The sequence below is a fragment of the Anopheles stephensi genome, unplaced genomic scaffold (genome assembly GCF_013141755.1).
Source record: "Anopheles stephensi strain Indian unplaced genomic scaffold, UCI_ANSTEP_V1.0 ucontig424, whole genome shotgun sequence".
Classification (NCBI taxonomy): Eukaryota; Metazoa; Arthropoda; class Insecta; order Diptera; family Culicidae; genus Anopheles; species Anopheles stephensi.
In genome coordinates, this window is record NW_023405374.1 from 209272 (window position 1) to 281360 (window position 72089).

General features: G+C 47.1%; 1 protein-coding gene across 1 annotated transcript; it reads left to right on the forward strand.

Moving 5' to 3' along the window:
• Nucleotides 1-45214: 45214 nt before the first annotated feature.
• On the forward strand, nt 45215-47499 carry LOC118516987. Its single transcript, XM_036062814.1, has 2 exons — nt 45215-46210; nt 47307-47499. The coding sequence occupies exons 1-2, from the start codon at nt 45422-45424 to the stop codon at nt 47313-47315; spliced, it is 798 nt and encodes a 265-aa protein (XP_035918707.1). The 5' UTR covers nt 45215-45421; the 3' UTR covers nt 47316-47499.
• The last annotated feature ends 24590 nt before the right edge of the window (nt 47500-72089 follow it).

Genomic DNA, 72089 nt, shown 5'->3' on the forward strand with positions numbered 1-72089 from the left:
CAAAAGATTGTGCATTCTGATGGATCATGTTTTTGAAAAGGAATTTAAAAAAAAATGTAGCTGGACTGGGAGAGGATCACATTGTTCAAAAATTTGTGTAAGCAAATATTCTGCAATTTTTAAAGTTATTCAAAATAGTCGGGGGAAACGAAGTTTCCAAACTTACGGACGATCAAGTAGAATTTTTTTTTATTAAAAAACTTTATAATATTAAGCCAGCTGGACAATTAACGGTTAAGAAACGACGAGTAGCGGACTCTGAAGAAGAATAAAATAAGTTCAGTTAGTTAAGTGATTAAGGTTAAGTAGGTTAAGATGAATGAAGTAGTCTATACCATAAGAACTAGTTGTACATTTTCTGTACTTTATTTTTTTCGAATATACTTTAAAATATGTAGATAAATATAAAATATAGAATATGTAACTACATCAACAATATGTATATTATACAGCAGATAAAATTTTTTTTTTGTTTATTACATTAAAGTGTGCAAAAGTGGACTGAAATAAAATGAAATATAATTGACAGAAATTGCTACAAGCTTAACTTTAACATAACTTAATTCTACCTGAACTATTTCCTATGAAATGTCTTCTAGTTTTCCTTGGAAATTATAAACTGTTTCAGAAGTAATCGGATAACTGAACGCAGCTTGTTTCCTCAATAATTGCTGTCTTTCTATAACGTATGCTCCTGATACTTGCTTAACGCTACTGTACCTTATAATTTCATTTTCTTTTGTTAGGAACCAGCCATTTATTTTCCCTTTTCATAACTTAAATTTTTATGTAATATTAAAGATAACCTCAACTTTCTTATGTTTAACTACTGGATATGAAATATTTGTCTTATTATGCTTAATTTCTAGTTGCCTAAACTCTGTTAACCTACTTACTACTTGAGTTAACGTCCTATGACCTGTCCGTACTAATGATTTTATAAATTGTAATGTGTTCTGAAAAGGGTACGAAAAGATTGTAGGGAGGGGTTCAATTTCGCGTACATCATCAGCTATATGTAAAATATTGTGTATGATGCTAGTGATATACGATTTATGATAATGCAAACTAAATTCTGCGACTAACTTTTCTAAAAGTGTCTCTGCATAATCCCAAAGCCTTTTAAAATGAGAACTAGATAATAAAGTTATAGCTACGTAAAACAGTTTAAAATGATGATAGGCATCATCGTGAATTCTTCCTTTCAGTAATGGTATGCTAATATGATTTAAGTAAGTGCGAAATTCAGACCCCTTCCAAAATTTTACATATGTAAGCGATCTCATAGCCCTATTAATTTCTACTGGCAAACGAGTTTTTAATAAAATGGTCGAAACCTCTTCTTGTTCTTCTAACGTCCACTTGGGAAACGAAGACAAAGTTCCTTCTGCATGACCTACCACGAATAACTTCATGAATCCGGAATGTAGTTGGTGGAGATCGTCCGATACTGGTATGTGCTTAATTATGGCTAAACCTGTAATATCCGCTATAGGTGTAGGTCGCCTTTGATGCCCAATAGCGTATTGCCCGCTTCTAAACTCTGCATCGGTCCTTTTAGCTGCTACGCCTTCAAAAATCATTCTGCGAGTACGTTTGTCATGTCGACCCACAATTTTACACTTAATACAGCCATTTGCAGCGTTGAAATAGACCACTCCTGAAAAAGAGACAAGTCATTAATACTGCCTTAATTTTTTTTATTGTATTGAATTTGCTTACCTTTAATAAACGCTCGAGCAGGATTATCAGCAATCATGGCTCTGAGGCTAATGGTAATCTTTTTGCTGTCCACCTGCCACCGAAGCAATTTATTTGCCAACGCCAACGGAAGTCTTCAAGAAAGTCCGGGCATCTTTAGGAACATAACATTCCGTAGTTTCCTGAACTATCTCCAATAAATCGTTCAAAGCAGCATGTGTTATTCGATGAGATAGTGCCCACAATTGTTGTTTTGGAAAACGTGTTGTTCCGGTTGGCTTCATCATCATCCTTGACCACATGCTGCTCAGCATCATCTTCCTCTTCATCTTCTTCATCCGTTAACGATATCCATTCCTCTTAGTACTCTGCACTCTCAACCATGCCAGTATCAAGCTCATGCACATATATCTCTTCATGCATATCCTCATCGGTGATGTGCAGATCAGTATCTAAAATAAAGAAAAAACATACACGGTAATTAATTCCACTGCACCACAGAGGTTGGCTAATTTTTTTTACAAAGCACCAGGCGCTACGGTTCTGCCCGGTTCTATCGTATGAAAGAGTGCAACTGCTCGGCCGGTACCGAAACTTTCACTGTATCAAAATCAGCGGAAAGCCACTGGATCGCCACAGTTGCAGGACCGATCCGTACATTAAACAGCACAAGCAGCAACAGTTAAGAAACCCGACCATTCATTCCAACACTGTAGCACGATATTCGTTATATGTTTTTGATATCCCTGCTTCTATTTTCACACTCTTCACTTGAATACACAGCCAGAACACAAAAAACTTACATGTTGCAGTTTGGCTTGGGTTGGGTTGCAGCGTGCTCGGTCCTGGTTGATTTTCAGCTTCCAATTCTCTTTCGCACTGCTCCCTGAAGGACTTTCCCAGCCTTCTCAATAGTCCACTTTTCTTCGCTCGCTTCACGTTCTCCATTTTCAATTAATTTTCGCTCAAAATACTTTAATTGAAATTATAAAAACAGAACACAGAGAATGGCTTGTTCTGCACAAGATAACCCCGGGTATATTTATGCAAACCATTCGGAACGTCATTCGTCTATTTTCATTGTCTCTCGTTCTTTCTTATTTGCGCTCTCTGTCTTTCTATATGCCAGTCACCCAGTGCAATTCACCACTGCTCTTCACCTCGTTGTTTCTGTTCTCTTTCTACCCCCTTTGCCCACAAGATAGCTGTCAAATTTTACTTGGGCCGCCCTAAGTTATCAAATGTGTCTGATATTTCTGGGATTGGATAACGATCACTGATAGTTATCTCGTTAATCTTCCTATAGTCAACAACGAAACGAAACTGCTTATTGCCATTTGAAGCTGCCTTTTTTGGCACCACCCATACCGGAGAAGTGTATGGTGAAAGGGACTGTCTTATTGACTCTTACTGACTTGACTTATCTTATACCATCGTCTAGCATTCTTTTTACTTGTGTCTGAACCGCATCTTCATAAACTTGCGGGTATGTATACGATGTTGTATGGACTGGTATGTTATCTGTAGCTCTTATTTGATGTTTTGTTTTGTGTGTGAATGTAAGAGGATGGGACTCGAATTATAGTATTTCTTTATAGCTTGTTAATATTCCATGCAATGATCGTTTTTCTTCTTCATTCAAATCAGTGTCGTTTACAACAATTTTTTTGTTATTTTCCATTTTTGTCAATGGCTGTAAACTTTGAAAATCCATACCGATTTCGCCCTCATTGAAATTCATTTCCATGATATTAGCGAATTTGTCGCGTGTGCGAAGCTAACCTTGCGGCGCGTTTCTTTAGACAGGCGCAGGTCACGCCGCCTAAAGGCCAATAATACTCAGACTCGTTCTGATGGTTAAATGACAAACTTTATTGAAATTTACTCGCGTTTTATATCTAATAATTGCTGTATCTAGTTGTACATTTTCTGTACTTTATTTTTTTCGAATATACTTTAAAATATGTAGATAAATATAAAATATAGAATATGTAACTACATCAACAATATGTATATTATACAGCAGATAAAGTTTTTTTTTTGTTTATTACATTAAAGTGTGCAAAAGTGGACTGAAATAAAATGAAATATAATTGACAGAAATTGCTACAAGCTTAACTTTAACATAACTTAATTCTACCTGAACTATTTCCTATGAAATGTCTTCTAGTTTTCCTTGGAAATTATAAACTGTTTCAGAAGTAATCGGATAACTGAACGCAGCTTGTTTCCTCAATAATTGCTGTCTTTCTATAACGTATGCTCCTGATACTTGCTTAACGCTACTGTACCTTATAATTTCATTTTCTTTTGTTAGGAACCAGCCATTTATTTTCCCTTTTCATAACTTAAATTTTTATGTAATATTAAAGATAACCTCAACTTTCTTATGTTTAACTACTGGATATGAAATATTTGTCTTATTATGCTTAATTTCTAGTTGCCTAAACTCTGTTAACCTACTTACTACTTGAGCTAACGTCCTATGACCTGTCCGTACTAATGATTTTATAAATTGTAATGTGTTCTGAAAAGGGTACGAAAAGATTGTAGGGAGGGGTTCAATTTCGCGTACATCATCAGCTATATGTAAAATATTGTGTATGATGCTAGTGATATACGATTTATGATAATGCAAACTAAATTCTGCGACTAACTTTTCTAAAAGTGTCTCTGCATAATCCCAAAGTCTTTTAAAATGAGAACTAGATAATAAAGTTATAGCTACGTAAAACAGTTTAAAATGATGATAGGCATCATCGTGAATTCTTCCTTTCAGTAATGGTATGCTAATATGATTTAAGTAAGTGCGAAATTCAGACCCCTTCCAAAATTTTACATATGTAAGCGATCTCATAGCCCTATTAATTTCTACTGGCAAACGAGTTTTTAATAAAATGGTCGAAACCTCTTCTTGTTCTTCTAACGTCCACTTGGGAAACGAAGACAAAGTTCCTTCTGCATGACCTACCACGAATAACTTCATGAATCCGGAATGTAGTTGGTGGAGATCGTCCGATACTGGTATGTGCTTAATTATGGCTAAACCTGTAATATCCGCTATAGGTGTAGGTCGCCTTTGATGCCCAATAGCGTATTGCCCGCTTCTAAACTCTGCATCGGTCCTTTTAGCTGCTACGCCTTCAAAAATCATTCTGCGAGTACGTTTGTCATGTCGACCCACAATTTTACACTTAATACAGCCATTTGCAGCGTTGAAATAGACCACTCCTGAAAAAGAGACAAGTCATTAATACTGCCTTAATTTTTTTTATTGTATTGAATTTGCTTACCTTTAATAAACGCTCGAGCAGGATTATCAGCAATCATGGCTCTGAGGCTAATGGTAATCTTTTTGCTGTCCACCTGCCACCGAAGCAATTTATTTGCCAACGCCAACGGAAGTCTTCAAGAAAGTCCGGGCATCTTTAGGAACATAACATTCCGTAGTTTCCTGAACTATCTCCAATAAATCGTTCAAAGCAGCATGTGTTATTCGATGAGATAGTGCCCACAATTGTTGTTTTGGAAAACGTGTTGTTCCGGTTGGCTTCATCATCATCCTTGACCACATGCTGCTCAGCATCATCTTCCTCTTCATCTTCTTCATCCGTTAACGATATCCATTCCTCTTAGTACTCTGCACTCTCAACCATGCCAGTATCAAGCTCATGCACATATATCTCTTCATGCATATCCTCATCGGTGATGTGCAGATCAGTATCTAAAATAAAGAAAAAACATACACGGTAATTAATTCCACTGCACCACAGAGGTTGGCTAATTTTTTTTACAAAGCACCAGGCGCTACGGTTCTGCCCGGTTCTATCGTATGAAAGAGTGCAACTGCTCGGCCGGTACCGAAACTTTCACTGTATCAAAATCAGCGGAAAGCCACTGGATCGCCACAGTTGCAGGACCGATCCGTACATTAAACAGCACAAGCAGCAACAGTTAAGAAACCCGACCATTCATTCCAACACTGTAGCACGATATTCGTTATATGTTTTTGATATCCCTGCTTCTATTTTCACACTCTTCACTTGAATACACAGCCAGAACACAAAAAACTTACATGTTGCAGTTTGGCTTGGGTTGGGTTGCAGCGTGCTCGGTCCTGGTTGATTTTCAGCTTCCAATTCTCTTTCGCACTGCTCCCTGAAGGACTTTCCCAGCCTTCTCAATAGTCCACTTTTCTTCGCTCGCTTCACGTTCTCCATTTTCAATTAATTTTCGCTCAAAATACTTTAATTGAAATTATAAAAACAGAACACAGAGAATGGCTTGTTCTGCACAAGATAACCCCGGGTATATTTATGCAAACCATTCGGAACGTCATTCGTCTATTTTCATTGTCTCTCGTTCTTTCTTATTTGCGCTCTCTGTCTTTCTATATGCCAGTCACCCAGTGCAATTCACCATTGCTCTTCACCTCGTTGTTTCTGTTCTCTTTCTACCCCCTTTGCCCACAAGATAGCTGTCAAATTTTACTTGGGCCGCCCTAAGTTATCAAATGTGTCTGATATTTCTGGGATTGGATAACGATCACTGATAGTTATCTCGTTAATCTTCCTATAGTCAACAACGAAACGAAACTGCTTATTGCCATTTGAAGCTGCCTTTTTTGGCACCACCCATACCGGAGAAGTGTATGGTGAAAGGGACTGTCTTATTGACTCTTACTGACTTGACTTATCTTATACCATCGTCTAGCATTCTTTTTACTTGTGTCTGAACTGCATCTTCATAAACTTGCGGGTATGTATACGATGTTGTATGGACTGGTATGTTATCTGTAGCTCTTATTTGATGTTTTGTTTTGTGTGTGAATGTAAGAGGATGGGACTCGAATTATAGTATTTCTTTATAGCTTGTTAATATTCCATGCAATGATCGTTTTTCTTCTTCATTCAAATCAGTGTCGTTTACAACAATTTTTTTGTTATTTTCCATTTTTGTCAATGGCTGTAAACTTTGAAAATCCATACCGATTTCGCCCTCATTGAAATTCATTTCCATGATATTAGCGAATTTGTCGCGTGTGCGAAGCTAACCTTGCGGCGCGTTTCTTTAGACAGGCGCAGGTCACGCCGCCTAAAGGCCAATAATACTCAGACTCGTTCTGATGGTTAAATGACAAACTTTATTGAAATTTACTCGCGTTTTATATCTAATAATTGCTGACCGATCGCGGTCAGCAGTTCTTCGGTTGTCCGTTGGCGACCGATCACGGTCAGGATTTCTCTTTCTATTTGTACCCTTGTACCGTCCGTTGGCGACACCTATCGGTCCACGTCATGGACAGTGCCAGGTGCGGAGTTTGACTGGGCGGTACATCTCCAAAATGATAACGGAGGTGTCCAAAGGTCAGCTCAGTGTGGACAGAAACCACACGCTGAGCATAAGGACAAAAGCTGGCTTGATCTCGGCGTTCAGTACACTCCGGGACAGCGAAAGCTTGGCCTTACGATCATTTTGGTTATAACGAGTTTTTAGCAAGAGGTGTCAGAAAAGATTCCACAGGGATAACTGGTTTTTTTTTACAAACGAATTTGATTGAAACCTTTTTCTTTTAAGCTCCAATAATTCCGTACACCATCCCCTGGCCGTTGACCCGCGAGGATACTGTGGCCAGAGTGTTTCTGCGAAGCAGTATCTCTTATTTTTCATTTCTCCTTAAATTGTAACATCTTACAAATTGCTCCTTTTTCTTGAAATGACTGTCCCTCCACCTATGCCATTCAAAGGCCTCCCATTTTGGCACTCGAGCCCAACACTCTCTCATTGACCCCTACAACGCGCAGCTGTATCCGCCTCTGTTGCTGCGGCTGCTTCCGCGGCAGAGAGGCCCGATCCCGATCTAGTGCTGCTTGCCCGTTCTAGTGCTGCTGGTGGGAAGACGTCCTCATCCTCGCTGGAAGACTCCATGCCATCGCCGTGCAGCCATGCCAGGGAGGCCACAGTCCTTCGCCTCTCCCTGAACCTCGCGACTCGTTCGCGGATGGCCGCACGACGCGCAGCTGTTGTTGGCGATGGAGATGGTGATGGGAGCCGCCAACCTCGCTGCAACTCCCTCGTTCTCGCCCGTGTCGCATTCCTCGCAACATTCCGGCGCTGATTGCGAGCGACGGCCACCGAGTTGAAGGGGAAGCGTGCGACTGACGACTGGCCCTGCTAAACCAACTGTTCCCCCTTCCGCATTCCAGTCGTCTAGGAGCTCGTCAGTCACGAGTGCGACGAATTGGCATATAGTTATAGAAACGACACAGTAGGAGTACTTTTTACAAAAAGCTTACTTTATTCCCTGATCTCTGAATCGTAACTGACTAACATCGGCTGGAATATTTGCAAATGACCCGCTTTGGCGTTAAGCTGACCTGGCTGGTTCGCTGGTAGCGGCTGTCGTGGAGCGGAAGCGTGTGTACACGTGTCGGGTCCGGTTGCCAGCCCGCTTTTGACATGCGCGTCGGAAAGTGCGCGCGTGGCGACTTGACGGTGTCTTATTATGCGTAACTATATTTCGCTCCATTTTTCCGGGCTCTTGAGCAGAGCTGCCTCGAGATCCTCGGGGGTGATCTAACCCGATCTTCCCCCCTCGAACAGCCTTCCACGTTCAGCGACATACCGTAGACAGCCAAAAACGGCGTGTTCCGCCGTCTCAGCGACGCCATCTAGGGCAGTCCGGCATCTAGGGCAGTCCGGGGACAACGTGAAACCCATCCGGCGCAGGTTGTCACGGAAAAATCCTTGGCCAGACAGTACCTGTGCCAACTGGAACGTCACGTCTCCATGTTTCTGTGACTGCCATGCCCTCACGTCGGGTAGCACTCGATGCGTTCACTGAGTGAAACGACTGGCGTCTTCGCTGGCCGCATCTGCGTCCCACTGCTGCTGCCACTGCCCGTACGTTCGGATACGCTCCAGATTCCGAACACCATTCCTAGAGTTTTCGTTTGCTGGATCGTTCAGCCGGTGATGAACTGTCCTCCTCGATCTGCATGCATATTGGGATGAGACCACCCAGCAGCAGGGCCGTCTCACCCCTCACCGTCCTGAAAGCCCGACAAACACGAATGGCCGTCGAACTCTGCACCCGCTGCACCAATCTGCGACATTGTTGCAGCTGCAGTCCCTCCGACCATACTGGGGCCCCGTAGCGCAGGATGGAGTCCGCTACGGCTTCCAGCAGTCGGGCACGCAACGACTTCGGGCCACTGTGGTTCGGCATGAGGAGCGTGACGGCTTCTGCAACCCTCATGGCCTTCGCTGCAACCTGCTGAACATGCGGAAGTTATGATAGGTGGTCGTGCAACCAAACTCCAAGATAGCGGATAGAGCGCTGTGATTGCACGACCACACCTCTGATGTTGATGCTGACGACCGGATGACGCTTCAGGGTGGATATCAGCGTCATTTACGTTTTCTTCGGTGCCAGCAAGGGATGGTTCCGGTCCAGCCAGTCCGTGATTGCCGCGCGGCTCGTTCAGCAGTCGAGGAAGCGGTTTGGGGTGTCGTTGCGGGGACCAAGACGACAAGGTCATCAGCATAGCCAATAACCTCGGCTAACTGGACACCCAGGACCCCGTCGTACAACACGTTCCATAGTGTGGGTCCCAATATGGAACCCTGCGGAACGCTCGCACTGATGCTCCGCTCAACAAGGCCCTCGCTGGTATCAATAACCAGTCGTCGATCCTCAAAGTAGCTTTTCAGCATCTCCTGCAGCGATGAGGGTACTCCCTTGTCCCTCAGCGCGTTGGCGATGGCTTGCCAGGGCGCAGAATTGAAGGCGTTGCGGATGTCGAGTGCCACCACCATCAGGCAGCGCTTGTCTCGGGCGTTGGTACGGCGAAAGGACATGGCCGTCCTGTCCGCTTCGACAACGCGCTGGATCGCACTGATGGTGGATCTGCCTCGCTGGAACCCGTACTGCCCGTTCTACAGCCGTTCCGCATCTGGTTCCTCCAGGAACTCGTTGAGACGGTTAAGTATTAGGCGCTCCAACACCTTGCCAAGTACGTCGAGCATGCACAGCGGCCAGTTCTCCAGGGCGCTGGAAACGCACCCCGGTCAAGGCAGTCCTGGTACAAACGGACGAAAACCTCTGGGTACTTCCTAATGGCCGTCTTAACCGCCGTATTGAAGATACCGTGCAGCCACGATGCTGCGCTCCTGCAGATCGGTGATTCGTAGCATCCGCTCGTGCACAGTCGCACACTCCTCCCGAAGACGTAGAATCTCCGGAGTTCACCAGAAAAGGTCTCGATGGGGGTCACGATGCGACATGGTGACGCGCTCCATCGTGTCGTCGCATGCATCTAGCATGGCGTCGACCATCCCCTCCTGGCTGACGGCTCGCTCCGGGAAACCGGCCGTCTGGAGTGCGGCTAGGAATGCCTCGACCGAAAACTGGGTTGTCTTCCATCTACGGCCAGCGGACCGGAAAGTGGTGGACGACGTAGAGGACCCCTGTCCCCGCTGATGATGCTTCTGCTGCTGCTGATGGTGCTGCTGCTGCTGCTGCTGCTGCTGGTGTTGCTGCTGTTGTCGTCGCTACTGCTGGTCAAGAGTTGGAGGCCCCACGATGCAGAAGATGTACCGGTGGTCCGACGCCGTGTAGTGGCACGAAGCGGTGTTCGCTGCCACCTCCCAAGTGTCCGGACAAGCGATGGATGCGCTAGCGAAAGACACATCCACGACACTGGGAGTGGCGACTCCGTTGCCCACAGCAGCGGTGTAGCAGCTGATAAACACCACCCCTCCAATCTGCGCAGCAGCCAACCCGGGCATGGTACAGCGCCAAATCCGCTGGATCGGAAGGTGGCCGGTTGCCAACACAGCTGCTCACCCCGACGAATCCACCGCCCAGCTGCCCTCCGGAGGCCGATACACCTCTGACAGCAGCAGCACGTCGATCCGGTTCGTGCGGGCTGTTGCAGGGCCAGATCCTGAGCGATGCGTCCACCACCCAGGTTGACCTGCATTCTCCGCATTACGCCCGCGAATGCTGCTTCTGGTGGCACGATGAGTGGCCCACACGATGGGGCCCCTGGCAGACAATGCACTTAGCTGTCGAAGTGCACTGGGTAATGCGGTGGCCCTATTCGCCACACTGCAAACACTGACCCGACCGGTCCGACGAGGCACGACAGTCTCGCGCCAGATGCCCCATCAACAGGCAACGGAAGCAACGCTGACGGTTGAGCGGCTTCTTCGGCACTTCGCGGATGCCGCTGACGCATTGGCACAGTGTCAGTTTCTGACCGATGAGAAGCCGTACCTTTGTGAGCGGGAACCGCACTCGAGCGCGCTTCGTGCCATCACGGAGCTCCCAGTGTTCGACACGCGCGATTTCTGGCTCTGCTCCCAGCTTCTCCTTGATGGCGAGCTCCACGTCACTCTTCTTGGCCAGAGAGTCGATGTTGGTAACGAGAAGCTCTCCCATCTCCGTCACCACACGGACCACGCCATCCTCGCCGAGTGCCAGCTGGATCCGGCGAGCCAGCTCAGCGCTGTCCACATTTTTGCGTAATGGGACGATCAGATGACCTTGCGCGGTCGGACGCCCCATTCCAATATCAGCCCTGACGTCTTGCAGCTCCTGAGATGTGCGCAGCTTCACGTACATCTCCGTCCAGGTTTTGTCCGGACCGGGGACCACCGCGATGCGATCGGGTCGTGCAGGACGCCCCTTGGACTGGGCACGATGCTGCTGATGTACGTGATGTCAGGAGCTATCTGAGATGGCCCGTATAGCTCCTGATGCAGTTGCTGCTGCTGCTGAGTCGGGCGTTGCGCTCGGCTATTCTAACCGCTCACGACCGTTGCCCAGGTCATCTGCTGCTGCATCGGCTGGAGTTGTGGCCGCTGCTGCTGACGTTGCGGTTGCTGCTGCTGACGCTGCGGTTGCTGCTGCTGTTGGTGCTGCTGCTGGCCCTTTGCCGACACTGTGACCGTCCGTTGCTGCTGCTGCTTCTGCTGCTGTTACTGCTGCTGCTGCTGCTGCTGCTGCTGCTGCTGCTGCTGCTGCTGCTGCTGATGCTGCTGCTGCTGCTGCTGCTGCTGCTGTTGCTGCGAAGTCTTCTTCGCTCGGTTGTGTTGTTGCCGGCTGCGTTTCGTTCTGGCACTGCTCTGGCCACCAGACTGTGCCGAGGAGTGTAGTGCCGTCAACGAACGCATTCCTTCCTGAAGCGCTTCCAGCGTGCACTTCAGACCAACCTTGCGCTCCCGGCTGAGTTGCAGCTCCTCAGTTAGCGTCTCTACTTGCTTGGCGAGGGTCTCCAGCATCTTGTGCTGAAACTTTAGCGCAGACGCTTCTCCGCCTTCAGGGATCACCACAGATGTGGATGTCTCCCCTTCTGCTTCCTGCGACACCACCACCGTCTGCTCCAGGGTGGAGGCATCGGAGAATTCGCCATCATCCTCCTCTACCGAGATTTCAACTGCCTCCGCTGATCCGGCCGGCCATGATGTCGCCGGAGAAGGGGAAGCGGAGCGGACAACGACCGCACCTCGGAACGCTCCCCTTCTTTGCCAAAGGGAACGACCGTCCGTCGTTTAAATCCCTTTGACTAGTTAACTCGTCTGCCCGAAACAGCTAGTTTCGGTTTTCCCCGGGAAAATCGCGAAAAACCGTAAAGAACGGGTTTTCCGATCTGTGGGGGGGGGGGGGGGGGAGGGGGTGATGGGTGGTAAGCAGGAAAGGTGTTGTTTACCGTGGTCCTCTCCTCACGCCGCGTTGATGGAGGGGTCGGATGCGGGGATGCGGCTGGAAAATTTAGAAAACCCAAAAAAACGCTTTCCCGTGCGTAACTCCCCCAAATGGCGTCCAATCGCTTCCGGTACAAAGACGTTTTTGTGCGTGTTGTTGCTGCGGAACATCCCGACACTCTTATTTCCCTCCTTCCCCGGCAAATTCGCGAAAAACCGTAAAAAACGTCTGGGGGTTGGTGGGTAGAGGTAGGGGGGTGGAAACTTGTTCGTTGGCTTCGTCTCTTCAAGCCGCGTCGTTTGATACCATCAAGTACCGTTTGATACTTGATGGGGTCCGGTGTATGGTTCGGCAACGGTGGGTGCCCGAAAAAACCGCTACTTTCCAGGGGGGTTGGGGGAAAACCCCTGCGGGGGGGGGGGTATTCTCCATTGAAATTGCACTCCCCTCCCCAAACGAACCCCTATCGGGAGTCGCACCGTTTTCCCGGTAGGCCCGGAAAACTCCTTGGTAACTCGCTTTTCCGGCTGTGGGGCCTCATTTTTTAATGCCGTATGTTTATTCATAATAATTCACAAATTTGTATAGGTGTAACATATATGTAACAGAACAGAATACATTAACACGCATGAACAAATAATGAACAATAAATAAACAACTCCATTGCCGGCAGCCTTCCCGACGAAGGCGTAGCCACCGGCTGCAATAGCGTCCCTATCTAAAATTAGTAGATACGCGCCACGCCTATCTCATCGACGACACGACACTTAAAAATGACGGACACGAATATTACTGCACGGTTGGACGGAACGAACATCCGCACAAAACGTAAACGAAAAAGGGATGAAACTCACACACATCGCGTACGCGTGCGCTCTCTCTCCTTCTACTGGCCGGGTACGAACATCCGCACAAAGCGGAGAACGCAAAATGCCGAACGTACCCTAACCGAGCGCACGCGCTCACTCTCTCGCTCTGCTGTGCGAGTGCGAACGACCGCACAAAGCGGAGACGGCAAAATGCCGCTCTCGTCCGGTCGTTTCTCACACGCTCTCTGACTGGCCGATCGTTTCGGCCTAGACCGCTCCCACTCAGCGCGTTGACGTGTTTGTGGTTGCGATGGCGGCTTCGACGTCGGTCGACATGGAATCGCGATGGCGATCTACTCTCTCGTTGCGACGCTGGCGTTCGCATTCACGCTTGTTGGCCCGACGTCGGGCTAGCTCCTCCTCTGTCGGTGGTACACGCTTTCCCAAACAAGTAAAAATGCGGTTTTCGGGTATGTTTTCGGCCTTTCTTTCGTGCACGAAACGGCGCCCGAAAGTGTGTACGAGATACAGAGACTTTTCGGACGAATGTTCGATTTTCGGCGTTTAAAACCGGTTTTTCGGTGCGGCAGACGTGGTCGGACCACGAAAGAAAAAAACTGAAAAAAAAACAGCTCTTCCCCCTCTTCTGTCCTCGACAAAATTGTATATTTTGCTGCTCTCACGCTTGCTCTCGCTCTCGCTTTTGCCATGTACACCATTGTTCACATTTTTAATTCGCTCGCTCTCATGCAGGTGTACGCGTCATTCTGTTTAACGCGCCTTTTCTTGTTCGTACTTATTCTGGTGAAGTTGTCATCCTCAGTGTTTTTTTTCCGGTGCGTGTTTTTCTATGGAAAGTTAGGAAGAAAGTTTTGGATTAGATGTTGATTATATACAATTAAAGTGTTACCTGTTCTGAATCCTCCGCGTTACCCTTTGAGCTATTGCAGCCTTGGTATCGTGCTCCGTTACGAGAAAGGTTTTATGAAGTGTATTGTCAATTTGTTTGTTGCAGCAAAATGTTTAACCAGACCGGTGCGCAAGAAGAAGAGCGAGCAGAGCAAAACTCTAGTGCACTGAACAACCGAAAAAGTACATCTCCGCAGTCTCCGAAATGTTCTTGAAGGTAACGTTGAATGTTATAATGCACATAATTTTATTTAATTACAATTTTTACCTGTGTGTTTCTAATTTTAGATTAGTGATGCACTGGGAAGGTTATTAATCCCGCGCCAAAATGAAACATTTTCAGCGTTTTGGAATTGCCACCCCTTGCTCCGCTTCATTATTCCCCTCCGCAAACGCCTACCAACTCTGGTGGTATGTTTACGCAAGCGCTACGGTGGAGCTCGAATGTACTAAAATTTAATTTAAAATAATATAAACTATATGTCATAATGTTTCAGAAACCAACCCATCTACTCAACAACCCTGTTCGAGTAACAGTTTTTCGGTTCCGGCAGCACAATTCGGTATGTTTCATCAAAGTAAATATTTTACATTGTATTTAACCTTATATCTTTTATCATTTCCAGTAAACGATGACATAAATAACGATGGTAGCCTCTTTACTAATAGTAAGAAATTTTACTGACAAAATATATAATATTATCCATCATAATGCTATTTTACATTAATTATTTGTAGCACCGAAGAAACAAAAAATATGCACTGAATCGAATACGGCTAATAATGAGTTGAAAATTCTAATTGAGCAATTCAGTCCAAACTTACAACAAAAAAAAAAGAAGATGACAATTTCGCTATCGTCAATGAACGTATTAACGTTTTAAGCAGTCGAGTAGATTTTATAGATTCAAAAATGGATGTAGTCATTAAAAATTCTTCACGGGTTACATCCCTTATGGATGAAGTTGTAGCGGCAACTCGTCCTCGGGAAGGCTTGTTTCCCAGGACTGATTTTGAAATCGATTCCGAAGAAGATTTTTTTAAATTTAATGAAGAACTTAACGATCCTGAATTTAATAGCAAAGTAGTTAGATGGATGCAAGTGCAAATCACGCGTGCAGACGTGGATAATCGTCTGCACGACGCGATTGATTTGCTGTTTTCAAAACCTTTTTTTGCAACATTAAATTGGAGTGGTATCAGCAAAACTGTAGGTGTTAAAAAATTAGGATTAGTTAATTTTCAAAACTTTTTAGATTTATTTATTAAATTAGGTAGCAATAACAATTTAAAACCCAGTCCAAATTAACTTTTTTCCCTTTTTTTTTAAAAATAAGTTGAGGCATGCTACGGACCGTGTGAATATACAAAGCACTAAACGCACATCGTGCCACACAGTGTATTCCTCAAATTTATTTTCTTTTAAATTAGTTTTATCATCAATTATTTTCTTTTCCACTCTTAACACTTATCATTTTTATTATAGTAGTTAGAAACATATTATTTAATTGTATATATTTCACTTAGAGTTTTTGGTTAGGGTTAGGGTTATCAAAAAGGTTTTGCTAACAGCAAGCACTGCATCTATGTAAAAATATTATCAATATCGGATCATTATTTTTAGAAGTCTTCTTTTGAAGTGATACTTAAAATATTTTGAGCATGATCACTATATCCATTTGCTCTTGTAGAATTGGTTCACGCGTTGTAGTCGGTGAAGTGAAGTTAAAGTTCCTATAAGTTGTAAAATTGTAGTGTAATTTAAAATAATGTATAGAAAATGAGAAATAACAAATATCACACGGTTCAAGACATTGTTTTATTCTAAGGTGTGTTGAACCGGTACAAATATAATTTCGTCTTTACAAGAGGTTGCTAATGCCACTAACTTGCATCTTACATTATCCAAGTTCGTGTTTTCGCAGGTTTCAGACAATGTATTGACGTATCCTTCAAATACAAAAATTTCCTTCGAATCAAAAGGATAGTCGAACACCAAAAATTTAACATTAATCTTTTGTCCGCTAATTAGAACGTTGGCGTTATCTGTTGAGGATTCTTTCTCTACTGATTGAAATTTAACAATAGAATCATTCTTCGTCAAAAACCACCCATTTCTGAAATTGTTCTGAAGTACGAAATTTGATCGCTCAGTTAGTGTTATCAAATTTCCACGTTCCTTAATTGTAGGATTATTTGTTTCACACACAATACGTGGCATATCAAATTGCTACATCTCTGATAGACGGTTGATGGCCTGTTCTAAGTTTTTTCATCCGCTTCGGAGCAAGCGCTTCAAAACTTGAAGATGATTTTCAAAGGGATAAGTGGAAATCGTTGCAAGCGGACCAAATCGAATTACTTCTTCATACACATGGTGAAGATTATGCACGTTACTGCTGATATATCGTGCACCATAAATTCTATCAAAGTCCTTTACAAATGTATCAAGTAAATTCCTGGCTAAATCCCACTTCGCTCTGTACACACTTGACGAAAGAATTGTAACAGCACAAAACAAAATAATGAAATTTTGATACATCTCATCGCTCAAATGTTGCTTTAATACAACAATGCCAGCGTAATTCAAAAAGTAATTAAATTCAACGCCTTTCCAAAAGTGCAGATATTTGATTTGACGCAACTTTTGATGCATTGCTGAGGGAAGTTGTATCTTTGCTAAAGCCGTTGAGGTTTTGTCTGATTGTGATTGAGACCATCCTTTTGTCCCAAGCTTGCCGTCTCGCCAGCCTAAAAGAAGGCGCTTCATTATGCCAAGATGGAATAAATGTAGAAGATCTGACACAATAACGTCCTCGATCATATCAAATTTCATCAAATCCAGCAGTGGTATTTCTTCTATTTTAAATAAAATCGGCCGAAACTGCATACTGCTACAGTTATGCAGAGGCAATCCAACGATCGATAGTGTAAGCGACAATTCTTTCGTAGTATTCTTTATGGTACTGTAACACAAATAAAATGAAAATAGAATATCTGTTGTCTCATCGACTATCAAGTTATCCTATTGACTCACCTGAAGTAATTCAAAATGCAGTGTTTGATTCCTCGATACCAGAATTGACCGCCGCCGATCTCTGATATCTTGGAGGAAGCATTCTTTTTCGTTCCAAGCAATGTTTTAGCGGTGGCAGGTACTTAAATATTTGCCTTTTTAAAAAGTTGTAAAATCAAATTAATTGATTGGTGCGTAGCGTTAGTAGAAAGCGCCCAAAACTTTATGCCATCTACGATCGACATATTTTCCAAGATGTTATTTGCTGTTGTATTGCGTTCCTCGCGGTCACTATCATCACTACAGTCATCTCCCGGGTTGAGATAGTCTGTCTCCAAATAATCGTTGTGCTGTTCTTCAGCAAGGAAAACTTCTTCTTTTTCTGCTGAGGTATAAAAGTGACATCAATTTTATAAACGTTTTTTGTCTAATACACAATACTCATCATTTCGATTCGAACTTGCCACCTTTTGAACACTGATTGTTTCCAATTTTGCATATTTTTTTGCGCGTCGATGCAAATTTCCGGATTTCATTTCATGTTTGATATTCGACATGATAACCTTTTAGGTACACTCTTTTTGAATAAATAGTATCACTTTTTATAAAATATTTCGCAAACCAGAACAACCTTTTTATCGCATCAACACAGAACATTCATTGGCAAACCGGACGCATGAAAAACTAAAATAAAGTAATCTTCCAGACATAAAAGAGAGAGAGCAGGTAATTAAAACCCTTGTAAAAAGCGCGCGCTCGCGTCCCCCACACTAGAAATACATATAATCATAACTAATCACGCATACATACATGAACCTAGAACAAAATCGCGAGAGGGGGAAAGAGCGCGCACTCGTACCACCGTCGCTATGCATACGGTTGTAAGCGTACACGCATACATCCATACGCCAACAGAGAAATCTTAAGAGTGTGTTAGTTATCCGCCGAAAATTTCTGGTTGGGTATATTACATGCTTATCGGCGGGAGGGAAGTTTAGCTCCACTACAGCTGTGCGCTGCAATGCGATGTGGTCCTCCACACCGGATGCAGCTAACCGTACTGCTACAGCTGGCCGCCCGATGGCAAGGAGCTCCGCATAGGATGCAACAGTTGCTGCGATCGGGCCAGATGCAGTCCGCTACCACGTACCCCCTCTCCAGGCACCGGAAGCAACGGCGCTTTGCCACCTCCAGCCTGGGGGCCTCCTCCAGCCGGCACGATGCGTAATCTATCAACAGACGGTCTCTGGTAAGCAGGGCTTCCGCCTCCACTCGCGGTAACCGTACTCTGGCCCGTTTTGTCGCGTCGGTCCTCTCCCATATCCGTAGCGAGGCCACCGCTCCAGGTGCGTCATCAAAACCACGTCCACTGACCCATCACTCGCCTCTTCCGACATGGCTACGCTGACCGGTTCGTCGCCTTGCCCAGCGTTGTGTTCGCTAGACGTTTGCGCCTGGCCGGTCTGCAGCCCTCATGCGTCTCTATGGCACTTTATATGCACAGTGCGGAGCTTTCGGTTCGTGTCTGCTGAGAAATTCCGCTAGTGCCCCATAGATGGCGCTGGTGGCATTAGGGGGGGGGGGGGGATTCTCCCTGGACAACAACCGGGATGACCGATGTTGTGCCCACTGTCCAGTTGTCAGATGAAGAGCATGTACACACTTCACGCGCACTCACCGACATTGACAAGCCCCAACGTGCTAAGTTTACGTGCCCTTAGCACGTGGTAACCGCTTGCCGGTCTAACGCTCTTTTGCACACTTTTATGCACTGAATGTTTTGTTTATGTTTATGCACTCCTCGAGACACGTCGATGGGGGGGTCGCACGCCCGGATCGGTGGACCGGCCACCCGGCCACCCGGGTCGCCATGAATCGGCCAGAGGACCCGCTGGGAACTCCAGGAAACCAGGGCGAACATGACCCGTCCGAATACCGGGTGCTCCGCAAGCGGGTTGTTCCGTCCGGATCTCAACTTCCAGAACCGCTTGATTTTTGAACTCAACGGCCGTTAACGGATTTTCGCATCAGGGGGTCCGGACAATCGAGGTCCGGACACAAAAAACTGACACTCTAGCTCAATTTTCCACACACCAAATTTTTCATACGGAGTTTCGCTCAGACACGTCTGCTCGGTTCGGCTGTCCGATCGCCACTACAAGGATAACTGGCTTTTTTTCAGAACGGGTTTTTTTTTATTCATTTCAATTAAAATCCTCCCTTTCCCCTACATTTATGCCCGCGAGGGCGTACCCTGAATGGGGTTGTATGGCTTACTTGCCTGTTTCAATGCCGTGCGTTAGGCACCTTCCGTTTTATTATTTATAACAGTATCTGCTCATTTCCCTTTGTTTGGAACACGTTTTTTTGTTTCGCATATGGAAGCGCAACTTCCGCCTCGACCACTGCGGCTTCTTCCGAAGCACTCAGGCCACGGTCCGCGGCTTCTTCTGCACGATCGTTAGCACGGTTGCGCCTTCCGGATGGTCCGGACCGTAGCCACACCGGCTACGGAAGCTGTTTAAAATGTAGTATTGAAGGAAGGTATGTGGGCCATAAAGTTACATTTGTCGGTTTAAATGCTCCAAAAGGAACAGACCAAGCATTCAGAAATGACGCTTATCCCGGACACCGCAAAGTGTACACCCCTCTTTTGGACATTCTATTTTTCGACATTATTGAAGAGATATGTGTAGCAGATCGGATGCATCTTATTGACTTAAGAGCAACAAAGCGGTTGCTTCTGGGATGGCGAGACGGTACATTGGGCCTAAAACGATGGACGGAAAAACAATGCGAACAGATTTCGGAGGCTATTCAAAAAGTACTAAAACCTCTTGAAGTACATAGGAAACAACGCCATCTCAAATACCTCAATCATTGGAAAGCATCTGAGTGCGCATTTTTTTTTTTGCATTACGCGTCATTTGTCATCATTAAAGATCATCTGCCTGTTGAGGTGTACAAACACTTCATGCTACTGTTTTGTGCCATTACACTGTTTTCTTCAACAGTTCATAAGAGTAAATGGCACGTTGCAGGTCAGTTACTAAACAAATTTGTTGAAAACTTCCCTAGCGTGTATGGCAGACAGTACATGACAAGCAATTTTCATAATTTGCAACATTTTTATGATGAAATGCTCAGGTTTGGGTCACTATCGCTAATTTTGACAAATCCTTTTGAAAACCATCTTCAATTTATGAAACGTCTCCTCCGTAGTGGATGGAAGAGTTTGGAACAAGCCATTAACAGACTCGCAGAGTTGGATGAATTGAAGATGCCTAAAAGTAAAGATGCGTGTTATCCATTAATAAGTGAAAAAAAGAAAACAATCAGTGTAACTTTAAGACAAGATTTTGTTTTGCAAAATGACCAAAGAAATTGTTGGTTTTTAACAAAAGACAATAGTATCGTTAAATTTCACTCAGCAAATCATGTTTTAGAAACAGGTATCAACAAAATATGTATCAGAGGTATCACATTTATTTACCCATATATGCAACGAAACTAAATAAGATCTTAATTAGTGTATAGCAAATTATTTAAGAAAGAAACAATAACTCGATATTAATAATAATTTTTCATAGAGATATCATGTGTGTCGGCGGTCGTCTACATGATAAGTACTTCATTTCAGATTAATGAATTAATTTCTTTTTTTATGAAGAGAAGTGTGTTTGGTAGGAGAAAGGTTAGCTCGAGACGGAGCGCGCTTGAGACGAATTTGGGAGCAACGTATTTGGGAGTTGCTAAAACTCTCGCAAGAAGAAGAAGAAGAAGAAGAAGAAGAAGAAGAAGAAGAAGAAGAAGAAGAAGAAGAAGAAGAAGAAGAAGAAGAAGAAGTATGCCTTCACACTTCCTGAACTCTATCTTCGTTGATCCCGGCTTACTTTTTCCAGTCCAACTGATTGTGGCAAAAAAGGTCGAGTAAAAAGTAAAACAAGCGCTTTATGTAATCGACTGTCTTCATCTACGACTGTTATTTACCTCTGCAAATACCTAACTACATTTTCTTTAAACGGTGGGTTAGTGTTGATCGATTGCTCAAAAGTATCTAATTCTTCTTTTGTATTGAGCTTGGCTAGCTCAAATTCGTTCCTAGAAAGTAGACCTTACCTAGGACAACTTACAGCGACTAACTCCTCTACGGCTTCTCGATGCCGGGCTGAATTTCTAATGAGTATATCAAATTTATTGTCAATAAGATCCTTTAAATACTTATTTTCTTTCTCTAACCGATCCACTTAGGCTCTAAGCTCCGCAATATCTGCTTCTGAAGACAATTTTGCTCTTTTGTTAGCTATAATAAAAATAAGAATATTTCAAAATTCGCACATCGTATCACACAGACAAAATACTTAAAAAGTAACACATACTTTGTGCATTGCGCAAAATTCATCTCGTTTGATTGCTCAATCTGCGCATTTCTCGGTGTTGGCATGACAAGAAGTTAAAATAATGCAAGTTAAAAATAATGCTATATTATTAAAAAGAACCGAATCGTTTTGACCGCTTTGAAACTTACTACATGGTTGCATGTCGACTGCAAGGTTATTATTTTTGTTTGTGGAATTGAGCTGTGGTTCCTCTTTTATTTTGATTATTTGGAGGTTTGGAACTGCAAAAGAAAAGGTAATTTATAATATTTGAACATAAAAAAAACTTTACCTATCTTACTATTTGGAAACTGGATGGTTAGAATCTGGATTTTACCAACTTCTTCGTAGGTGTCCTTATTTGTCGTTTCCATTTTGAATCCTTTGCAAAGTTTGATGTTATAAAATAAAATGTTATGATTTTCAACTGTTGTTTCGACACAATGATTGAAGCAATCTGAATTGGTTTTCACTATAACACTTTATTTGCTTGTGTGACGCGTAACTGATAGCTTAGGTTAGCAACTGAACTTGCCGATGGTTACAACAACTCTTGTGTACGATGATTTGAAGATAACTCTTGTGTACGAAGGTTTTAAGACAACTCTCGTTAATTAGGGTTGCAACCCCTTTTTATACCCTTTTTGGAATAGCGAAATTTTTAAGCAGTGCAAAGGAGACCGCAATGCGAAGGAGAGTCAGCATGAGTAGTTATGCACCCTGACCGATGCGTACACAGCCCAATACTTGCGAATTTGTTACGATCGGCCAGGGTAATCTTTTGTTCTTCCTTGCATCCGGTCTTCCTACATGCGTGAGGTCAGGATAAGGATATTTGCAGATCGGATGTTATGAAGGAGTAAGTGGAACCGAGGAAAGCGAGAAGAACTCTATGGAAATTTCCATGCGGTTGGGTGGATTGAGGGTATAAAAGAGGAATGAGATGAGAAGAGGAACCTTTGCTGTTGAATATATACATAAGCCATAACAACCGTATTTTTGATATATACATGCATATCAAATTACAAATTAAGAGATAACTTTACTAAAACTAAGCCTGCTTTTGTGAGAAAGTAAATATTTAACAAGTTAAACGCTGTACATGTTTTACACTACTTTCCGTTCTGGAGGCATGTCGCGCAAATTGCATCAAGTTGTGCTGTGCGTGCACGTTTAAACATGTCCCAATGATACAGGACAATGCAAAATAAAAAAATAAATAGAGCTTAACTGAATATAATTGCTAATTTTTTTCTTAAGACATGATTCCCGATTACTTTTAAAACATCGAATAACGAACCGCTTATTTGTTAATGCAAAATAATTTGCATTATCGGTTCCTACAAACAAATTGTCAAAACGGTATGCGTAGTTCGCAAGCTTTTTCCATGAAATTGTATCGTCTTTTCACAGACACGGTACACATACGGTATAATTCTCAACATGCATAGCTTAGAACAAAACCTATCTCATAAGTATCACATACGACACAGTCTCGGTGGTTCAAATCGTAAACACTTCAAACAAACAAGGTAAATTCGATCATAACCTAGTTCAATCCCCGTTCTTACTTACCTCTTTACAGCTCTTGTAAAAAATAGCGTCTGCACTCGCCTGGAACAAAACCGCAAACTAATTCGCACAATATCGATACACTTCACACTTCCCCCCTAGCCTAGCCACAAACACACGTCTCCTCTGGTGCAATCATCTATCCTATACATAGAAGAAAGCGACAAGAACAAACACGTGTGAAGAACCAAGACCGAACATGAAATAAACACCACAAAAGAAAAACGCGTTGGCGACAAAACAAAACCAAAACAAACAAGGAAACACCATGTATACTTTGCTTGCTTGCTTTGCTTTTGCTTGTTTATGCCTGTTCGTCTCCCATGCAAATACAGTCAAAAAAGTAACCGTTTTTTGACCATTTTTTGCAAAGGAAAAGAGAGTAAGAGCCTGTGAAGAGCAAAGGGTCAAATCCGTCTGCTATTTTTAATGTTTTTTGACCGTGTTTGGATGGTCAAATCTTAGTCAAAAAACGTAACCCCCTTGACGTGCGGCAGCCACGACAGCTTGTCTTGGAGGGTTACGCCGAGATAGCGGATCGAGCGGGTCGAGGTGACATCTACATCGCCTACTCGGACGGTGATCCGCGTTGGTGCCTTGGTGCTGGACATGACCACCATTTCCGTTTTCGCCGGCGCCAGCTCAAGATGGTGTTGAGCCATCCACTCCATCACTCCTGTGATGGCCTCTTCCGCAGCAGCTTTAACCGTCTCCGGGGTTGTGCTTGGGACCAGCAGCACCAGATCATCGGCATACCCCAGGATCTCGGCATCGGGCGGCAGGGCGTTGTCCAGCACACCATCGTACATCGTGTTCCACAAGGTGGGGCCTAGGATAGACCCCTGTGGTACCCCTGCCGTGACAGAACGCACTACCGGGCCAACAGAGGTTTCATATACCAGCTCCAGATCCTGGAAGTAGCTGTGTATTATGCGTTGGAGGCCGGCGGGAACACCTTTCGTCTGCAGCGCAGTGGCGATGGCCTGCCAGCTGGCCGTGTTGAACGCGTTCCTGACGTCTAGTGCAGCTACTAGCAGGAACCGTTTGTCGCGTCGGTTCGTGCGCCCGAACGACATCGCACGCTGGCCGGCCTCGACAACCCTCTGAATGGCACCGATGGTCGAGCGCCCCCTGCGGAAGCCATACTGCCGGTCCGACAGTCGCGGTGATTCTGGATCTTCGAGGAACTCGTGCAGCCTGTTCAGGATCAAGCGCTCAAGCACCTTGCCCAGTGCATCCAACATTCACAGGGGTCGATACGAGCTGCTCAATCCTGGGGGTTTTCCTGGCTTCGGGATGAGTACAAGGCGCTGCCTCTTCCACGCTGTAGGAAACGTGTCGTTAACTAGGCAGTCCTGATACAGCGCCGTCATTGCTGGGCCGACCGAGCGAGTTAAAACTCAAAAATGTTTTTATGTTGGGGATGATCCGCTTTATTCGCCTCTTGTTTGCTGGAGGGTCCGATTAAGACTGGCTTAATAATTATTTTTATGTTTATAAGTTTACAGTTATGGATATAGGAGGGGTATGGAAGGGGAGGAGGTCACGGTCACACCAAGGAGTTGGTTCGGCCACGTGACGTTAGGAATGTTCCGGCGTCGGGTTGCTGGTCTCACGGTCGGAGCAGCGTTGGCCGGCCGGAATGCTGAGGCGTCAAAATGTTGATCGTCCCATGGTCGATGCGGTGTTGGATTACATCGTCGTCGAGTACCGCTGATGATGTTGTATGTTGCCGATGTTGAATACGGTAACTCACGCACGTTTCACTGATTTCAAGATAATGTTCCTTCGATAACTCTGTTTTCACCAGGAGCTCACGGAAAGGCGTCCGCTCGCTTCCGTTGACAGTTCGGATCTGCAAGCTCCACTTCTTTTTTTTTAAGTACAATGTGTTTAGTTTTATTAATGGTAAACAAAGAATACATTTACATTAATAAACGCAAACACCGCACCAATACCGACAGCATTCCCTGCACGGGTGTGGCTGCCGGTGTTCTTGCACGTTGGTCCTACTATAATGTTAGGAGCCCGTGCTCCTCCTATTCAAACATGACTGTACAAACAAAAAACATTTATTTCTCATCACGACATATAAACACATAAGGCGTCTTTGCTACCAAGCCAATACTAAAAGAGACGCTTCACCAAGACAGTAAGTACATACTAAAGCGCACGCTTGCTCGAGCACGCTCTCGCTCTCGTCCACCAACGCAAGCGACCAAAGGCGTATGCTCCACCAAACTAGCGTGTGGCTGTTTCGGCCTCCGTTATGGCGGCTTCTTCGTCGGCCGACAGCACTTCGCGATGGCGGTCGGCAACCGCATTGCGGGCATGACGACTTTGTCGCTCTCGTTCGCGCCGGTTTGCACGTCGGCGTTCAAGCTCCTCCTCGCAGTTGGCCCGAACGCACTGGCGGGATTGTACCGGCCCGCAATTGCCGCCGATACTCCTGCTGACGTTGGTTCCGCCTTAACCGTCGGCGAAGAATTTCTTCAGCTGATGGCGGAGCCAAGTTGCGAGCGGGTCTAGCCGGGCGTTGATTGTTGGCTGCTGCTGGTTGGTTGTTGTCTCCTCCATCGTCGTCATCCATCAGCTGGCGCCTCTCCCGCTGCTCCCGACGACGTCTCCGCTGGTAAGCGTTGCGGCTGGCTCGACGGTCAGCTCGCCGTCTCGCTTCCGCGTGTCGCAGTGCTTCCGTGTTAGCACCGGAAATGGCAGCATTCTCGGCCGATTGGTCTTCCAGCCATCGCTGCTGTAGGAAGGTGCAAACTCGTTTTGCAGCCTGTTCCGCCTGCTGCCAGTTAGCTGGGCTTGCCAGCATCCAGCCTGCCAGCTCCTCCGGTGTTACTACTGCGCCGTCGTCTTTCGTCAGGAGCTGCACCCTTATGTCGGCGAACCTCGGGCAGTGGAACATCACGTGTTCTGCCGACTCGATCACGGTTGAGTCGGCGCAGAACGGGCAGGTCGGGGCTGAGATGAACCCCATGACGTGCAGAAACTTCCGGAAGAAACCGTGTCCGGAGAGTATCTGACTCAGGTGGAATCCGATCTCTCCATGCTTCCGACCTACCCAACCGATGATGTCTGGCAATACGCGATGTGCCCAGCGCTTGAACCTACTCGCGGTCGGATGACCGCACTCCTGATTCCAATCGCTCTGCCACTTCGCCATGGTTGCTGACCTTTCCAGCCTCTGTACGACGTCGCGGTCGATCAACGCCCTTGCTGTAGCGCCTGTTGATGCCGCCTGTGACGCCGGGCAGCTTCCTCCACTTGCAAGTGCAGTGGTATCAGCCCAGCCAACACTACCGCTGTGCCGTAGCTAACTGTGCGAAAGGTACGCGCAACCCCTCTCGCAAGGGACCGTTGTAGCTGCTCCAATCTCCTTCTGCACCACTGCAGCTCCACCGCTTCCGCCCAGATAGGTGCCGCGTACTTCACCACCGAGTCCGCAACTGCTGCTAGCAAGCGACGCTTCGCTATCCTCGGTCCAGCGTGGTTAGGCATCACGCTGGTCGTGAAGTATGACCCCGAGGTAGCGTATTGCTTGCTTTGAGCGGACTTCCACTCCGTCGATCCTTACGGGCACCTGTGTGTGGCCCCGACGCAAACTCGAGATGAGCACCACCTCGGTTTTTTCCGGGGCCAGCTGCAAACGGTGTTGCTGCATCCACGCAGAGATGATTGCTACGGCCTGCTCGGCCACTCCCGCTGCCTCCTCTGGTGTGCATCCCCTTGCCAGTATTGCCAGATCATCAGCGAAGCCGATGACCGATGCTCCGTCGGGCAGCTGCAGGTGTAACACTCCATCGTACAGGATGTTCCACAGCGTGGGGCCCAAAATGGACCCCTGCGGAACTCCTGCCGTTACCTGTCGTGTAACCGGACCGGTGTTCGTGTCGTACGTCAACACGCGGTCAGAGAAGTACTCCTGCAAGATGCTGCGCAGTCTTGAGGTCACTCCTTTTTCCTGCAGCGCCTGTGAGATCGCCAGCCAGTCCGCGGAGTTGAATGCATTCCGGACGTCCAGCGCTACGACCAACAGACAGCGCTTGTCTCGCTGGTTTGTCCGTCCGAAGCTCATCGCGGATCTGGCGGCATCAATCACCAACTCCACCGCCTGAAGTGTGGATCGACCGCATCAGAACCCGAACTGTTGCTCAGACAGTAGCGGTCCTGATGGCACCTCGATGTGGTCGTTCAGACGATCCAGCAGAACTCGCTCAAACAGCTTCCCTGGAGTGTTGATCAGCATCACCGGCCTGACCGATGACGGTTCTCCAGGGGGTTTCCCCGGCTTGGGAATGAGAACCAGCTTGGCCGTCTTCCACTGGCGAGGAAAGTGGCCGTCGTCCAGCAGCCGCTGGAACAATCGAACGTGCGTTGCCGGGTATGCCCGCACAGCAGCAGTCAGCGCGGCATTTGGCACGCCGTCCAAACCTGGCGCCTTCCTCGGATTCAGACCCGCGACGATATTGAGCAGCTCCTGATCGGTAATGGGTCGAATCGGTACACCGTGTGGTTCGATGTCAGGCCAGTTGACAGGAGAGTGTTCCGGGAAGAGCGCATCCACAATGTGCTGCAGGTTGGCCGGATCGCGTTCTGGTGCAAAGCGACTCCCTCCGAGCCTTTGCAGCAACTCCCCCTGCCACCGACCTGTCTCGTCCTCCTCAAGACGCTGGATGTATTCCGCGTACCGATTCCGCTTGCTTGTACGTATCGCCGCTGTCAGGCCATGGTGTGCCTCCTGCAAATCCGCCGACAGTGCAGATCGAGCCTCAGCGTCAGTAGCCGAGAGTGATTGTCGTCGTTCCCAGAGTTGGCGGCACTCTTCGCGCAGCAGACCGATTTCTGGCGTTCGCCAATACGTTGGTTTACCGGTGTGGCCAACATACGGGGTGACCTCCGCCATTATTTCGCCACAAGCACAAGGGGGTCAGTCCTGCTCATGATAGCCTCCGCTTCCGCCCGCGGCAGACGAAGGCGTGCCCGCTTGGTAGCGTCAGGCAGCTCCCACATACGGATCGAGGCCACTGTCGGCTCTTTCTTCAGTGCCGACTTCAGGGCCTCTTTGATTGTGGCTTCCTTGGTCAGATGGTCCACATTGCGGACGATGACCTCAGTCATCACCGTGACCACCTTGACCGTCCCCTTATCGCCAAGAACTGCCTGGATACGATCACGCAGCGCGAGCGAGTCGACCTCGCGCGTGAGGTCCATCCGCAGGTTGCCCTTTGGAGTCCTCTTTCCAATCCGGATGTACTTCTGCGCATCCTCTAGCGCAGGGGCGGTCCGGATCGGTCGATACATATCGGCAAAGCTCACGCCTGGTGCCGGTATCACCAGTATGGCGTCTGGTCGTCTCCTACTTGTCCGTTGGGTTGGTTGGGGGAAACGTTGGGGTGCCTTTGGCGGCTGGGGCCGCTGTTGTTGCTGAGGCTGCCTCGGAGGCCTCTGCCCAACCGTTTGCCACCCAGGTGACAGGACGTCCCGATAAGACAGCTGCTGCGGCGGAGGGCGGACTGCTTCACGCCCCGGTCTCTGCTGCTGCTGCCTTTCCTTTTCCGCTTCAGCGCGCAATTGGTCCTGCAACTCCAGCAACCGATGGTGGGCAGGACCGCTTGTCTCACGGGCCAGTGCCCTCGCGCGCTTTTGAGACTGCTTAACGGTCTTCTTACTGGGTCCGGGCTGGGATACCGCTTGGTTTCCCAAGCCCGTACCAACCGCGGAGGAGTACATCTCCGACACCGTCCGTGTCCCCATCCTATAGATTTCAAGTTCTCGCCTAAGAACTTTATTCTCCTGGTCGCTGGCTTCCAGCCTCTCCGTCACTTGGGTCAGCCTCTCCGTCATCGTTTCCATCTTCTGCAACAGTCGCTCGATGAGCTGGTGCGATCCCTCCGGCGCCCCATTCGAATCCACTGGTCGAACGGCAGCAGCCGTCGCTTCCGGTGAGGTCACCCTGCGTGGTGACGGAATCGGTGGTGTAGTGGCTGCGGTCCTCCGTGAGCCATTCTCCTCCCGCATCTCTTCCTCTAAAGAGGTTGGCTCGGGGGAGGAGAGAACCACCACCATCGGGACGGCGGAAGCCGGCAAACCCGAACAAACTCGCTGGTTGCCACTGGTTCCTGTGGCGTCGTGCCATGGAAAGCCGCCATTGTTCTTGGTGAAACCTCAATCGGCTCCAACACCGCACGTGGCTGAAGAGGCGGCTCACCTATACGCCGTTTCTTCACCACCGCCTTCTTTAGTGATTCCGGAACAACCGGAACATCAGATTCCGACTCCCCGTTGTCGGTGTCTGATCCAATCTTGAGTTGATGGGCGAAAACTATCCGCTATTTACGTCATCTCCCGCCAGATGACGAAAATCGGGAAGATTTCCTGCTCGCTAGCATTTAGCAGGTTCGTCGCCTGTCCTACCACCCAAGTTTCCACGGTTCGGGATGGTTTCCCGTTGCAGGTGGGGGGCGGAGGGGCTACGGACACACATCACTCAAATTTTTCACGCACTCGCACTGAATTTCCCCTAAGTATCCCCCTTTTTGAGAGTTTGCCAATATTCAGGCGAGGGTGGGGGGAAGTGGGATTGGCGGTAGGCCCTTAAAACTCCTTGGAAAATTTCTCCTCCTCTCGTTATACGGGAAAAACCACTCCCCGGAATTTTCCGTACTTTTTTAATAATTTTCCACTCACTATTTCCCTTATTAAGGCGCTCGTCGGCACTCGGACGAAGGGGGAGGGGGGGGGGGGGTATGGGGAGCGGGGACACCTCGTTTCACCACCGAAAGTTGCGCCTGATTTTTCTACACACTTTCCACCGTTTTTTAGAATTTTCCGTACATTTTTCGAATTTTCCCGTCCAATTCCTTATTTTCCCTTTTTAAGGGATTTTTTCCCTTTCGGTCGGGGTGCAGGGGGAAATGGGTGGGTGGAAAAATTTGAAGATGTCCCGAAAATTATTATAGAATTTTCTGAATAATCTCCACTGGTTTACACGATTTTATGACACACTTTTCTTCATTGAAAAAATTTTCACAAATGTCAAACATATTTTGTCCCATGGGAATTTATTTTTGTCCCATGGGTCATGGGACATGTCCCATGTCAAATTTTTGTCACCACTTTTAATGCACTTTTTTTGGTTATTTTTTACCGTTTTCTTTCCGGTTTTTTGCACTTTTTCACTAGCAAGCACTTTTACGCTACTTTTAACACCACATGCGTCCAGATCCGTTGCGTATTGGGCGAAAAAAGTGAGAGCCGGAACAAGACGCCACGTGGAAACGTCACAATCTGGATTTTCCACACACTTTTTTTCGGTCAAAATGGGCCGATTTTCGGTCTGTTTTCACCTACACCCACTAATCACGACACGATCTAACGGTTGACACCATTTCCGACTAGATCCGGACACTTTTTCTGCACGCTTCAAGAAACAGTTTCTTCTTCTTCTTCTTCTATAGCCGGAATGTTTTTTACACTATTTTCGGCGTACAGACCACCGGCATCCACCGTTTTTTCGTCGAAAACACTATATCAGCACCCACTCCTGCGTTTTCAGCGAAAACTGCATCAAAAACGGTTGCTTAGAGCCACCAAAACAGTGAACCCCCCCCCCCCCCCAAACAAAATGTGTGGGGATTTGTTTACACTAAACTTTCACTGTTTTTTCCCGTTTTTTGGTCCAAATTCACTTCTGAATGATAACAAACGCCTTCTTATCACTATTACAGCACTCTCTAAAGTATTTTAACACTTTTTTACACCTTTTTTCGACAATTTTTGCGCAGCTCACGGAGACACCACCGTTCGCTGTCAACTGTCGCAAGCTCCCGCAAGCTCCACTTCTTTTTTTTTTATTTTCAAGCCACGTGTTTATTCATTAAAATCCATATTTTGTTGCGGTAGTACATATCATTTTACAATAAAACGGATACAGAACGTGCATGAACAAACATTGGGTAACAAATAACAAATAAACAAACTCCATTGCCGGCAGCCTTCCCGGCGAAGGCGTAGCCACCGGCGGCAATGGCGTCCCTCGCTACATCAAGTGAGGGCCCGCGCCCCGCCTATCTATTCGACGTCACGACATTTAACAAAAATGACGGAAACGAACGCTACTCCTATTACAAACGAAGCGGGCGTGACCGCAGCTCGCCATTTCTCCTCTTCCCTGATGCTTACGCTAACATTAGAAATGCAAGGACGCACATGCAAACATTTATATATATACACAGACACTCTCCCTCTCACGATTGGACGGCACAAACATCCGCACCAAGCGTAGACGACAAAATGACGATCCTAACACATATAGAGTACTCGCACGCTACTGGTCGGGTACGAACGTACGCACAAAGCGGAGAACGCAAAGTGCCGATCGTACCCGAACCGAGCGTGCACGCTCTCTTTCCTCTTTGTTGTGCGAGTACAACGACCGCACAAAGCAGAGACGGCAAAATGCCGGTGCTCGCCCGGTCGTTTCTCGCGCGCTCTCTCATTGGTGTGTCGTTTCGGCCTAGACCGTCGACGTAGGACCTCAATGGCGGTCCGCTTTCTTGGTTGGCCCATCGTAGGGCTTACTCCTCCTTTGGTGGCGACTGCGCATTTGACCCGAACGCAATGGCGGCAATATACCGACGCGTAATTGGGCGCGGTATTCTATTGCCGTTGGTTCCGCCTTTGCCAACTACGAAGTAAACTTCGGCCGATGGCGGATCTCGTTCGGGCCGAAACGGGCGTTGCATCTCCGGCATTCCCCGCTATCGGTTCGCTACTCTACAGCCGTGCGCTGCAATGCGGTGCGGTCCTCCACACCGGATGTAGCTAACCGCACTGCTGCAGGTGGCCGCTCGATGGCCAGGTTCTCCGCATCGGATGCAGCAGTTGCTGCGGTCGGGCCCGACGCAGTTTGCCGCCATATGCCCCCTCTCCAGGCACCGGAAGCAACGGCGCTTTGCCGCTTCCAGCATGGGGGCCTCCTCCAGCTGGCAAGACGCGTAGTCAATGAGCAAACGCTTCTTGCTCAGAATACACGAGCCCGTTTCGTCGCGTCGGCCCTCTCCCACATCCGCAACGAGGCCACCGTTGGCTCCTTGGTCAGTGCCGCCCTCAACGCTTCCCGAATGGTGTCCGCTTCGGTGAGGTTGTCGACGTTCTTCATTAACACCTCCGCCATCTCAGTCAGGACCTTAGCAGACCCTAGCTCTCCTAGCGTGAATTGGATGCGGCGACACAACGCCTCGGCATCCACATCACGTGCCAGCTCCATCTTCAGGTTTCCTTTCGGGGTCCTTTTTCCGATGCGAATATGTTTCTGGTCGTCCTGCAGGGCCGGGCTCGTCCGGATGGGCCTGTAAATCTCCGCAAAGGAGACGCCAGGTGCTGAAACGACCAGAATGGCGTCTGGTCGTCGGCGTCTGGCCCGTCGGTTCGCCTGTGCCGGGCGTTGGCTTGGTGCTGCAGGTTGCGGCTGTTGCCGCTGCTGAGTTGCGGCTGAAGGCTGAGCCTTTTGCCGCTTCCCTGCCACCTGCCATCCGGATACCAGGGCATCCCGGTACGACTGTTCCTGCTGCCGACTGGTTTCCGGTGCCGGAAGGTCCCGCGGCTGCAGGGGTTGGGGTCGCTGCCCATGCCCGTCTCTTGCCTGTGCCTGCCGTTGCTCTCCCGCAATTTCCCGCCGCAGCTGCTCCTGCATCTCCAACAGGCGATGCTGGGCAGGACCCAGCGACTGGCGTGCTTCGGCTTTCTCGCCTTGTCTGGTGCGCCTAATCGTCCTTTTGCTGGGCCCGGATTTGGACTTGGTAGTCGCTTGGCTTCCCAAGCGCACGCCAGTCACTGAGTCCTCCAGCTGTTCAATGGTTCTAACGCCCGTGCGATAGATTTCCAGCTCATGGCGGAGTCTCGCGTTCTCCGCCTCGCTTTTCTCCCACATCGCGGTAACCTGCTCCAGCTTCTGCATAATCTTCTCGAAGCGACGCATGAAATCATTTGCAGGCGGTGATGGTTGCGCTTCTCGATCCAAGGGATAGATTTCGTCGGTTTCCTCTACCGACGGCGATGCGACTGGCGCCAGCATCTCGGGAGATACCGATCTCCGTGGTGACGGTGTGGGGGCGGGGGCGGGGGCGGTACTCTTCCGCGCTTCCTCATCCGACTCTCCTGGTGTCCCTGACGTTCCCCTCGGGGCTGGCGTGGGTGCTCCCGTTGAGCTGCATAGTGACGACAGCGTTCCTGGCGACAGGAGCGTCATCACTACTCGCGGCGACATCTTCATCTTTTTTGGTTTGATGGTTAAGGTGGCCTCTGCATCCACCGACCCATCGCTCTCCTCCTCTTGCATGGCTACCGCTGTCCGGTTCGTCGCTCTGCCCAGCAGTAGCTAGACTTCTGCGCCTAGTCGGTATGCGGTCCGCATTCGCCTTTATGGCAAAAGCTCAGTGCGGAGCTTTTATGGTGTGTGTCTTTGATAGGACTTGAGCTAGTGCCCCATAGGTGGCGCTGGTGGCACTAAAGAGGAGAGCTCTCCCAGGACATCAATCGGAATGTCCGATGAGCTCTCCACTGTGCACTTGTCAGCCTATGTGCACACGACACACCTCGCACGCACTAACCGACACTGACACACACTGCCCTACTAAGTGCGTGTGCCCTTAGCACGTGTATATGCCACGTCGTTTTTCACCCTTTTTTGATGCTGTTTTTACCTCTGAATGTTTCTTTTCTCTTTTCGGAGGTGATTTGCACAGCACTTTTACACTCCTGCAAGGTTTTCTCAACCAAACTGCGGCTGCGGGCTCCCTTTCAACTGCACCGAAAGGGAGCGCTTCGCACGCACGCACTCACCTAACCACACACGCACTTTTTTGGTCACATGCGCCGAAGCGCGACGTAATGTTTATGTGGCGTTTTATAATATATTTGCACGGATTTTCACCGGATCTTCACTCAGGTGGCGTACAAACTGGATAACTAAACACTTTGCACGCACGTTTCACTGTTTTCAATATAATTTTCCTCCGATAACTCTGTTTTCGCAAGAAGCTCACGGAAAGGCGTCCGCTTGCTTCCGTTGACAGTTCGCATCTGCAAGCTCCACTTCTTTTTTTTTATATGCTTTCGTTTATTCATTACATGTAAAATGTTTCGCTGCGTTACATTAATATAAACAATAAGTGATACGTAAACACGCATGAACAAACTACCAACGAATAAACCTCTCCATTGCCGGCGGCCTTCCCGATGGAGGCGTAGCCACCGGCTGCAATGGCGTCCCTAACTACATTTAGTAAGGGCACGCGCCCCGCCTGGCTATGCGTTAACACAACATTAAAAAATGAAGGACTAACAGTTTAACACCTATCGCTAACGAAGCGGGCGTGCCCGTGGTTCGCCGAGTCTCCATTTTTTCCTAATTTCTAACGTACAGTATGTACGCAGACACTGTGACGCTTACGGTGGGACAGAACAAACATCCGCACAAAACGTAAACGAAAAAGACGGACCTAACTCTCACAGTGCACGCGCACGCTCTCTCTTCCACTGCCGGTCGGGTACGAACATCCGCACAAAGCGGAGGACGCAAAATGCCGAACGTACCCGAACCGAGCGCACGCGCGCTCTCTCTCGCCCGACTGTGCGAAAGCGAATGACCGCACAAAGCGGAGACGGCAAAATGCCGGTCTCGCCCGGTCGTGTTTTCGCACGCTCGCTGACTGGCCGATCGTTTCGGCCTTAACCGCTCCCACTCAACGCGTAGACGTGTTTGTGGTCGCGATGGCGGCTTCAACGTCGGCCGACATTAAGCCGCGATGGCGATCCTGTCGCTCATGGCGACGATGGCGTTCTCGCGCACGCCTGTTGGCCCGTCGTCGGGCTAACTCCTCCTCCGTCGGCGGTGCTCTACTTCGGCGAGTTCGGCCCGAACGCAATGGCGGCAATGTACCAGCGCGTAATTGGGCGCGGTATTCCCGCTGCCGTTGGTTCCGCCTTAGCCGACGACGAAGTAACATTTCGGCCGATGGCGGAACTTGTTCGGGCCGAATTGGGTGTTGCCTCTCCTGCTGCTGATTGGACGGATGCTGTTGTTCGTCCATGCCCATTTCCCCGATGGCGGATGTCTGCCGTTGCCGGCGTCCTCGCCGTTGGCCAGCGTTTCTGGCTTCAAGGCGGTCCTGTTGCCGAACGCGTTCCGCCAGCTCATTGGCGGAAACGATCCCGCCAGCGATGGCCGCGTTTTCGGCAACCTGCTGCTCCAGCCACCTTTGCTGCAGGAAGCTGCAGATCCGCCAGGCTGCCGTGGCCGTTCGCTGCCAAGCCTCAGGTCTCGACAGCAGAAAATGCTCCAGCTCATCGGGGGAAATGACGGCGCCGTCCGCGTCCGTCAAGAACTGCACTCTTGTGTGGGCGAACCTCGGACAGTGGAACACCACGTGCTCTGCCGACTCTACGGTGTTGTCGGCGCAGAAGGGGCAGGTCGGGGCAGAGGTGAAACCCATAGCGTGTAGGTACTCCCGGAAGAAGCCATGTCCGGAGAGTACCTGGCTAAGGAAGAAATCAACCTCGCCGTGCTTCCTACCTACCCAGCCGGCAATATCCGGCAGCACGCGGTGAGCCCATCGTAGGAACCTGCTCGCGGTCGGATGAGCGGCATCCAGGTCCCACGATGTCTGCCACTGCCTGATGGTTGCCGAGTGCTCCAGCCGCTTGATGACCTCCTTGTCCATCAGCACCCGCCTCTGCAACGCCCGTTCATGCCTGGTATAGCACCGCGCGATCTCGTCCACCTGCAGGTGTAGCGGGACCAATCCAGCCAGCACTACCGCCGTGTCGTAGCCGACAGTGCGGAATGTCCTGGCGACACCTTTCGCCAAAGGTCGCTGCAGCTGCTCCAGTTTCCGCCTGCACCACTGGAGCTTCACCGCCTCCGCCCAGATGGGTGCCACGTATCGCACAACCGAGTCCACCACTGCTGCCAGCAGCCGACGTTTAGCCATCCTCGGTCCGGCGTGGTTGGAAATCACGCCGGTGGCCAGCTTCACCACACGGAGTGCCTTTGCGGTGGCCTTCTCGACGTGTGGCTTCCACGAGAGGTGGTCGTGAAGCATGACCCCAAGGTAGCGTATCGCCGGCTTCGAACGGACCTCGACACCGTTGATCACCACGGGCACCGCTGGGTGGCCCCGGCGCAGACTGGAGATGAGGACGATCTCCGTCTTTTCCGGGGCCAGCTGCAACCAATGTTGCTCCATCCAGGCGGCAATCGCTGCCACAGCTTCCTCCGCTACACCTGCCGCCTCCTCCGGTGTACACCCCTTGGCGAGTACTGCCAGGTCGTCCGCGAAGCCGATGACGGATGCACCTTCCGGCAGCTGCACTCCGAACACGCCGTCGTACAGGATATTCCACAGGGTGGGGCCCAGAATGGACCCCTGCGGAACACCTGCCGTTACTCGGCGTGTTACCGGACCGGAGCTGGTATCGTATGTCAGCTCACGGTCGGAGAAGTACTCCTGCAGGATGCTGCGAAGTCCTGAGGGCACTCCTTTGTTCTGCAGCGCCAGTGCTATGGCCTGTCAGTCTGCGGAATTGAACGCGTTACGGACGTCCAGAGCAACGACAAGGAGGCGGCGCTTGTCGCGTCTATTCGTTCGTCCGAAACTCATCGCAGATCTGGCGGCCTCCATCACCAGCCCAACCGCCTGAAGTGTCGACCGACCACTCCGAAAGCCGAACTGGTATTCGGAGAGGAGCGGCTCCGTCGGCATCTCAATGTGGTCGTTCAGGCGGTTAAGCAGTACTCGCTCGTACACCTTGCCGGGCGTGTCCAGCAACATCACCGGTCTCACCGATGACGGCTCGCCCGGGGGTTTTCCCGGTTTGGGAAGCAGCACCAGCTTCGCCTTCCTCCATTGCCGCGGGAAGCGGCCAGCATTCATCTGCTCCTGGAGGAGCCTCGCGAACGTCGTCGGATGCGCCCGGATGGCCGCCGAAAGGGCAGCGTTCGGCAGTCCATCCAGACCGGGCGCCTTCCGAGGATTCAGGCCAGCCGCGATGTCGCGCAACTCCTGCTCCGTCACTGGCCTGATGTTGACGCCGTCCGGTTCGATGGGAGGCCTGGCAACAGGGGGGTGGTTCGGGCACAGCGCGTCCACAATGCGCTGCAGAACGGCCGGATCGCGTTCTTGTGCGACGCGGCTCCCTCCGAGCCGTCGCAGGAGCTCCCCCTGCCACCTACCCGTCTCGTCATCCTCCAGGTGTTGCAGGAATTCGCTATACCGGTCCCGCTTGCTGGCCCGGATCTCCGCTGTCAGCAGCTGGCGGGCCTCCTGATGCCGTGCAGAAGCTGTTCTGCGGGCTACCGTGTCGCGGTACCCTGCTGTACCGTTCCCAAGCCAGGCGGCAGTTCTCCCGTAGCCTGCCAATATCTGGTGTCCACCAGTACGCCGGTCGTCCTGTGTGGCCGACTGACAGGGAAACCTCCGCCATGATTTCGCTGCACGCCCGGCTCAGGGTTCGAGTCAGGCCCTCAGGGTCCGTGGCCTCCTCCACGAAGTTGGCTGCCCGCAACGCGATGTCGAACAGCTCCCGGCTGAACTCCTTTGCCCGCCAGCGTCTGCCCGCTGCTCTCACTGCTGGTGCTGCTTCTGCTCCCGCTGAACTCCGGCTCGTTACCGCCGGCCTTTCCCCCACCTCGAAGCGGATGTACCGATGATCGCTGAATGTGTACGTTCCCAGCATCCTCCATTGCCTGTCGGGGTCCCCGACGAGGTCCTGCCTGCTGATGGTTGTGCTGGCGAAGGCGACGTTCACAATACTCGGGCGAGCGACGCCGTTCCCGAGGAAGGTGGCTTCCCTCCCCAGGTTCAGGACATCGAGCCCGAGACCCTCCGCTAGCTGTAGCAGTTCCTCGCCCTTCGTGTTAGTCCTGCTGCTGCCCCAGGCGCTATGCCAGGCGTTGAAGTCGCCGGCAAGCAACACTCGGGGGCGTCCTGAGGCGAGCACCTCAATGCGTTGCAGCATTTCAACAAACGGGGGGACCCCGATGCTTGGCGACGCGTAGCACGCTATGATTGTGACGCCTGCCACGTCCGCCGCCACGATGCCGGGAAAACTCGAGCTCCAAATCCGCTGAACCGGGTGGGAGTAACCGCTCGCGACAATGGCCACCAGCCTGTTGCGGTCCACCACCCAGTTTGCGTCCCCGTCCGGAACCGAATTCAGCTCGCACATCACCGTGACGTCCACCCGCTCCGTCCGAATTGTGTGGAGAGCCAGGTCCTGCGCACTCCGACTCCTGTTGGTGTTTACCTGCAGGACCTGGAGATGGCTCCCCACAGGCATGCTTAGCGGCGGGGGGGAAGGTTCGCTCCCCTGCAGCCGTGCGCTGCAATTCGATGTGGTCCTCCACACCGAATGCAGCTAACCGCACTGCTGCAGCTGGCCGCCCGATGGCCAGGAGCTCCGCATCGGATACAGCAGTTACTGCGATCGGGCCCGACGCAGTCCGCTGCCATGTGCCCCTCTCCAGGCACCGGAAGCAACGGCGCTTTGCCGCCTCCAGTCTGGGGGCCTCCTCCAGCCGACACGAGGAGTAATCGATCAGAAGGTGGTCTTTTTGGAGCAGGGCTTCAGCTTCCACTCGCGGTAGTTGCACTCGAGCCCGCTTTGTTGCATCTGCCCGCTCCTAGATGCGTAGCGAGGCCACCGCTGGCTCCTTGGCGAGTGCCGCCCTCAGCGCCTCCCTGATCGTATCCTCCTCCGTGAGGTTGTCCATGTTCTTCAGTACAACCTCCGCCATCTCCGTCAGGACCCTGGCGGATCCCAGTTCTCCAAGCGTGGACTGGATGCGGCTACACAGCGCCGCGGAGTCCATATCCCGCGCCAGCTCCATCCAAAGGTTCCCCTTCGGTGTCCGCTTCCCAATGCGGATGCAGTGCTAGACATCCTCCAGGGCCGGGCTCGTCTAGATGGGTCTGTACATCTCCGCGAAGGAGACCCCCGGTGCTGGGACCACCAGAATGGCGTCTGGTCGTCGTCTTTTCGTCCGCCGGTTCGCCTGTGCGGGGCGTTGGCTCTTAGCTGCAGGTTGCGGCCGCTGCCGCTGCTGAGGTGCAGCTGGAGGCTGGGCATTTTGCCGCTTCCCAACAACCTGCCATCCACCTACCACGGCATCACGGTAGGATTGTTGCTGCTGCCGCCTGGTTTCCGGTGCCGGAAAGTCGTTCGGCTGCAGGGGCTGGGACCGTTGCCAATGCCCGTTCCTCGCCCTCGTCTGCTTCTCTTCCTCTTCGATTTCTCTTCGCAGCTGCTCCTGCAGTTCCAGCATGCGATGCTGGGCAGGACCCTGCGACTGGCGTGCCTCGGCTCTCTCCCTCTGCTTGGAGCGCCTGAGTGTCCTTTTGCTGGGTTTGGACTTGGAAGAGGCTTGGTTTCCCAAGCGCACGCCAGTCGCTGAATCCTCCAGCTGCACGACGGTACGCACACCCGTACGATATATTTGGAGCTCCGCTCGGAGCCTCGCATTTTCCGCCTCGCTCTTTTGGTACAAAGCGGTAAGCTCCTCGAGCTTCTCCAAGACCCGCTCGTACAGACGCGCCTGTCTGTCCGACGCATCTGCAGACGGGAAACTGGTATGCTGCGATGCGGCTGGTGCCAGCATCTCGGGAGACGCGGATCTCCTTGGCGACGGCGTCGGGGCGGGGGCGGTTGGCTTCCGCGCTCCCTCGTCCGGCTCTTCCGGTGTCTCCGACGGTTTCCTCGGGGCTGGCTTGGGTGCCCCCGGCGAGCTCCGTACTGACGACAGCGTCCCTGGCGACAACTCCAGGGGTGTCATCACGACGCGCGGAGACAGTCTCCGCTTTTTCGGCTTGATGATCTCGGGGACCACCTCCACCGAATCATCACTTTCCACCTCCGACATAGTGCTGCTGCCCGGTTCGTCGTTTTGTCCAGCGTTGAACTCACTGGACACGTGCGCCTGGCCGGTATGCAGCCCGCATTGGTTTATAGCACGCTTGTTCTCAGTGCGGAGCTTTTGGTTCGTTTCTCCGGAGAAACTTCCGCTAGTGCCCCATAGAGGGCGCTGGTGGCACTAGGGGGGGGGGGAATTCTCCCAAGACAACAACCGGGATGACCGGTGGTGTGCCCACTGTCCAGACGTCAAACCAAGGCCACGTTCACGTGCCCTTAGCACGTGGTATTCGCTTGCTGGTCTAACGCACTTTTCCACTCTTTTTTTGCACTGAATGTTTTTCCCGCGTTGGGGGTAATGTTTGTATCACTAGTTTTAGCTCCTGTCCGTAATAAAATACACTGCACAGCGGCTGCGGGCTCCCCTTCAACCGCACCGAAAGGGAGCGCTACGCTCGCACGCACTTACAGCACCACACACGCACCCTTCGTGGCCACACGCACCGGTGCACGACGCAATGTTTGTGTGCCAATTAACAACGTTTTTCCACTTTTTTCACAAAAACTTCACGGTGTTGGCGCAAAATATATGTTCGTACACGTTTCGAACACTTTTGCACCGTCAATAAGTAAGTTTTTTTTCGTAAAAAACACTATAATCACAAGGAGCTCACGGAAGGCGTCCGCTTACTACCTTTGACAGTTCGTCTCGCAAGCTCCACTTCTTTTTTTTTTTCATGCCACGTGTTTATTCATTAGAATCCATTTTTTGTTGCGGTAGTACATATCATTTTACAATAAAACGGATACAGAACGTGCATGAACAAACATTGGGTAACAAATAACAAATAAACAAACTCCATTGCCGGCAGCCTTCCCGGCGAAGGCGTAGCCACCGGCGGCAATGGCGTCCCTCGCTACATCAAGTGAGGGCCCGCGCCCCGCCTATCTATTCGACGTCACGACATTTAACAAAAATGACGGAAACGAACGCTACTCCTATTACAAACGAAGCGGGCGTGACCGCAGCTCGCCATTTCTCCTCTTCCCTGATGCTTACGCTAACATTAGAAATGCAAGGACGCACATGCAAACATTTATATATATACACAGACACTCTCCCTCTCACGATTGGACGGCACAAACATCCGCACCAAGCGTAGACGACAAAATGACGATCCTAACACATATAGAGTACTCGCACGCTACTGGTCGGGTACGAACGTACGCACAAAGCGGAGAACGCAAAGTGCCGATCGTACCCGAACCGAGCGTGCACGCTCTCTTTCCTCTTTGTTGTGCGAGTACAACGACCGCACAAAGCAGAGACGGCAAAATGCCGGTGCTCGCCCGGTCGTTTCTCGCGCGCTCTCTCATTGGTGTGTCGTTTCGGCCTAGACCGTCGACGTAGGACCTCAATGGCGGTCCGCTTTCTTGGTTGGCCCATCGTAGGGCTTACTCCTCCTATGATTTCGACAGCGCATTCGACCCGAACGCAATGGCGGCAATATACCGGCGCGTCATTGGGCGCGGTATTCTATTGCCGCTGGTTCCGCCTTTGCCTACGACGAAGTGAACTTCGGCCGATGGCGGATCTCGTTCGGGTCGAAACGGGCGTTGTATCTCCGGTACTCCCCGCTATCGGTTCGCTCCTCTGCAGCCGTGCGCTGCAATGCGGTGCGGTCCTCCACACCGGATGCAGCTAACCGCACTGCTGCAGGTGGCCGCCCGATGGCCAGGTTCTCCGCATCGGATGCAGCAGTTGCTGCGGTCGGGCCCGACGCAGTTTGCCGCCATATGCCCCCTCTCCAGGCACCGGAAGCAACGGCGCTTTGCCGCTTCCAGTCGGCCCTCTCCCACATCCGCAACGAGGCCACCGTTGGCTCCCTGGTGAGTGCCGCCCTCAACGCTTCCCGAATTGTGTCCGCTTCGGTGAGGTTATCCACGTTCTTCAACAGTACCTCCGCCATCTCAGTAAGGACCTTGGCAGACCCTAGCTCCCCCAGCGTGAATTGGATGCGGCGACACAACGCTTCGGCATCCACATCACGTGCCAGCTCCATCTTCAGGTTTCCTTTTGGGGTCCTTTTCCCGATGCGAATATGCTTCTGGTCCTCCTGCAGGGCCGGGCTCGTCCGGATGGGCCTGTAGATCTCCGCAAAGGAGACCCCCGGTGCCGGAACCACCAAGATAGCATCTGGTCTTCGGCGTCGGGCCCGTCGGTTCGCCTGTGCAGGGCGTTGGCTTGGTGCTGCAGGTTTCGGCTGTTGCCGCTGCTGAGTTGCGGCTGAAGGCTGAGCTATTTGCCGCTTCCCTGCCACCTGCCATCCGGATACCAAGGCATCCCGGTACGACTGTTCCTGCTGCCGACTGGTTTCCGGTGCCGGAAGGTCCCGCGGCTGCAAGGGGTTGGGGTCGCTGCCCATGCCCGTCTCTCGCCTGTGCTTGCCGTTGCTCTCCCGCAATTTCCCGCCGCAGCTGTTCCTGCATCTCCAGCAGGCGATGCTGGGCAGGACCCAGCGACTGGCGTGCTTCGGCTCTCTTGCGTTGTTTAGTGCGCCTAATCGTCCTTTTGCTGGGCCCGGATTTGGACTTGGAAGTCGCTTGGTTTCCCAAGCGCACGCCAGTCACTGAGTCCTCCAGCTGCTCAATGGTTCTAACGCCCGTGCGATTGATTTCCTGCTAATGGCGGAGTCTCGCGTTCTCCGCCTCGCTTTTCTCCCACATCGCGGTAACCTGCTCCAGCTTCTGCATAATCTTCTCGAAGCGACGCATGAAGTCATTTGCAGGCGGTGATGGTTGCGCTTCTCGTTCCACGGAAAAAGTTTCTTCAGTTTCCTCTACCGACGGCGATGCGGCTGGCGCCAGCATCTCGGGAGATACCGATCTCCGTGGTGACGGTGTGGGGGCGGGGGCGGGGGCGGTCCTCTCTCACGCTCCCGCATCCGACTCTCCTGGTGTCCCTGGCGTTCCCCTCGGGGGCAAGCTCCACTTCTTGTGGTGCCCTTCCGTCAATTCCTTTAAGTTTCAACTTTGCAACCATACTTCCCCCAGAACCCGATTTTGGTTTCCCGGAAGCTACTGAGAGCACCGAATGTAGTAGCATCTCCCAATTGCTGATTGGCATCGTTTTCGGTTAGAACTAGGTAAACTAGAAATAGGTTACGGTTAGATCTAGGGCGGTATCTAATCGCCTTCGATCCTCTAACTTTCGTTCTTGATTAATGAAAGCATCCATGGCAAACGCTTTCGCTTCAGTTGGTCCTATGCCCCCAACTACTTCTGTTAATTACCTCTGGGTCTATACAAAACCAACCAAAAGACTCAGACCGAGGTCATGTTCCATTATTCCATGCAAGATTATTCTCGGCCAACGCCAACCCTGGGCGGGTGTGGACGCTTTTGTACTAGCCTGCTTGAAGCACTCTAATTTGTTCAAGGTAAATGGGAGCTGCCCGGGCACCACCTAACGGCTCGGGACGTGCCCGACCGATCACGAGGTTGACGCCCAGGCACACCATTGTGAGTCGCAGCCGCGAGCACGTGCACGAACGTATCCGGCGTGTGCCGGGCGCCCGCGGCGGTCTGGACGGGGAATCAACATCGAACGTTTTAACCGCAACAACTTTAATATACGCTAGTGGAGCTGGAATTACCGCGGCTGCTGGCACCAGACTTGCCCTCCACTTGATCCTTATTGAAGGATTTATGCTCAATTCATTCCAATTATGGACCATCGTTAGAGAGGTCCATATTGTTATTTCTAGTCACTACCTCCCCGTGCCGGGATTGGGTAATTTACGCGCCTGCTGCCTTCCTTGGATGTGGTAGCCATTTCTCAGGCTCCCTCTCCGGAATCGAACCCTGATTCCCCGTTACCCGTCGCAACCATGGTAGTCCTCTACACTACCATCAATAGTTGATAGGGCAGACATTTGCAAGATCTGTCGTCGGTCAAGCGACCTTACGATCGGCATCCTTATCCAGACTTCAACTGGATCGCCGAACTGGAACAGACGGCGATTGGTTTTACTAATAAGTGCACCAGTTCCACCGCCCGCAAGCGGACAGCGGTCCCGGCATGTTGCATGTATTAGCTCTGGCTTTCCCACAGTTATCCAAGTAACTGATGCGTGGATGATCTTGTGAATTATGGCTGTTGTACTGAGCCTTATGCGGTTTCACATTCATTTATGTTTGTACTTAGACATGCATAGCTTAACCTTTGAGACAAGCGTTTACTACTGGTAGGATCAACCAGAATTCATCTTCCACACTCACTTGCTTGTTCGACTTAATTTTGTTTACCAGGGCACCAGTCGCAGACCCGAGCTACGTACACCACCAGGTGAAACAAAGGCGGTGTTGTGCACACCGTTGTTGACCTGCGGCAGCACGCCGGCTCCGCAAGGTCAACACACCACACGAGCAAAGGAAATCGAGGCTAGAGTGCCAAATTATCCACGTAAACCGTACACACTTTGACGTACCGAGGCGTTGAACCCCGCACGTCCCGAACTAGACCGGACAAGGCTCGCATACGCGCTGGATTTACTGCGGCTCCCTGAAGGTTCCCCGAAAAGTAGCGCAATGTATCAGTTAGAGGCACGGCGGTCCTCACTATTCCTGACTGCCATTGGCTACTACCCGAAGAGTAACGCAATGTATCAGGTAGAGGCACGGCGGTCCTCACAATTCCTGATTGGCATTGGCTACTCGCACTCTTGGGATATCCCGAACTTTGCTAAGATGGTTCTGCCTCCAGAGGAGGCTTATGAACCACTTCGTATCATTTCTTACACCGAACCATGGAAGCGCGAGATTGCTCCCGGACCTCTAATCACCTTACATTTTCGTTTCGTTTCCGTACACAACGATGAGCTAATTCAATTTGTTTGTTCGTCTGGCGAACGTTTGAATGCGGAATTACCGCGGTACTTCCAGCCGGGTATGGCTGCCGTACGACCTACAGGATAGATCATCGAACCACTTTTCGTGCATATTGTCCGTCGAGGGTATCACTTTGATACCCCCAACAGACCTTTGGACACAGCCTTACTACTCCTTGGAGCAGCCATCAGAGAACCATATTGTAGGAACAGACGATTATGGAACGCTTTTCGTTCTTTGAACACCTCCTATAACTTGTATGGCGACTTCGGGGACCTTCATTTCGTACTCAGTTTGTACCCCTATTCATCCAGGGTATCGCTGTGTGTCATAGCTGTCAAATGACAGCAGGCAATAAAAGGCAGTCGGGGATTGAAGCGCAAGCAGAACACACGTGTGGATTCCTCTTGTTCCGAAATACAACAGTTGGCGACGAGGCTGAACCAGTTCATGGAAGAGGAAAAGAAAAAAAAACAGTGTTTGTTCAAGTCTACCCGTAGAGGAAAAGTTTATCAAAATGAATAATCCGACTCATAATGTCTACATTGAACCATACAACAAAGAAGTGTTATCATGGAAGAGATGGGTAAAACGGTTGGAGACAGCAATGGAGATGATGGATTTGCAGCCGGAGAAAAAGAAACCAGTGCTCTTGCATTACATGGGTATGGAATGCTACAACACCCTGTGTGATTTAGCCTTACCCAAAGAACCGGAAGGTTTGACCTACCAGGAAGTAGTGGATAAATTAACTTCCCATTACGAACCCAGACCATTGGAAATGGTAGAATTGTTCAAATTTTGGCAACGAAAACAGCAAGAAGGTGAAACGGTTGCGGAATACGCCAAAGTGCTCCAGAAAGAAGCAAGATTTTGTGGGTTCGCCGAATACCTGAACAAGGCGTTAAGAAACCAATTTGTCTTCGGATTGCAAAACAAAGCCATGCAAACCAGGCTGTTGGAAGAGAAGGAGCTTACATGGGAAAAGGCAACCACATTGGCATCAGCTATGGAAGCAACGCAACAAGGAATAGGCATTGTGAGACATGAAGCAGCCGCAGCCGAAGTGAAGTTCGTAGAAAAATCTCAGAAGCCGGAGCTAAAACAAAAGAACTACAAGCCAGCATCGCTGAAATGCTATAGATGTGGTAGTGATGGGCACATGGCAAACATGTGCAGACATGCCACTACTACTTGTTTAAAGTGCAAAAAGGTTGGACATTTGCAGCGTGTGTGTCGAAACAACACGAAGAAAAAGGTTAATGTCGTCGAGGAAATTCACGACAGCGAGGAGGAAGAAGAAGAGGTAAATACAGTTGTAGTGAGGAACATAAAAAGTGAAGATTCTGTATATGCACCAAAAATATTTTTGGACTTACTAGTGAACAAACAAGTGATTAAATTCGAAATAGATACGGGATCCCCAGTTTCAATTATCAACCTTCAAGATAAACTTAAGTGGTTTAAAGATTATTTAATGTTGCCGTCAAAAATAAGATTGAGCAGTTATTGTGGAAAGGAAATTGAATTATAAGGAACCATTTTGATCGAAGTAGGAATAGGAAACACAAAAACAAAACTCAGATTATTTGTTGTAAATTCTAATAGACGCCCTTTATTGGGACGAGAGTGGATGCAGTCCTTAAAGTTGAATTGGAATGAAATTTTACTCACCCGAAAGGTACTAGTGAAATCAATCGGCACACAATCGGAAGAAGTGAAAGAAAAGCTTATGGAAAAATTTCCAAGAGTATTTGAAGAAACAGTAGGCAGAATAACAAATATGCAAGCTTCACTTGTTTTAAAACAGAACGCTAGACCAGTTTTTCTTAAATCACGAACCTTACCTTTCGCGTTAAAGGAACTAGTAGAAACAGAAATAAATAAGCTAGTACAACAAGGAATATGGACAAAAGTAAATCAAAGTGAGTGGGCCACTCCTATTGTTCCAGTTAAGAAAACTGGAAATAAAATAAGACTATGTGGTGACTACAAACTAACGGTGAATAAACATTTGTTAGTAGATGAACACCCATTACCTACAATAGAAGAGCTGTTTGCAAACATGGCTGGTGGAAAAAAATTTACGAAGCTAGATCTAGCTCAAGCCTACTTGCAAATGGAAGTCCATCCACAAAGTCAGGAAATCCTAACATTAAATACGCATATGGGACTGTTCAAACCTAACAGATTGATGTATGGGGTTGCTTCGGCACCAGCTATTTTTCAAAGGCAAATCAGTTCAATACTCCAAGACATACCTGGAGTGTCTGTTTTTCTAGATGACGTAAAAATAACAGGATCCAATGACGAAATGCATATGCAAAGACTAACTGAAGTTTTAAAAAGATTTGACGAAAACAACATAAGAATAAATGTAAAAAAATGTTTCTTTTTTGCAGATAGTATAGAATACTGCGGGTATGTAATCGACAAACAAGGAATACATAAGATGGAATCAAAAATAGAAGCCATACAGAAGATGCCAAGGCCAAAAGATCAGGATCAAGTGCGTGCTTTTATGGGACTAGTGAACTATTATGGAAGATTTTTGCCGAACTTAAGTACTTACATGTATCCAATTAACAACCTACTTGTTGCGTATGCAACAAACGCGAGCCGTTTTTGAAGTTTTTTAATACTAAATCCATTTATTTAACTAATACGTAGCACAATAAAGGAAAAAAACTCAAAAATAGTGGCCTTAGCGTCCTTTGCTTTCAATGCCTCTCTCGCTACTCACTTTCTGTCCGCTTTCTCAGTCCCCGTTTACACGTTGTCATGTGATCTGACCTGTTTATGTCTTTTCGTTCGAGGATTCAATTAGCTCACAATCTACCGATACATGTTCCATATCGCTAGCAGCGTCAACACCCCCACCCGTAACGTCCCTCGTGTCCTAACGAAGGACTTACTGAATCTCTAAAGCTGCTAGATGTATAACCGCTCGTCTTATGATCTTGTTATTTGCTAGCTTTACATCTGCCTGTCTCACTCTATTGTCCTTTCCCTTTATCGTTTCGACCACTCTACCTCTCAACCACTCGGCTCTATTCTTACCATCGACAACGAACACTAGATCACCGATTTTTAGTTCCTTTTGATCTTCGAACCATTTGCTCCTCTGGTTTATGGACGACAAATATTCCTTTGTCCATCGTTCCCACATCCTATCAGCTAAGTATTGCGAGCGTTTGAATTGATTCCTAAGGCTCTCTGTTAAACTATAAGATTTGCAAACCGCAGTACATGATCCTGGCGCTCTCAAGAATTGATTAGGGGTTAGTGATTTTGGTTCTAACGAGTCTTCCGGCAAATACGTTAAGGGACGAGAGTTAATCATTTCACATGCTTCTGCCAACGTGGTGAGCAGGATTTCATCCGTTAGTACCCTGTTGTCCCCCAGCACCCGCATCGCTTCCTTCACCGATCGCACCATCCTCTCCCACACGCCGCCCATGTGTGGAGTTCCCGGTGGAGTGAAGTGCCACGATGTTGAGGCCGAGATAACCTTTTCGGCACACTCGTAGAATATCCGGTCAATCCGTTGTAGTTCGTTATCCGCACCTCTAAAACATGTGGCGTTGTCAGAAAAGATGTCATCCGCCTTCCCGAATTTGCTCTCGAACCGCCTAATCGCCATCAGACACGACTGGGTTGATAGAGTATGAACGACTTCGAGATGTACCGCTCTTATGGTAAGACAAGTGAAAACTGCCACCCACCGCTTTTCTTTACGACGCCCCACGGTGACTTCTAATGGACCGAGATAATCGATCCCCACTGCGCTGAATGGACGAAGACTGGGTGTCGATCTTTCAACTGGTAGCGGCGCCATTCTCGGAGTAAAAGGTTTACACTTGTAGACTCTACACCAAGTGCACTGACGACGTACCTCCTTGATGGCAGCTCGATGTTTCGGGATCTTAAACCGTTGTCGCATCTCGTTTAGCACAGTCTCACTGTTAGCATGACCAAACGACTCATGATAGTGTTGCACGATCCTTTTCGTTATTTCGTGTTGTCTCGCCAGAATGATCGGATACCGTTGGTCGAATGGAAGGTCGCGATTGTTGATGAGCCTGCTCTCCATTCGCATCACTCCATTCTCGTCTAACACCGGAGAGTATTTGTACACAACACTCTTCTTCTTAATCTTCCGTGCCACTACCGAGCTGTCGAGGTTGGCGTGCAGTATATCCATCTCCTCCGGGAACGATTCCCACTGCGATTGCCTAATCAGGTGGATCTCAGCTCTCTCTAACTCCTCCTTTTCTAGTGGTACTTTTCTTGCTTTAAATGTCGCTTTTAGATTTGTCGAAAGCTTTCCAGTTGCTTCTATGGTGTGGATTGCTTGCTTATCTCTCTTTCTAACACAGTTGTCTACGAATCGGATGACATATGCCATAACACGAACCAGTCGTTGCCAGGTTGGTAGCTGTTGCGATGTGATTACTGAATGAAATAGGACTATTTTCCGAGTGTCTTCTTCGGTACTTTCTATCTCACCGTCAGCCACAGGCCAATGCTCTTCAGGCTCGTACAAAAATGCTGGACCGCTGAACCATTCTCCATACATTTCTAAAGGAGGACCTTTCCCCCACTTGGTCATAACATCGGCAATATTCAGCTTAGTTGGCACCCATCTCCAGTCTTTTTTGTTGGTTAACTCCCATATTTCTCCAATTCGGAAGGCTACAAATTGGACGAATCTATGTTGCTCCGAATTGATCCAGCTGAGAACCGTCTTGGAATCTGACCAGAAAGTGCATTTGTCGATCTTCAATGAATGGGTCTCTAGAATGGTGTGACTAATACGAGCGCCCAATACCGCAGCCATTAGTTCCAGTCGAGGAATCGTTTGTCTCTTCAACGGTGCAACTTTACTTCGAGACATAACGAGTTTGCAACGTACTGTGCCTTCAGCCTGTATTCGGAGATACGCTACACACCCGTATGCGTGTTCACTGGCGTCAGTAAATACATGGAGTTCAACCGATTCTATGGCATCTGAATGTGTTGTGTCAAGGTAGCATCGAGGTATTCGTATAGTTTTTATGTTCTCGAGAAGCTCTATCCATCTGTGCCACAATATTACCGCCTCCTTATTTATCTCATCATCCCAATCACATTTTGACCTCCAGAGATGTTGAATAAGAATCTTGCCGTGGATGGTGAACGGCGAGATCAGACCAAGAGGATCGTACAATCCCATAACACAACTGGTAACAATTCTCTTCGTAGGCGTTACACCATCCTCAACGTATGGCCTTAAACTGTCTCGCATCGATGTTGAGAAGGAAAGCATATCCTCTGTAGGGTCCCATATAACACCTAACACTCTTTCGTGCAATGTCTCTTTGTCTTTGTTGAAGTGTATTGGGCCCACGTCCGTGTTCTCGCCAAGCTGTTCCAGGAATTCTTTCGAGTTGGAAACCCAGTTACGGATTTCAAAGCCTCCTTTACGATGCACCAGGGTGACTTCTTTTGCTAGTTTCAGCGCTTTCTCTACCGTATCGGTACTGTCAAAGTAGTCGTCTACATAGTGACGCTTTATTATCGCTTCTGCCGCTTGGGGAAATTGATCTTGATACTCACAGGCATTTCTATTCTTCACAAATTGCGCTGAGCAAGGGGAACATGTCGCACCGAAGGTGGCTACGTCCATCACATAAATACCAAAGGGCTCGTTTGGAGATTTTCTGAACACAAATCTTTGAGACTGCTTGTCCTCCGAGCGTATCTGAATCTGGTGAAACATTTCACGCAAGTCTCCGCCAAACGCAATTCTCTTTTCCCGGAAACCTGTGATAACCTGCATAAGCGGCACGAGTAGATCAGGACCTTTAAGCAACTCGGTGTTTAGAGATACTCCTTTCACGGTTGCAGCTGCATCCCATACGACTCTCACCTTGCCAGGTTTCTTGGGATTCACCACTACGTTGATCGGCAAATACCAGACGTTTTTGGACGGAGTATCACGCAACTCTTCTGGTGTAATACGATGTGCATAACCCTTTCTCTGATACTCTTCGATTTGCTGGCATAAGTTGTTGTGTAGCTCAGGGGTTTTCTTCAGCTTCGTTTCGAGTTGCTTAAAACGTCTCACTGCCATGGAGTAGCTTTCAGGAAAACTGCGTTCATTTTCTTTCCACAATAGGCCGGTCTCAAATCGTTCACCCACTCGTTTCGTTGTTTCTTCTAGCAACTCCTTAGCTCTTTTGTTCTCGGCAGAGTCATTTGGTATCGTTATCACAGATTCTTCCAGCTTGTAATGTTCTCTTATTAGCAAATCAAGGTCTTCGTTGGTCACGCTATGATACCCGATGTTGTTTTTGGTCGCACCAGACTTTGTATACCCGTAAACAGACCAACCCAACTTCGTTTTCACAGCAATAGGATCGCTTTCCTCTCCGGAGACTACTTCTAAGGGCGTGAACAAATGGATGTTGTTGAGTCCCACCATGATCTCGGGTCTGCCTTGGTATGATTCGATGGGAATTTTTCTTAAATGCGCGTACCGTTCTTTCAATTTTTCCCGATCTACACTTTGATGTGGTAGCTCTAGCCTTTCAACCGTTCGTGCGTCTTTTAGCGTCTCTTGCTTTGCTGAGCCTACAGATGATATTGTCAGATTCAGCCTTTGCGATTTGTCCTCTACTCTCTCAATGCCAGCAGTCCATCGCAGGGTGAGCTTCTCAGGAACGCCGCCAGCTCCGAGACGCTCCACCAATTGACGCTCTACCAGCGTTATAGACGCTCCTTCATCAAGAAAACAAAGAACGGTTAGTATGGTTCCATTATGATGGACATTTACCGGAACGACACGGAACAGCATACAGTCATTTGCATTTACATGCGCACTAATACCGTCAACCAATTTAGATCCTACCTGATCGTGTAGAAGGGGGTGGTGCATTTGGTCGCAATCACCTACGTTGCATCTCTTTGGTGCGAAGCACCTTCCTTGATGTCCGTTGAGACACAATCTACACAGACTGTACTTCGCCACAAAGTCTTGCCGCTGTCTTGTTGTCCATTCCTTAAACACCGTGCAATTGCGTAGACGATGATCCGTTGCTTCACATGCAAGGCATGGCTTTCTCCCTTGTTGTGCTGGCGTTGTCTGATGATGGCCTACCGTTTCCCTTCTGCGAGTGTCCTTTGGTTGCGATGATAGGGACATGTAGTTACCGAGATCCAAAGTGGTGTCGAGAACTTCGGTCACCACCTCGTCAAGGAAGTCGGTTAGCGTTCGCAGCGATACGGATCCATGACCTCTCTTAAATCGTGACCAGGCCCGCTTGTCTGCGTCTGGGAGCTTATCGACCAGCTCCTGAATAAGCAACGGGTTGTGTAGATGGTCTTTCAACTGGGCTGCTTCGAGATGTTCACACAACTCTTCGACGGCGTTGCTAAACGGCAGGAAGCTGGTTAGATCCGACGCCTTCGGAGCCTTTACTTCACGAACTTTCTTTAACAAGCTATGCAAGATAAGCTCAGGTCTTCCGTACACTTGCACCAGCTTCTCGATCACTCGCGGAACGGATTCCGCCGTTATCAACCTTCCGCGAACCAGTTCTAAGGCAGGTCCTTTCAGGCATTCTTGAAGCCGCACAAGATTCTCGTTATTCGTGAAGCCACACGATTTGTTCGAGGCTAGAAAGGCGCCGTAGAATCTTGGCCAATCCTGTGGTTTGCCATTGAACTCAGGAAGCTTCTGAGAAATGCCGTGTCGAGCACGCCTTTGTTCCTTAGTTGGTTGCACGTCCACACTTGTTGGTTCTACTTCTTCTTCTTCCTCACTAGAACTATCACTTTCCGATGAAGATACCGCCACTTGCACAGTTTGTTTCTTCACATTTCCATGTGCCTTTTTTGCGCTGCGAGTCACACGACGAGTTGGAGTTGTAACCCGGAACGATAGCTTTTTCTTTGAAAGGTTCTTTTGCCCAACACTATCGGCCTCGTGGCCGCCCTTTGTGGGTTTCTTCGATGGTCCTTTCTTCTCAGGCGTCACTTCACTCACACCAACACTACCGGCATCATGGTCGCTCGTTGACGCCTGATCCTCCATTTTGTTTTGTATGGTCTTTGTACGGAATCCACGCAGCCGTACTTTATTACCGAGTAGCACCTGAGGTCTTTACCGGTTAATACAAGATCACACGCGTTCTTTTATCGCACATACACACACTGTTTCATACGTCGCACCGTATCTTTCTGTTGTAGCACGAAAAGCGCTTTTGTTCTTATAGCGTGTTCCCACGCGTTCCCGGTCTCTGTCACACACCACAATGATGTCTCTGCTGCGGATATTGCATCACAATATCGACACTATTTTTGAGAATTTTGTTGCGTATGCAACAAACGCGAGCCGTTTTTGAAGTTTTTTAATACTAAATCCATTTATTTAACTAATACGTAGCACAATAAAGGAAAAAAACTCAAAAATAGTGGCCTTAGCGTCCTTTGCTTTCAATGCCTCTCTCGCTACTCACTTTCTGTCCGCTTTCTCAGTCCCCGTTTACACGTTGTCATGTGATCTGACCTGTTTATGTCTTTTCGTTCGAGGATTCAATTAGCTCACAATCTACCGATACATGTTCCATATCGCTAGCAGCGTCAACACTACTAAAAAACAAGACAAATTTTAGGTGGAATACAGAGTGTGAAAAGGCCTTTAACTGGGTAAAGTCAGAAATACAGTCTGAGAGAGTATTGGTACACTACGATAGTACCCTTCCATTAATATTAGCTGTAGATGCTTCACCGTATGGAGTAGGTGCTGTTCTTAGCCATATCATGCCTGACAAGAAAGAACGTCCGATACAATATGCATCCCAAACACTCTCAAGCACACAACAAAAATATACTCAAGTGGATAAGGAAGCGTACGCCATAATATTTGGAGTTATATATTATAGATACTTGTACGGAAGAAAGTTCATATTAGAAACTGATAACAAACCAGTATCACAAATATTCTCACCAAACAAAGGTCTTCCTACGTTATCGGCATTACGAATGCAACACTACGCAGTGTTCTTACAATCTTTCGACTTCGAAATCAGACATAGACCTTCGCAAGATCATGCAAATGCGGACGCGATGTCACGACTTCCACTTTCAAACAAGGGAAATGACTTAACAAGCAAAGAAATAGATGAAATTGAAATTAATCAGATATAAACATTACCAGTAACTTTGAAAGAATTGAAGGAATGTACAGAAAAAGATGACACAGTACAAATACTCATGGAAGGTTTAAGGACTGGCAGAACAGTAGAAAAGGAAAATCGTTTTGGAATAGATCAGGAAGAATTCACTTTACAAAGCGGATGTTTGATGAGAGGGTCAAGGGCATACGTACCACCTCCCTTAAGAACAAAAGTATTACAAGAATTGCATACAGGACATTTTGGAATTTGTAGAATGAAATCAATGGCCAGAGCATATTGTTGGTGGCATAAAATAGATGAAGATATAGAAAAATTATCTAAACAATGCATTGGATGTGCGAAAGTTAGAAAAGATCCACCAAAAATTTCAACGCATATCTGGGAAAGACCAACAGTTCCATTTCATAGAGTTCATGCGGATTATGCAGGGCCGTTTCAAGGATGCTATTTCCTCATTTTAGTTGATGCGTTTAGTAAGTGGCCTGAGGTAAAAATAACTAAAGACATGAACACTGAAACAACAATAGAAAAAATGAGAGAAATTTTCTCTACGTTTGGTTTGCCATCCACATTAGTAACAGATAGAGGAACACAATTTACATCTGAAAGCTTTCAATCATTTTTAAAAGCAAATGGGATTGTCCATAAAATGGGAGCGCCATATCATCCAGCAACAAATGGGCAGGCTGAAAGATATGTACAGACGATTAAAGAAAAGATTAAGGCTTTGAATTGCAAGACTTCTGAAATATCTAAGCAACTGCAAAATATACTTATGATATATAGAAAAACGGTGCATCCATCTACGGGAGAGAGTCCATCAATGTTGATGTTAGGAAGGCAGATCAGATCTCGTATAGATGTTATGTTACCGCCTAAGGAGAAAGAGTACTCCACGTATGAGGAAAAACCTACAAAAAGATCATTCAACCCACAAGATAGAGTAACTGCAAGAAATTTCGTACCGAATAAAGAGAGATGGGAATTCGGTACAATTAAAAGTAAAATTGGTAAATTACATTATGAAGTCGTATTAGATGATGGAAGAATTTGGAAAAGACATGTAAATCAATTAAGGCCAGGACCCGAAAAAAATCAATTCGAAACAAGATTTACATGCCCAGAAACAGAAGTAGAAGAACGAGAAAGCACGGATAGTGACATGGTATTACCAAATGATGATCATGGTAAGACCTCGTCCACAGATAATCACGAAGCAAGAGATAATACATTGCGAAGATCTATAAGAATAAGAACATTACCAGCTAAATTACGTTAAGTTTAAACATTGTTTAAGAACCCATAAATAAATCTTTGTAAAGGGGAGGAAAGTTGTCATAGCTGTCAAATGACAGCAGGCAATAAAAGGCAGTCGGGGATTGAAGCGCAAGCAGAACACACGTGTGGATTCCTCTTGTTCCGAAATACAACACTGTGATACCCCCAACAGACCTTTGGACACCGTCTTACTACTCCTTAGAGCAGTCATTAAAGAACCACATAGTATTAACAGCCGAATATGGAACCCTTTTCGTACTTTGGACACCTCCCATAACTTGTATGGCGACTATGGGGACCTTCATATCTTGCTCAGTTGGTACCCCTATTCATCGAGGGTATCGCTGTGATACCCCCAACAGCCCTTTGGACACCGTCTTACTACTTCCTAGAGCAGTCATTTAAGAACCAAATAGTAGGAACAGCCGATTATGGAACCCTTTTCGTTCTTTGGACACCTCCTATAACTTGTATGGCGACTATGGGGACCTTCATTTCGTACTCAGTTGGTACCCCTATTCATCGAGGATATTGTTTTGATATTCCTTACAGACCTTTGGACACAGTCTTACTACTCCTTTGAGCAGTCATTAAAGAACCACATAGTATTAACAGCCGAATATGGAACCCTTTTCGTTCTTTGGACACCTCCCATAACTTGTATGGCGACTATGGGGACCTTCATATCTTGCTCAGTTGGTACCCCTATTCATCGAGGGTATCGCTGTGATACCCCCAACAGACCTTTGGACACCGTCTTACTACTTCCTAGAGCAGTCATCAAAGAAAAAAATAATAGGAACAGCCGAATATGGAACCCTTTTCGTTCTTTGGATACCTCCTAAAATTTGTATGGCGACTTCGGGGACCTTCATTTCGTACTCAGTTGGTACCCCTATTTCGGTCTTTGGACACCTCGTCTTACCCGTATAACTCACTTTGGTTCCACTTATTTGCTTGATATCTCATCGTGAACCCGTTTTTCGTACACCGTACACACCTAGGAACACCACATATGTGATTTCCTTGCGATCGTGAAGGTTTGAAATTGTTCGATTTTTGGTCCTAGAAATTCATGAACGGTGGGGGACCAAAATTTTTCATAGAGAAAAATTTTCACCGTTTGACCAAAAAACCTTCTTTTCGTACATGCCTCATCATTTCTACACGTTTTAGGCCATTTCTGAAATTTTCGCTGCGATAGTGTGTTCCCTATAATACGAAATGAACACGTTGCATCTCCCACAAGTGACCACTATCGCACTATTTTGGGTCACTGAAGAACACGACCTCGCGAATTTTTACCTAGGATGTTGCCATGTAAGTCATAGGCCAACCCAACTTTTGCAAAATACTGTTTCATTTCACTTTTCATGATCTAAGGCACGTTCCGACGGCGTTTATATGTACATCGAAGGTTTCATATGATGTACTTCGTATTCCCGGACTTGTACATTTTTCGGGTTCCACCTCCCGATAATGTGTCTATACTGTGCATTAACGGTCTTATTATGCACTGCACCCATTGGGTGTCTCCACTTTATCATCTTTCGATATTGCCCGTGTTGAAGATATAATCTTAACACCTGCCAGGCTTTATACGTACATCGAAGGTTTGATATGATGTACTCCGTATTCCCGGACTTGTACATTTTTCGGGTTCCACCTCCCGATAATGTGTCTATACTGTGCATTAACGGTCTTATTATGCACTGCACCCATTGGGTGTCTCCACTTCACCATCTTTCGATATTGCCCGTGTTGCAGATATAATCCCAACACCTATTAGGCTTTATATGTACATCGAAGGTTTCCTATGATGTACTCCGTATTCCCGGACTTGTACATTTTTCGGGTTCCTTCTTCTTCTTCTTCTGTGGCACTACATTTTCGAGAGGTCTCGGCCTGCCATTTCTGGCTTTCTGTGACTTAATTTTACCCGTAGAAAAGTAGTCAGCCTTTCGTACGGGGAGGCGGTCTGGATGGGATTTGAACCCCGGCCCTGCCGTGTGAAGACCGGCGCCGCTGTCGCCTCGGCCACCGGGCCGCCCCAAGTGACCATTTTTTTGGGTCACTGAAGAACACGACCTCGCGAATTTTTACCTAGGATGTTGCCATGTAAGTCATAGGCCAACCCAACTTTTGCAAAATACTGTTTCATTTCACTTTTCATGATCTAAGGCACGTTCCGACGGCGTTTATATGTACATCGAAGGTTTCATATGATGTACTTCGTATTCCCGGACTTGTACATTTTTCGGGTTCCACCTCCCGATAATGTGTCTATACTGTGCATTAACGGTCTTATTATGCACTGCACCCATTGGGTGTCTCCACTTTACCATCTTTCGATATTGCCCGTGTTGAAGATATAATCTTAACACCTGCCAGGCTTTATACGTACATCGAAGGTTTGATATGATGTACTCCGTATTCCCGGACTTGTACATTTTTCGGGTTCCACCTCCCGATAATGTGTCTTTACTGTGCATTAACGGTCTTATTATGCACTGCACCCATTGGGTGTCTCCACTTTACCATCTTTCGATATTGCCCGTGTTGAAGATATAATCTTAACACCTGCCAGGCTTTATACGTACATCGAAGGTTTGATATGATGTACTCCGTATTCCCGGACTTGTACATTTTTCGGGTTCCACCTCCCGATAATGTGTCTATACTGTGCATTAACGGTCTTATTATGCACTGCACCCATTGGGTGTCTCCACTTCACCATCTTTCGATATTGCCCGTGTTGCAGATATAATCCCAACACCTATTAGGCTTTATATGTACATCGAAGGTTTCCTATGATGTACTCCGTATTCCCGGACTTGTACATTTTTCGGGTTCCTTCTTCTTCTTCTTTTGTGGCACTTCAACTTCGAGAGGTCTCGGCCTGCCATTTCTGGCTTTCTGTGACTTAATTTTACCCGTAGAAAAGTAGTCAGCCTTTCGTACGGGGAGGCGGTCTGGATGGGATTTGAACCCCGGCCCTGCCGTGTGAAGACCGGCGCCGCTGTCGCCTCGGCCACCGGGCCGCCCCAAGTGACCATTTTTTTGGGTCACTGAAGAACACGACCTCGCGAATTTTTACCTAGGATGTTGCCATGTAAGTCATAGGCCAACCCAACTTTTGCAAAATACTGTTTCATTTCACTTTTCATGATCTAAGGCACGTTCCGACGGCGTTTATATGTACATCGAAGGTTTCATATGATGTACCCCGTATTCCCGGACTTGTACATTTTTCGGGTTCCACCTCCGGATAATGTGTCTATACTGTGCATTAACGGTCTTATTATGCACTGCACCCATTGGGTGTCTCCACTTCACCATATTTCGATATTGCCCGTGTTGCAGATATACTACTCCTTGGAGCAGTCTTCAGGGAACCATATAGTAGGAACAGCCGAATATGGAACCCTTTTCGTACTTTGGACACCTCCTATAACTTGTATGGCGACTTCGGGGACCTTCATTTCGTACTCAGTTGGTACCCCTATTCATCGAGGGTATCGTTTTGATACCCCCAACAGACCTTTGGACACAGCCTTACTACTCCTTGGAGCAGCCATCAGGGAACCATATAGTAGGAACAGCCGAATATGGAACCCTTTTCGTACTTTGGACACCTCCTATAACTTGTATGGCGACTTCGGGGACCTTCATTTCGTACACAGTTGGTACCCCTATTTCGGTCTTTGGACACCTCGTCTTACCCGTATAACTCACTTTGGTTCCACTTATTTGCTTGATATCTCATCGTGAACCCGTTTTTCGTACACCGTATACACCTAGGAACACCACATATGTGATTCCCTTTCGATCGTGAAGGTTTGAAATTGTTCGATTTTCGGTCCTAGAAATTCATGAACGGTGGGGGACCAAAATTTTTCATAGAGAAAAATTTTCACAGTTTTACCAAAAAACCTTCTTTTCGTACATGGCTCATCATTTCTACACGTTTTAGGCCATTTCTGAAATTTTCTATTCGATAGTGTGTCCTCTATAATACGAAATGAACATGTTGCATCTCCCACAAGTGACCATTTTTTTGGGTCACTGAAGAACACGACCTTGCGAATTTTTACCTAGGATGTTGCCATGTAAGTCATAGGCCAACCCAACTTTTGCAAAATACTGTTTCATTTCACTTTTCATGATCTAAGGCACGTTCCGACGGCGTTTATATGTACATCGAAGGTTTCATATGATGTACTTCGTATTCCCGGACTTGTACATTTTTCGGGTTCCACCTCCCGATAATGTGTCTATACTGTGCATTAACGGTCTTATTATTAACGGTCTTTATTACATCGTAGGTTTCATATGATGTACTCCGTATTTCCGGACATGTAAATTTTTCGGGTTCCACCTCCCGATAATGTGTCTATACTGTGCATTAACGGTCTTATTATGCACTGCACCCATTGGGTGTCTCCACTTCACCATCTTTCGATAATGCCCGTGTTGCAGATATAATCCCAACACCTACCAGGCTTTATATGTACATCGTAGGTTTCATATGATGTACTCCGTATTCCCGGACTTGTACATTTTTCGGGTTCCTTCTTCTTCTTCTTCTGTGGCACTACATTTTCGAGAGGTCTCGGCCTGCCATTTCTGGCTTTCTGTGACTTAATTTTACCCGTAGAAAAGTAGTCAGCCTTTCGTACGGGGAGGCGGTCTGGATGGGATTTGAACCCCGGCCCTGCCGTGTGAAGACCGGCGCCGCTGTCGCCTCGGCCACCGGGCCGCCCCAAGTGACCATTTTTTTGGGTCACTGAAGAACACGACCTCGCGAATTTTTACCTAGGATGTTGCCATGTAAGTCATAGGCCAACCCAACTTTTGCAAAATACTGTTTCATTTCACTTTTCATGTTCTAAGGCACGTTCCGACGGCGTTTATATGTACATCGAAGGTTTCCTATGATGTACTTCGTATTCCCGGACTTGTACATTTTTCGGGTTCCACCTCCCGATAATGTGTCTGTACTGTGCATTAACGGTCTTATTATGCACTGCACCCATTGGGTGTCTCCACTTTACCATCTTTCGATATTGCCCGTGTTGCAGATATACTACTTCTTGGAGCAGTCTTCATGGAACCATATAGTAGGAACAGCCGAATATGGAACCCTTTTCGTACTTTGGACACTTCGCACACTTTGGGACTTCGGGGACCTTCATTTCGTACTCAGTTGGTACCCCTATTCATCGAGGGTATCGTTTTGATACCCCTAACAGACCTTTGGACACAGCCTTACTACTCCTTGGAGCAGCCATCAGGGAACCATATAGTAGGAACAGCCGAATATGGAACCCTTTTCGTACTTTGGACACCTCCTATAACTTGTATGGCGACTTCGGGGACCTTCATTTCGTACTCAGTTGGTACCCCTATTTCGGTCTTTGGACACCTCGTCTTACCCGTATAACTCACTTTGGTTCCACTTATTTGCTTGATATCTCATCGTGAACCCGTTTTTCGTACACCGTATACACCTAGGAACACCACATATGTGATTCCCTTTCGATCGTGAAGGTTTGAAATTGTTCGATTTTCGGTCCTAAAAATTCATGAACGGTGGGGGACCAAAATTTTTCATAGAGAAAAATTTTCACCGTTTTACCAAAAAACCTTCTTTTCGTACATGGCTCATCATTTCTACACGTTTTAGGCCATTTCTGAAATTTTCTATTCGATAGTGTGTCCCCTATAATACGAAATGAACATGTTGCATCTCCCACAAGTGACCATTTTTTTGGGTCACTGAAGAACACGACCTCGCGAATTTTTACCTAGGATGTTGCCATGTAAGTCATAGGCCAACCCAACTATAGCAAAATACTGTTTCATTTCACTTTTCATGATCTAAGGCACGTTCCGACGGCGTTTATATGTACATCGAAGGTTTCATATGATGTACTTCGTATTCCCGGACTTGTACATTTTTCGGGTTCCACCTCCCGATAATGTGTCTATACTGTGCATTAACGGTCTTATTATGCACTGCACCCATTGGGTGTCTCCACATTACCATCTTTCGATATTGCCCGTGTTGAAGATATAATCTTAACACCTGCCAGGCTTTATACGTACATCGAAGGTTTGATATGATGTACTCCGTATTCCCGGACTTGTACATTTTTCAGGTTCCACCTCCCGATAATGTGTCTATACTGTGCAATAACGGTCTTATTATGCACTGCACCCATTGGGTGTCTCCACTTCACCATCTTTCGATATTGCCCGTGTTGCAGATATAATCCCAACACCTATTAGGCTTTATACGTACATCGAAGGTTTCCTATGATGTACTTCGTATTCCCGGACTTGTACATTTTTCGGGTTCCACCTCCCGATAATGTATCTCTACTGTGCATTAACGGTCTTATTATGCACTGCACCCATTGGGTGTCTCCACTTTACCATCTTTCGATATGGCCCGTGTTGAAGATATAATCTTAACACCTGCCAGGCTTTATACGTACATCGAAGGTTTCATATGATGTACTCCCTATTCTCGGATTGTACATTTTTCGGGTTCCACCTCCCGATAATGTATCTCTACTGTGCATTAACGGTCTTATTATGCACTGCACCCATTGGGTGTCTCCACTTCACCATCTTTCGATATTGCCCGTGTTGCAGATATAATCCCAACACCTACCAGGCTTTATATGTACATCGTAGGTTTCATATGATGTACTCCGTATTCCCGGACTTGTACATTTTTCGGGTTCCACCTCCCGATAATTTATCTCTACTGTGCATTACGAACCTAATAACGCACTGCACCCATTGAGTGTCTCCACTTCACCATCTTTCGATATTGCCCGTGTTGCAGATATAATCCCAACACCTACCAGGCTTTATATGTACATCGTAGGTTTCATATGATGTACTTCGTATTCCCGGACTTGTACATTTTTCGGGTTCCACCTCCCGATAATTTGTCTATACTGTGCATTAACGGTCTTATTATGCACTGCACCCATTGGGTGTCTCCACTTTACCATCTTTCGATATTGCCCGTGTTGCAGATATAATCCCAACACCTACCAGGCTTTATATGTACATCGTAGGTTTCATATGATGTACTCCGTATTTCCGGACATGTAAATTTTTCGGGTTCCACCTCCCGATAATGTGTCTATACTGTGCATTAACGGTCTTATTATGCACTGCACCCATTGGGTGTCTCCACTTCACCATCTTTCGGTATTGCCCGTGTTGAAGATATAATCTTAACACCTGCCAGGTTTTATACGTACATCGAAGGTTTGATATGATGTACTCCGTATTTCCGGACTTGTAAATTTTTCGGGTTCCACCTCCCGATAATGTGTCTATACTATGCAATAACGGTCTTATTATGCACTGCACCCATTGGGTGTCTCCACTTCACCATCTTTCGATATTGCCCGTGTTGCAGATATAATCCCAACACCTATTAGGCTTTATACGTACATCGAAGGTTTCCTATGATGTACTCCGTATTCCCGGACTTGTACATTTTTCGGGTTCCACCTCCCGATAATGTATCTCTACTGTGCATTAACGGTCTTATTATGCACTGCACCCATTGGGTGTCTCCACTTTACCATCTTTCTATATGGCCGTTGTTGAAGATATAATCTTAACACCTGCCAGGCTTTATACGTACATCGAAGGTTTCATATGATGTACTCCCTATTCTCGGACTTGTACATTTTTCGGGTTCCACCTCCCGATAATGTATCTCTACTGTGCATTAACGGTCTTATTATGCACTGCACCCATTGGGTGTCTCCACTTCACCATCTAGCGATATTGCCCGTGTTGCAGATATAATCCCTACACCTACCAGGCTTTATACGTACATCGAAGGTTTGATATGATGTACTTCGTATTCCCGGACTTGTACATTTTTCGGGTTCCACCTCCCGATAATTTGTCTATACTGTGCATTAACGGTCTTATTATGCACTGCACCCATTGGGTGTCTCCACTTTACCATCTTTCGATATTGCCCGTGTTGAAGATATAATCTTAACACCTACCAGGCTTTATATGAACATCGTAGGTTTCATATGATGTACTCCGTATTTCCGGACTTGTACATTTTTCGGGTTCCACCTCCCGATAATGTGTCTATACTGTGCATTAACGGTCTTATTATGCACTGCACCCATTGGGTGTCTCCACTTCACCATCTTTCGATATTGCCCGTGCTGCAGATATAATCCCAACACCCATTAGGCTTTATATGTACATCGAAGGTTTCCTATGATGTACTTCGTATTCCCGGACTTGTACATTTTTCGGGTTCCACCTCCCGATAATGTGTCTGTACTGTGCATTAACGGTCTTATTATGCACTGCACCCATTGGGTGTCTCCACTTTACCATCTTTCGATATTGCCCGTGTTGCAGATATACTACTCCTTGGAGCAGTCTTCATGGAACCATATAGTAGGAACAGCCGAATATGGAACCCTTTTCATACTTTGGACACCTCCTATAACTTGTATGGCGACTTCGGGGACCTTCATTTCGTACTCAGTTGGTACCCCTATTCATCGAGGGTATCGTTTTGATACCCCTAACAGACCTTTGGACACAGCCTTACTACTCCTTGGAGCAGCCATCAGGGAACCATATAGTAGGAACAGCCGAATATGGAACCCTTTTCGTACTTTGGACACCTCCTATAACTTGTATGGCGACTTCGGGGACCTTCATTTCGTACTCAGTTGGTACCCCTATTTCGGTCTTTGGACACCTCGTCTTACCCGTATAACTCACTTTGGTTCCACTTATTTGCTTGATATCTCATCGTGAACCCGTTTTTCGTACACCGTATACACCTAGGAACACCACATATGTGATTCCCTTTCGATCGTGAAGGTTTGAAATTGTTCGATTTTCGGTCCTAAAAATTCATGAACGGTGGGGGACCAAAATTTTTCATAGAGAAAAATTTTCACCGTTTTACCAAAAAACCTTCTTTTCGTACATGGCTCATCATTTCTACACGTTTTAGGCCATTTCTGAAATTTTCTATTCGATAGTGTGTCCCCTATAATACGAAATGAACATGTTGCATCTCCCACAAGTGACCATTTTTTTGGGTCACTGAAGAACACGACCTCGCGAATTTTTACCTAGGATGTTGCCATGTAAGTCATAGGCCAACCCAACTATAGCAAAATACTGTTTCATTTCACTTTTCATGATCTAAGGCACGTTCCGACGGCGTTTATATGTACATCGAAGGTTTCATATGATGTACTTCGTATTCCCGGACTTGTACATTTTTCGGGTTCCACCTCCCGATAATGTGTCTATACTGTGCATTAACGGTCTTATTATGCACTGCACCCATTGGGTGTCTCCACATTACCATCTTTCGATATTGCCCGTGTTGAAGATATAATCTTAACACCTGCCAGGCTTTATACGTACATCGAAGGTTTGATATGATGTACTCCGTATTCCCGGACTTGTACATTTTTCAGGTTCCACCTCCCGATAATGTGTCTATACTGTGCAATAACGGTCTTATTATGCACTGCACCCATTGGGTGTCTCCACTTCACCATCTTTCGATATTGCCCGTGTTGCAGATATAATCCCAACACCTATTAGGCTTTATACGTACATCGAAGGTTTCCTATGATGTACTTCGTATTCCCGGACTTGTACATTTTTCGGGTTCCACCTCCCGATAATGTATCTCTACTGTGCATTAACGGTCTTATTATGCACTGCACCCATTGGGTGTCTCCACTTTACCATCTTTCGATATGGCCCGTGTTGAAGATATAATCCCAACACCTGCCAGGCTTTATATGTACATCGAAGGTTTCATATGATGTACTCCCTATTCTCGGATTGTACATTTTTCGGGTTCCACCTCCCGATAATGTATCTCTACTGTGCATTAACGGTCTTATTATGCACTGCACCCATTGGGTGTCTCCATTTCACCATCTTTCGATATTGCCCGTGTTGCAGATATAATCCCAACACCTACCAGGCTTTATATGTACATCGTAGGTTTCATATGATGTACTCCGTATTCCCGGACTTGTACATTTTTCGGGTTCCACCTCCCGATAATTTATCTCTACTGTGCATTACGAACCTAATAATGCACTGCACCCATTGAGTGTCTCCACTTCACCATCTTTCGATATTGCCCGTGTTGCAGATATAATCCCAACACCTACCAGGCTTTATATGTACATCGTAGGTTTCATATGATGTACTTCGTATTCCCGGACTTGTACATTTTTCGGGTTCCACCTCCCGATAATTTGTCTATACTGTGCATTAACGGTCTTATTATGCACTGCACCCATTGGGTGTTTCCACTTCACCATCTTTCGATATTGCCCGTGTTGCAGATATAATCCCAACACCTACCAGGCTTTATATGTACATCGTAGGTTTCATATGATGTACTCCGTATTTCCGGACTTGTAAATTTTTCGGGTTCCACCTCCCGATAATGTGTCTGTACTGTGCATTAACGGTCTTATTATGCACTGCACCCATTGGGTGTCTCCACTTCACCATCTTTCGATAATGCCCGTGTTGCAGATATAATCCCAACACCTACCAGGCTTTATATGTACATCGTAGGTTTCATATGATGTACTCCGTATTCCCGGACTTGTACATTTTTCGGGTTCCTTCTTCTTCTTCTTCTGTGGCACTACATTTTCGAGAGGTCTCGGCCTGCCATTTCTGGCTTTCTGTGACTTAATTTTACCCGTAGAAAAGTAGTCAGCCTTTCGTACGGGGAGGCGGTCTGGATGGGATTTGAACCCCGGCCCTGCCGTGTGAAGACCGGCGCCGCTGTCGCCTCGGCCACCGGGCCGCCCCAAGTGACCATTTTTTTGGGTCACTGAAGAACACGACCTCGCGAATTTTTACCTAGGATGTTGCCATGTAAGTCATAGGCCAACCCAACTTTTGCAAAATACTGTTTCATTTCACTTTTCATGTTCTAAGGCACGTTCCGACGGCGTTTATATGTACATCGAAGGTTTCATATGATGTACTTCGTATTCCCGGACTTGTACATTTTTCGGGTTCCACCTCCCGATAATGTGTCTATACTGTGCATTAACGGTCTTATTATTAACGGTCTTTATTACATCGTAGGTTTCATATGATGTACTCCGTATTTCCGGACTTGTACATTTTTCGGGTTCCACCTCCCGATAATGTGTCTATACTGTGCATTAACGGTCTTATTATGCACTGCACCCATTGGGTGTCTCCACTTCACCATCTTTCGATATTGCCCGTGCTGCAGATATAATCCCAACACCTATTAGGCTTTATATGTACATCGAAGGTTTCCTATGATGTACTTCGTATTCCCCGACTTGTACATTTTTCGGGTTCCACCTCCCGATAATGTGTCTGTACTGTGCATTAACGGTCTTATTATGCACTGCACCCATTGGGTGTCTCCACTTCACCATCTTTCGATAATGCCCGTGTTGCAGATATAATCCCAACACCTACCAGGCTTTATATGTACATCGTAGGTTTCATATGATGTACTCCGTATTCCCGGACTTGTACATTTTTCGGGTTCCTTCTTCTTCTTCTTCTGTGGCACTACATTTGCGAGAGGACTCGGCCTGCCATTTCTGGCTTTCTGTGACTTAATTTTACCCGTAGAAAAGTAGTCAGCCTTTCGTACGGGGAGGCGGTCTGGATGGTATTTGAACCCCGGCCCTGCCGTGTGAAGACCGGCGCCGCTGTCGCCTCGGCCACCGGGCCGCCCCAAGTGACCATTTTTTTGGGTCACTGAAGAACACGACCTCGCGAATTTTTACCTAGGATGTTGCCATGTAAGTCATAGGCCAACCCAACTTTTGCAAAATACTGTTTCATTTCACTTTTCATGATCTAAGGCACGTTCCGACGGCGTTTATATGTACATCGAAGGTTTCATACGATGTACCCCGTATTCCCGGGCTTGTACATTTTTCGGGTTTCACCTCCCGATAATGTATCTCTACTGTGCATTAACGGTCTTATTATGCACTGCACCCATTGGGTGTCTCCACTTTACCATCTTTCGATATTGCCCGTGTTGAAGATATAATCTTAACACCTGCCAGGCTTTATACGTATATCGAAGGTTTGATATGATGTACTCCGTATTCCCGGACTTGTACAAGTTAAGACGACAGCGCAGTAAGGAGTTAAGACGACAGCGCAACACGAGAAACGCCACGCAGCAGAACGCGCCCCCGATAAACAAACAAACCACGCACGACCGATAAACAAACAAACCACAAAGCAGCGCGCACAACATAATTTGCAACGCAGCATTATTCAGCACGCAGCATAATTCAACACGGACCAGCGCACCAGCATCCATCCAAACAGTTCAGTTGATACTCAGACGCTAATCCGAACGGTTATTAACTCCGCCGGTCGATGGAAATAAAGTTAAGTTTTTTTTAAAAACACTTCTCCCGGACACCGTGCGTTAACTGGCGCCCGAATAGGGACCGCGCTATGTGAAAAATAAAGTTAAGGTGCAAGTGAAAAGTAACCACGTTAGAGTGAAAGTTACCACCAAATCCTAAACTAAAAAAGACTTCCTGATCGCCGAGTGCAGCCGTGTGAAAAGGATCCCGAGTCACCTGTGCAGTTAGCAGCTCACGCAGGACAAAAAGGAACCATCCATCACACTGAGAAGGAAGAATATCATAGCCGGTTTCCCAGCAAAAAACAACACATCGCCCGTTAGAGGAGCGAAAAACAACATAAGGCCCGTTAGAGGAGCGAAAAACAACATAAGGCCCGCTAGAGGAGCTGATAAAGACAACATAAGACGTACATCCAACGCCCGAAACAGGATGCGTATGGTACCGTAAGTACAGTGAATTATAAAAAATCGTAAGTGAAAATTTCAAACAGTGAAAAAAAAATCAAAAACGAGTATTAAAAACGATTGCAAATTAATATTACATATTACTAACTCAATCAAGTGAAGTTAAAAACGTGTTTAAACTAACGAAAAAATCCTGGAGGATCTAATTAATTCATTACAATCTCTAACATTGAAAATGTCGAGACCCGAACTTGATCAAATTATCAACCGCATTGCCGCACTCGAAGCGTGCAATATTGCCCCCACTTTTATCGATTATTCTGATCCACCGCTTTATTTCACAAAGCCAGATGGAACAAGTGTAAATCCTGAAACTTTTGAAAAAATTCCCGATTTGGTAAAAGATCTACCAACATTCACTGGGGATCCCAGCGAACTGAATAGCTGGTTAAATGATGTAGACAGTTTAGTGAAACTCTATCAAACTAAAGGTACAGATACCATCGAACGTCAAAATAAATACCACATGATCTGCAAATTCATTCGTAGAAAAATACGCGGTGAAGCGAATGACTCACTCGTCGCTTCAAACGTAGGCATAAATTGGAACCTGATCAAAAAAACATTGATCACCTATTACGGCGAAAAACGTGACTTGGAAACATTGGACTTCCAACTCATGAGCGTGCAACAGAAGAACCGCTCACTTGAAGTATATTACGACGAGGTGAACAGATTACTGTCCCTCATCGCAAATCAAATAAATACCGATGAAAGGTTTACACACCCCGAAGCTTCCAGAGCTTTAATTGAAATGTACAACAAAAAAGCAATTGATGCTTTCATGAGAGGACTCGATGGAGACGTTTACAAGTTCATAAGGAATTATGAGCCAACATCGCTTGCAGGAGCATACAGCTATTGTATCTCTTTCCAAAATATTGAATGCAGAAAAATGTTAACAAAACCGAGAACATACACTCCACCAACGGCACCAAGGAATATGATTCCCTTACCGCCACCAACACCAATAAGGTACACACATGCCCAGCCACCACCTAGGCCTCATTACCCAAAACCTCCAATGCATGGAAATCGAAATTTTAACAATTTCATTCCAAGGCACCAACAGCCCTTTAAAAAAATGCAATCTAATCAATTTCAACGTCAACCTCCACCAGAACCGATGGACGTTGATCAATCTATCAGAACTCGCCAAGTAAATTACGGAAATCGTCCAAATTCAAACAATGTGAGACCACCAAAACGACCTAGAGTCAATAATATCCAAACAAACGCCAGAAACATAAACAACATTAATCATATAGCAGATGCCAATCTTGCACAAACATTCGAAAACGTAAACAACAACGTGAATAACACAACGGTTGACAATGTGCAACAGTCATTCGAACGATATTTCAGAACAATTGAAAAACAAGAAGGTAATAACTTCAGAGAAACTTTTGAAGAAGCAGAGCTGAATTTTTTAGAATAAACTCAGCGTTGCCTTACTTCTTATTCTATGGTAACGCTTCAGAACCACTCAAAATGTTAATTGATACTGGATCTAATAAAAATTACATACATCCAAAATATGCAAAAATTTCACACAAGGTTGATAAACCATTTTTCGTATCATCCGTAGCAGGAGATATTAAAATCGACGCTTATTCTCAAGCACGATTATTCAAACCATATTCAGATAAAATGCTAAAATTTTATCATTTAGAAAATTTAAAATCGTTTGATGCCATAATTGGACACGATTCACTAAAGGAAATTAAAGCAGTAATTGACACAGCCAATGAAATATTAATCATTGATGGCACACATGTCATTCCATTACAACAATACCAACTACAGGAAGTAAATAAAATAAACATTCGTGATAATCATCTGAACCAAAACGAAAAAAGAAAGCTACATGACCTATTACAGGAATATCAAGATCTTTTCCAACCACCAGATTTGAAACTACCTTGTACATCGCGAGTAAAAGCGACAATAAGAACAAAAGATGAATCACCAGTTTATAGTAAAACGTATCCCTATCCCCAAGCACTTAAAGGTGAAGTTAACAAGCAAATTGAAAAACTCCTAAATGATGGAATCATCAGACCTTCGAAATCCCCATACAATGCACCAGTGTGGATTGTTCCAAAAAAACTGGATGCTGCCAATGAAAAAAAATATAGACTTGTCGTAGACTACAGAAAATTGAACACTCAAACAATAAGCGATAAATATCCTATTCCGGATCCATCTACTGTTTTAGCCAATCTAGGTTCAAATAAATATTTCACAACTCTTGACTTAGCGTCAGGATTTCATCAAGTACCTATGTCGGAAAATGATATCGAAAAAACTGCATTTTCAATAAACAACGGAAAATATGAATTCGTACGCATGCCATTTGGTTTAAAAAATGCCCCTTCAATATTCCAACGCGTCATGGACGACACTTTAAGGGAACACATCGGAAAAATTTGTCACATATACATCGATGACATAATCATTTTTAGCAAAACAGTTGAAGAACATCTGCAAAATTTAAGAATTGTTCTAGAAACTCTGAGAGCCGCTAATTTCAAAATACAACCGGATAAATCTGAATTCCTAAAGACAGAAGTTGAATTCCTCGGATTCATAGTCTCAAGTGAAGGACTTAAACCAAATATAAAAAAGATTGAAGCCATAAAAAAATTCCCAGAACCACAAAACCTTAAAGAACTAAGAAGATTCTTAGGAATGTCAGGTTACTACCGCAGGTTTATTAAAAACTATGCACAACTGGCAAAACCCATCACAAAACTCCTAAGAGGGGAGGATGGCCATCGCCAAATTTCCAAACACGAATCAAAAAATTTCCCTATTAAATTTGATCAAACCGCAAAAAACGCATTTCAAACCCTTAAAGACATAATATCTTCTAATGATGTTTTAGCTTTTCCAGATTTCCAGAAGCCATTCGAACTAACAACAGATGCATCGGAAAAAGCACTAGGAGCTGTGCTTTCACAAAAATGTCACGACGGTGATAGACCGATAACCTTCATTTCTCGTACTCTTTCCAAAACAGAGGAAAATTATGCAACCAACGAAAAGGAAATGCTTGCCATCGTTTGGGCACTACAAACATTGAGAAATTTCATATACGGAGCTAAAATTAATATTCATACAGATCATCAACCATTAACATTTGCTTTATCTCCGCAGAACAACAACGCAAAACTGAAAAGATGGAAATCTTTCATGGAGGAACACGATTACCAATTATTCTACAAACCCGGAAGATCAAACGTTGTAGCAGATGCACTTTCCCGTATACAACTAAACTCATTAACGCCAACTCAGCACTCAGCTGACGAAGACGATCATTCTTATATACCTTCAACAGAAGCACCAATTAATGTATTCCACAACCAACTAGTATTTAAAATTGGAACTAATTCTTCATACCAATTAATTACCCCTTTCCCAAAATTCAGAAGACATATTTTTATTGAACCAACATTTACTTCTGATTTTATCAAGGATAAATTCAAAAAATTAATCAATCCAAATGTAATTAATGGAATTCACACAGATGAACAAACAATGGGAATTATCCAAGAAGTTTATAAAACTCTCTACAATCCAAAAACAATCAAAGCTAGATTTTCCCAAAGACAAGTACAAGACCTATGCGATGAAGAAACACAAATTGAAGAAATCAAGAATATTCATAATTTTGCTCACAGAAATGCTAAGGAAAACTCATTGCAATTTATAAAAAAAATTCTACTTTCCCGGAATGAGAAAAAGTATTCAAAACATTGTAAAAAATTGTGAGATATGTAAAACAGAAAAATACGAGAGAAAAC

Excerpts from the sequence above, each read along its gene's own strand:
- LOC118516987 (XM_036062814.1), top strand. The coding sequence starts at position 45,422 with ATGAATAATCCGACTCATAATGTCTACATTGAACCATACAACAAAGAA.